Consider the following 60,948-nt stretch of genomic DNA (forward strand, 5'->3'; position numbering starts at 1 on the left):
TAGCCACTTGTATCTTTTTCCAAAAACACCTACCCCTGTTTGGGAAATGTTAAACAAAATCAAAAAACACCCTTTTGTAGCCGTTGGAAGCTTCATGTCCTTTCTTCTAACTTGTCTTCTCCAGCGGAAGTGACCGTGGTGGCTTCAATAAATTTGGTGGTAAGTGAACAGAGTTTCCAAAATTCCCAACTCCCAGCAATGCTTTGTCTGATTGTTCATTTGCAGATGTCTTAGCGTGTTAATTTAAATGTCAAAGGTTTTGAGGTGTCCAGAACTACCTCCATAAAGGGGTAGGGTAGAATGCCACCTGTTGCCTGATGTTTGCTAACTCGGAGCAGGCAGGGGTATGACTCAATAGTCGTCTTTTACCAAATGGGTTTGCCCCAGGTTAATAAGAGGGGTTTAGTAGGCCTTGGACAGGGCTGTTGCCACACCTGGCACTTAGTGACCATCATCATGAGAAACTGGAGAGTGCGTGCTGGAACACGTGGTGCCATCTTGACTTTAGGATCCTTTTGATCATTGTGTCCAAGGCTTGTGTGTGTGTGTGAGAGTGGGGGACAACCTCCAAATGTTTTAATTCTGGAAGAGGGATGTAATATTGCCCTAAGAATGGTGAAGTTGGTATACCTTTATAAAGTACGGAATGGTGTCAATGAATGCAATTCTATGTATATGGACTTAACTCAGATGGGCGAATAGAAACTAGCTCTGGGAAGGAACATGTGCACTACTTCAAGAAAGATTGGAAGCATGTGTGGCTCATGGGAAATAACCAGGTCTTAAACAGCACAAACTGAATTCATGGACCAGGAAGGTCTTAAACAGCACAAACTGAATTCATGGAAAAATGACAAATTTGAGAAGTCTCCCAGTAAGCTGGAACTTTTCTGGTTTGGTTAACTAACAAAAGGTTTCTTGATTTGTCTCAACATTTAAAGCCAAAGGCTTGGGTTCATGACTTAGGTGTCATTGCGTGTGGGTACAATATTTATATATGGCGAATTCAGATAAACATTGGTCAAAGATGGTCTTTGGAAAAACAAAATAGAGGCTACATTACGGAAATAAGATTTCTGGTCTGTTCCCTGGGACATGCTTAAAAAATACAATAGCTATTATGTATGGTTTTTATTTTCATGTGGTTTTGGGGAAACAACACGGTTTTAAGGATGGTTTCTAAAGATGAAATTAAAAATTGTTCCACAAGGGATTAAGTGTCTTTGGTGGTAAAGTTGGGAGAAACTGGATGGATGCACATCTCATGGCTGGTGGCGAGCCCATCTCTCTTCTCTCGGGTGAGAGAACCGGGCCAAGCTGAGTTGGTTTGTTCACTTTAATGGGTCTCCCTTTCCCCTGCCATCTGTGCTGAGGACATTTCCCAGCTTGAGCTGGGGGAGGCAGCATTTTCTGAAGTGTGGAGTTGTCTCTGTGGAGACTCAAGTTACAGATCTTAAGGGGCCTGCCTAGAATTTTCTCCGGGCAGGCGACCCAGGAAAGGGTTTGGAGTGAGGCTATGAGCACTTACATGATATTTTACAAGTTTGGATTTGGTGTTAATTTTTTTCTTTGTCCGTTTTTTCCTGTTGACTAACGGCTCCTCTTTTCCTTGTTTTTGTTTTTTTTTTGTTCTTTTCTTCCATGTCACTTAAGGCCCTCGGGACCAAGGATCACGTCATGACTCCGGTGAGTTCACAGGTGGTGGCATGAAAAGAGTGGCTAAAGTGGTATCAAGACTTTGCCTGGATATTCTTTGAAACTATTATAAAAAGGAAACTGAAAAAAAGGGGATAGAGAAGGAAGGGAGTTAGGTGTATCCTTAGCTAGCAGTGAGAAGTATTCATTATTAAGTATTTCTCAGAAATACCTGGCTTGTGGGTTCCACCCCCAGCGATTTAGAAGGTCTGAGATGACCCTGAAAATCTACCTTTCTATCAAGTCCCTAGTGATGTTGATGTGTCTGTACCACACTCAGATGGTTTACAGCAGTGGTTTTTTTCAAAATGTGGATCATATCCAAGCTGGTAAATAAAAACTAGTTAACGAAAGACCAGACCACATGAAGTAAAGCATTGAACTCTTGTTTAGATTGTATTGATGTTTGTGTACTAGATTTGAATGTAAAATGGGTCTCTTACTTAATTTGGGACCTTCAACTGAAAGTTGATAAGTAATGATGGGCTTTTTTGTGTGGTCTTGGGCATTTCACTTCTGAGCCCTGGTTTCCATACTGTATACTGTGTGTTAACATGTTTCAAAGGATAATTTTCAAAGTAAATCTGAAATTTGTCAGCATGGCTGGCATATAGGGACTCAAAAGGGATGTGGATTTTTCAGTTGTCTTCATAAACCAAATAATACGAGTTGCTTGATGGATACTAGGTGCTTTAGGTTTTTTCCTCTGTCATTTATTTTACCTTTTCACATTTGCATTTTCTTCTGTTCAACAAGCAGAACAGGATAATTCAGACAACAACACCATCTTCGTGCAAGGCCTGGGTGAGAATGTTACAATTGAGTCTGTGGCTGATTACTTCAAGCAGATTGGTATTATTAAGGTACTTGTGGAGCGGAGTGGGTGCTTTCTGTCAGTGTTGCAGGCTTTTGGATTTCACACATTAGTAAAAGCAAGTCTTTAATGGTTGCCAGCAGTAAAAACAAGTCTTAAGGGTTGTTGCCAGCTTAATTTGTTGAGGAAAGAACCTTAGTTACTGTTTTCTAAAAGAAGTTCTGTCTTAACACAAAAAGCATAACTGATAAGAATGCCCTAAACTCTGAGATTTGTACTTTATAGTAACTTTTAGTTTTATCCTTCAATATTGGAGGGAAAGACAGTTTTCCTCAATGGAGGTTTACATGTGAGGTAGGACGAAGTAACTGGGAAGAGGGGAGCTGAAGTTTGGGAATGATAAACCTCATGTTCTAGAGGAAGAAGATGGAAAGGGAGTATTGGAGCCTTTAAAATTGATGTTACCTCATTTTGCTTTCTTCAGACAAACAAGAAAACGGGACAGCCCATGATTAATTTGTACACAGACAGGGAGACTGGCAAGCTGAAGGGAGAGGCAACGGTCTCTTTTGATGACCCACCTTCCGCTAAAGCAGCTATTGACTGGTTTGATGGTATGTATGAGAAGGCTGGCAGAGGTGGGGCTGGGGATATAGGGCAGCAGGCCATAGGAAGAAAGTCATGGTTTGAGGGTTCATTTGAGTCTTCCAGCATTTTAGCTGTGGTATCAAGTAGTCTCATTTTTGCTTATGTGTCAGTAGATTATAAACCATTTGAGAAAGGCACGCTTATCTTGTGTTTTTGAATTAATGTATCTTGCATTTAAAGTCTCTTGATACTTTTTTATTTCTCTAGGTAAAGAATTCTCTGGAAATCCTATCAAGGTCTCATTTGCTACTCGCCGGGCAGACTTTAATCGGGGTGGTGGCAATGGTCGTGGAGGCCGAGGGCGAGGAGGTGAGGAGCTACCTGCTGTTGGTGCAGAGGGGTGAAGGGGAGAGTGCAGAAGATGGTAAAGGCTTGCATGGAGTGGGTTAGGTTTACCAAACTTGGAGGGGGAGCAGACCCATACTTGTTTTATCTGCACTAGGACCCATGGGCCGTGGAGGCTATGGAGGTGGTGGCAGTGGTGGTGGTGGCCGGGGAGGATTTCCCAGTGGAGGTGGTGGCGGTGGAGGACAGCAGCGAGCTGGTGACTGGAAGTGTCCTAATCCGTGAGTGAAACTTAAATTTTTTTTAGTTCTCTCACATGCATGCTGTTTGATATTATGGTAATGAGGTGTGTGCGTGTTTTCCAAAGAAATAAATGTCAAGGCCACACTGTTGGGGTCAGATTTAGCCAAAAGCTTGCCTAGGTAAGGCTGATGTAATGGGAAAGGTAATGGATTGGGTTCAGTAATGATTTTTGTTCCTGGCTTTGAGAAGCAAGCCTTTTTGTCTTTCTGAAGCCTCAGTTTTTCCTCAATGTATCTCTAAAGTCATGGTAGTTTCTTCCTACTTCTAGGTCTCGCCTATTCCCCATGCCTCTAGACTAATTGTCTTCCTTCTCCTTAGCACCTGTGAGAATATGAACTTCTCTTGGAGGAATGAATGCAACCAGTGTAAGGCCCCTAAACCAGATGGCCCAGGAGGGGGTCCAGGTGGCTCTCACATGGGTAAGAAAGGCAGACCTGGTGCTAAGGAGCTGGGACCAAAGAATCCTTAATTTTTCAGCAGGGAGGCTCGGGGAAAGTAGAGGAATGAGAATATGATAGATCTTATTTCTTTTGTCCTAGGGGGAAACTACGGGGATGATCGTCGTGGTGGCAGAGGAGGCTATGATCGAGGCGGCTACCGGGGCCGCGGAGGGGACCGTGGAGGCTTCCGAGGGGGCCGGGGTGGTGGGGACAGAGGCGGCTTTGGCCCTGGCAAGATGGATTCCAGGTGAGACTTTAAATCAGAATAAAAAAGTAGAGCAGGTAAACAGAGGCCATAGGATAACAAGGTTTTGTCGAGAAAGTGGTTTCATTTTGAGGGCTAGATGGAAGGACCTGATATTGTAACCAGTAGTGGAGAGGGAAGGAAAATTAACTCAGGAGGAATGAATCTGTAGACCCACTTGAGATAAGATACTCGCTAGTTTAGGTGGGAGGGGCAGATAGGATATCTAGGCTTGGAGAGACTGGTAACTCAAATACAATGGATACTTAATTTTTTTTTTTTTTTTTTTTTTTTTTTTTGCAGGGGTGAGCACAGACAGGATCGCAGGGAGAGGCCGTATTAATTAGCCTGGCTCCCCAGGTTCTGGAACAGCTTTTTGTCCTGTACCCAGTGTTACCCTCGTTATTTTGTAACCTTCCAATTCCTGATCACCCAAGGGTTTTTTTGTGTCGGACTATGTAATTGTAACTATACCTCTGGTTCCCATTAAAAATGACCATTTTAGTTAAATTTTGTTCCTCTTCCCCCTCTTCACTTCCCTGGAAGATTGATGATGTCCCAATCAGGAAGGTGGGGAGTTTTCCTGTTCAGATTACCCTGTCCAGCAGGAACTGGAATACAGTGTTTGATCCAGGGGAGAAGGCCAAATGATACCCCTTGAGAGCAGATACGAAATTTTTCTGTCATGGGCAAAGTTGGATGTATAAATCAGAAATGAAGAACATGGGGTGTCATGAGTGTTGGCCCAAATTTGCCCAGCTATGGGGAATTTTTCCTTTACCACATTTATTAGCATACTGGTCTTAGTTTATTTGCAGCAGTTTAAGAACTTTTTAAGAACTCTTGAATCTTTTGGCACATTTAATGGTGAGGCTTAAACAAATTAGATTTAAATGGGGCAGTATTCACATCTGACCATGGTGGAGAGTGCTTAGCCACTCTGGGTCTTTCACAGGGAGAGTAACTTAGTGCCTGCTGAGTGCTGCAGAGTTTGTGGAGTCAGGATCTAATCGTCAACCCTGGGAAACCAGACAGTTAATGGCTGAGAAGGAAGTACATGAATTACATGGCTCTCAGAACCAGAAAATGGGAAAGCTGGAAGTGAGTCCTACTCAAGATTTCTTGACTCCATTTCCGTTTTACGGCGTTTTGATTTGAAACCATCATGCAGGAGATCCTGAAGAGGCCAAATTCCTATCCCAGACTGGTTTACTTAGGTCTTGAGAGGTTGCTACAATAAGAGACTTGGGAAATGGAGATGGTGAAGAGGGGGAAGGTTTTCTGGGAAAGGAAGGTAGAGGTAGTTGCTTGTATTTAAAGGAGGCGAGTGACTCCCTTCCTAGCTGCCCTGGTGAATGGGGCTTTGGGTAGATACTTGCCGTAAGGAGACTGGTCTGGCTGGGTCACTTTCACATCTTGCCTGTACTCAGAGGGCTTGAAGTCACTGACATTTTGAGATTTTAGGCTTGATCATTTTTGATTGGAGGGTGGAAGGCCCTCCTGAGGGAATGAGTGATAGAGCGGAGAAGGGGTTGCAGCCAGTGAGTTAAAACCTTAGAGCAGTGCCCCTCAGCCTCTTACCATGTGGCTGTAAACTTGGACATATCTGGTAAGCAGTTACTTTAAAGCATGCTTTTTATTTTAATTATACAGAGCGTAAAATTAACCCAAGAGCAGAAAGGTTTTAGTTAACGGAGTTTTCAAACTTGGTTTATAAGACAGCTGCCATCACAAGCATAGCTTACAAATGTGCTGGGGAACCCTAATTGGGAAGTGCTTTCCTCTCAAATTTTTATTTTTGGAGACTTGCTCTGTCATGCAGGCTAGAGTGTGCTCTTGGCTCACTGTAACCTCCGCCTCCCGAGTTCAAGCGATTCTCCTGCCTCAGCCTTTCCGAGTAGCTGGGACTACAGGCCCACCTAATTTTTGTGTTTTTAGTGGAGATATGGTTTCACCATGTTGGCCAGGCTGGTCTCTTAATTCCTGACCTCGGGTGATCCACCCACCTTGGCCTCCCAAAGTGCTGGGATTACAGGCATGAGCCGCTGCACCCGGCCGTCCTCTCAAATTTTCGAGTGTGTTTGCTAAGTATGTTCTTTACAGAAGAGTTGCTGCAACCTTGAATCTTGGTGACTTGAGGCACAGAAGCTAGGACTTTATTTTTTGAGATGGAGTTTTGCTCTCGTTGCCCAGGCTGGAGTGCAGTGGCGCATTCTCGGCTCACTACAACCTCTGCCTCCTGGGTTCAAGCGGTAGCTGGGATTACAGGCATGCGCCACTATGCCCAGCTAATTTATTTGTATTTGTAGTAGAGACAGGGTTTCTCCATGTTGGTCAGGCTGGTCTTGAACTCCTCACCTCAGGTGATGCGCCCACCTCGGCCTCCCAGGAAACTGACTTTTAAAAGGAATAGCAGGTTTACCTTCCCTGCCAGCATTGAGGTGCTCTCTAGGCAACAGTAGGCTGAGAGTAGTCTGGCATGTTGAAGGATTGTCAAGTGGGCCTTCCCAGGCATTGCTTTGACTTGGTACATGTAGAGAAGTTCTCTGAGAACAAGGATGTGGCAGTTCTCTCCCTGTCCCTGCTGCTGTTGGTTTCTTCGTTAAATGTTTAGTTGAAATGACTCGATAGGATATTTCTGAGTAGTTCACTGTTGGTGCTTTGCCTATCAGGATTCTAGCTTTGGTTGTGGTCCCCTGATCCCCTTCTTCCAGGAGTGGAGGAGGTTGAAGCTTATTGTAAGACCTGATTACTGGGACCATTAGTGTCAAATTCCTGTGCCTTTCAAATGGCTTATGTGATTGGCCTTGGCATTAAAAGGAAATAGGGTCCCAAGTGACTGTTCAGTGGGTAGGTCCAGTTTGGGGGGATTTTCCAGGAGAACGGATAGAGATACCTAGCAGCAGAGAGAACATTGGTGCCTCTGAAGCCAACCTCCCACCTCAACCTCCCAAGTAGCTGGAACTACAGGTGCTCCCTCGCTACCACACCTGGGTATTTTTTTTTTTTTTTTTTTTTTTTTTTTTTTTTTTTTTTTTAATTTTAGGAGGATTTCGCTGGGTTGCCCAGGCTGGTCTTGAACTGGGCTTAAGTGACTTCCCTGCCTCAGCCTCCCAAAGTGCTGGGATTACAGGTGTGACCCACCGTGCTTGGCCAGAATACTCTTTTTTTTTTTTTTTTTCAAGATGGAGTCTTGCTCTGTTGCCCAGGCTGGAGTGCAGTGGTGTAATCTTGGCTCACTGCAAGCTCAGCCTCCTGAGTAGCTGGGACTACAGGCACCCACATGGTGCCCGGCTCATTTTTTTTTTTTTTTTCTTTAGTAGAGACGGGGTTTCACTGTGGTCTCGATCTCCTGACCTTGTGATCCACCTGCCTCGGCCTTCCAGAGTGCTGGGATTACAGGCATGAGCCACCGTGCCCAGCCCAGAATACTCTTAACTGAATGATTGAAATCTGTCTTAAAGCATTAGGTGCCCCATTTTTGTGAGTTGGAATTGGGACAGGCTAACTAGGAAGTGAGGAGGGTGGGGAGAGGTGTGCTATAGGTCTGTTTGCCCCTTCCTTGATGTAGCCTTCGGTTAGCCCTATCAGCTTTTTTTCCCCATCTCGTGCCAGGCCTTCCTGGGTTTCAGTACTTGGATGTAGGGCTGCAGTTAAGTCAGTGGTGGGTAGATTGACCAGGAGTTAAGGTCTAGGGTCCAGCTCGTGTGAGACTTGACTCACTGATGTACCTTTAGGCATGTCTTCCTACTTCCAGTCTCATCCTTTTTAAAGAAAAAAAAAAATTGTTTTTTTGAGACAGTGTGTCACTCTGTTGCCTAGACTGAATTGCAGTGGTGTGATCTTGACCAACTGCAACCTCTGCCTTCCACCCCCAAGCAATCCGCCCACCTCAGCCTCCGGAGTAGCTGGGACGGGACTATAGGCACCTGCCACCATGACTGGCTAATTTTTTTTGTATTTTCTGTAGAGATGGGATCTTGCTATGTTGCTCAGGCTCGTCTCAAAACTGCTCTGGGCTCAAGTGATTCTCCCACTTTGGCCTCCCAGAGTGCTCGGATTAGAGATATGAGACACTGCGTCCGGCTATGAAAATTTTATTTTCAGTTGACTTGCATATATTTATGAGGTACAGTGTCCTATTTCTGTACATGTACATATTGTGGAATCAAATCAGGTTAATATATCTAACTGTCATTAGCTATGAATGAGAACGTATAAAACCACTCTTAACAAATTTTGAAATTTATGTTACTTCAGCCCTTTTATGCTGGAGGTTGCAAATTTTGTGTGTGTGAATTATCAGACCAAAAATAAAAACAAAAAATGATTGAAGACAGACTTCAATCATTCAGGAATAGTGTATTCTGGGCAAGCGTGGTGGGTCACACCTGTAATGGAACACTCAGCATGGCGTAAATGGGTCGAGACGGATCTCCTTATGTCGCTCAGGCTGGACTCGAACTCCTGGGCTTAAGTGACCTTGCCCTCAGCCTCTTAGCTGGGACTATGGATGCATGCCACTGTGTCTGGTATTTTTATGAACTATAGTCACCATGCTGTGCAGTGGCTTACCAGAACTCATTTCTTGTACCTGAAGTGTTGTACCCTTTGTCTCCCTGCTTACCCATACCTCCAAGCCTCTGGTAATCCCCATTCTGTTTTCAGCTTCTGAGTTTGACTTTCTAGATTCCATGTATATGAATTCAGGCGGCCTTTCTGTGGCTTGCTTCATTTAGCATAATGTCTTCTAGATTCATTGATTCACCCATGTTGTTACAAATAACAGTTTCCTTTTAAAAAGCTGAATAGTGTTCTGTTGTATCAACATACCACATTTAAAAATCCATCCGTTAATTGGGCACTTGGGTTGCTTGCATATCTTGGCTAGTGTGAATAACAGTGCATTGGGTGGGAGTGCAGATGTCTCTGATGTACGGATTTTTTTTTTTTTGATCAGACAGATCAGTCTTGGTCTGTCACCCAGGCTGGAGTGCAGTGGTACAGTCTTGGCTCATTGCAACCTCGGCCTCCCAGGTTCAAGTGATTCTCCTGCCTCAGCCTCCCAAGTGGCTGGGATTACAGGTGTGCACCACCACGCCCAGCTAACTTTTGTGTTTTTAGTAGAGATGGGGTTTCTCCATGTTGGCCAGGCTGGTCTCAAACTCCTGGCCTGCTTCCATTTTCCAAAGTGTTGGGATTACAGGCGTGAGCCACCGTGCCCAGCCAACGTAGATTTCAGTTCCCTTCAATGTACACCCAGAAGTGGTATTGCTAGGTCATAGGGCACTTCTATTAGCTATTTGAGGAGACTTCCTACTATTTTCCATAATGGCTGTATTAGTCCACATTTACACCAGCAGTGTACAGGGGTTCCCTTCCTCCACATCTTTGCTAGTTATCTTTCGTCTTTTTGATACAACCATTCTGACAGGTGTGAGGTGACATTTCTTGTCCTTTTCAACCATCCACCATGGAGTCTGTAACCAGGTCTCACTTTCTATCCTAGCTTGCTTGCAAGAGAGGCTAAACTTAGTATGGAATGTGGGGTCCTATCTGCAGTCATTCTTCAGTACTCTTGACTCCATTTTTACCTTTGGATCCTCAGTTCTGACCCTCTTTTTTTTCCATCTTTAACTATATTTTGAAATTTTAAAGACGTGAGGTCTCACTTTTGGCCTGGCTGGCCTCAGTGGGCCCCAGCGATCCTTCCACCTTAGGCTCCTGAATGACTGGGACTACAGGTGTGCTACTGCACCTGGCTATTTTGAAATGACTTAGAAGAATATGTCTACAATTGCGGTGCTCACCTTTTTAATGCAAATATCTTCAATGGCGCTGGCATATACAAGCTGAGAAAGTATTGTCAAGTGGGTTGTGCCAGCACATTTGACCAGGATTTTTTGTTGTAGAAATATTGGATCCTCACCTGAGGCCAGGAGTTCGAGATCAGCCTGGCCAACATGGTGAAACTCCGACTCTACTAAAAATAGAAAAATTAGCCGGGCGTGGTGGCAGGCGCCTGCAATCCCAGCTACTTGGGAGGTTGGGGCAGGACAATCGCTTGTTGAACCCAGGAGGTGGAGGTTGCAGTGAGCCGAAATTGCGCCACTGCACTCCAGCCTGGGCGATGGAGTGAGACTCTTTGTCTCAAAAGTATTAGATCCTCAATCTCAAGGTATTCTAAGAGCTTTTGGAGACCATTGAGTCTAAAATTACCAGTATCCTTGAGGCAGTAACAGACTTGGAGAATGTAGTTTATGAGCAGGAGTTTGGAGCTGGAAGAAATACTGCTTTCTGTTGGTGGTTAATGCTGTCAGCTCCTTGGATTGTGGCTTTAGCTCTAAATATTGGGGCAGTAGAGACTCTTAACTGGAAAACAATTGAGGGCCACTGGTGTAGGGGCAAGAGGCAGAGGAAAGCTTGGGTGCTTGGGTTGAAGATGGTGGATGCGCTGTCCCTGTGAGAGTGCTGCTGCTGGACCCTGGAGCCAACGACGAAGCATTTCAGCGAGCGGGGTCCAAGCAAGGGCAGTAGAGGGCCGGATGAAGTGGGCAGGAACCGTTTCCCAGGTGACATCTTGCCTGTGCTCATCATGCCGAGGGGTGGCAGTGTTGCACTATCACACAGATTCCTTGTCACTGTTGAGTGCAGTGTTCTTAAGAACGGACCTGGCAGCTGGGCGCGAGGCCTCACGCCTGTAACCCCAACACTTCGAGAGGCTGAAGTAGGCAGATCACGAGGTCAGGAGTTCGAGACCAGCCTGGCCAACATAGTGAACCCTGTCTCTACCAAAAATACAAAAAATTAGCCAGGCATGGTGGCAGGCATCTGTAATCCCAGCTACTTGAGAGGCTGAGGCAGGAGAATCGGTTGAAACCGGGAGGTGGAGGTTGCAGTGAGCCAAGATTGTGCCGTTACCCTCTGGCCTGGGTGACAGTGCAAGACTCTTACCTAAAAAAAAAAAAAAAGAAAATAGGTAGGGGGGAACTTACGCTTGTTGTGCTTGTTTTTTGGTTTTGATTTTCCAGACTTTGAGGGAAAGTTGAGCCATCCTGTTTATTGTGCCCTTGAGGAGGAAACAAGGCAAATCCCCATCCTTGTGAGCAGGGGTGCGCAAACCTGTCAGTCTGAGATGGCTAGAACTACATCCTCTATAACTGGGGGGGGGGGGGATATATATGTACACACACAGATTAAAAAGATAAAAATATATATACACACACACGAATCCTCCCTTATCCATGGTTTTGCCTTACACAGTTTCAGTACAGTATAATAATCTCCTGTGCTTAATTTATAAATTGAACTTTATCATTGGTCAGCATATGGATTCTAGCTCAGTAGGTCCAGATGGGGCCCAAGATGTCCATTTCAGGCCAGGTGCAGTGGCTCATTCCTGTAATCCCAGCACTTTGGGAGGCCAAGGTGGGCGGCTTAGCCAACGCGGTGAAACCCTACCTCTACTAATAGTACAAAATTTAGCTAGGTGTGGCATGCACCTGTAATCCCAGCTACTTGGGAGGCTTAGGCATGAAAACCGCGTGAGCCTGGGAGGTGGAGGTTGCAGTGAGCCGAGATCATGCCACTGCACTCAAGCCTGGGCAATAGAAATGAGACTCCATCTCAAAAATAAATAAATAAATAAATAAATAAATAAAAAGTGTGGTGGCATGTACCTGTGGTCCCAACCGGGGAGGTTGAGGCTGCAGTGAGCTGTGTTCCCACCACTGCACTCCAGCCTGCAGACCTGGGTGACAGAACAAGACTGTCCCCCTGCCCTCCCCGCAAAGAAAGCATTTATGACAGGCTTTTTGGTGATAATGATGCTGTTGGTTCAACACTTCTCTTAGAGTAACGTTCTAGAGTTTGGCAGAGTCAAATTGTTTCTGAAAGGGAACTTGACTTTGTACAAAACTTTCATCTTTCTCCCTCCCCCACCCCACTGCTTTATTTTTTTGAGACAGGTCTTGCTCTGTGGCCCAAGCTGGAGTGCAGTAGCATGATCACAGCTCATTGCAACCTCCAACTGCTGGGCTCAAGTAATTCTCCCACCTCAGCCACCCGAGTGGCTTGGACTGCAGGCATGAACCACCATGTCCAGCTAATTTAAAAAATTATTTTGTGGCGATGAGGTCTCACTGGGTTGTTCAGGCTGGTCTTGAACTCTTGAGCTCAAGCAATCCTCTCTGCTCGGCCTCCCTAAGTGCTAGGATTATATTTCTACATAAACTGTGCTGGCTGGGAGCTAAGGAAAGGGAAGACAGGGTCCTGCATGTGGGTTTTTGTAATTAGCACAGGCCCAGCCAACACTGGCTTGTGAAGCTTAGATGGGAGGTTTGAGCAAAAAAGAGGATGCTGTCCTCTTTGTGGGATTTTTGCTGGTGTACAGAGACCTGGACCATCATGGAGGGAGTCCTCAGCACAGGGATGGGATTTGGTTCCTGTAGGGCCTCAGAGAAGCATGGGAGAGCCCTTCAGGTGTTAGGGGAAGGTGATTTTGAGTTGCTCCTTCACTTTGTTGAATGTCTCTGAAATCCAGTTCTAGGGCTTGGCAGGAGTGTTGCCATTTGCAGTGGTTGCCCTTCAGCTCATCTGGGATGTGTCCCAAGGTGCTGGAGTTGTCTGGGGCCATCTGGACTGGGGCTGGGCTTTCCACATCCATGGAGCCACTACTAGGACTGGGAGCAACAGAATGAGTCTGGGGGTGCTGCCAGAGAGGCACTCTAGATTGTTTTTGGGATAGCACAGGTGCCCACCTACAGTTCTCAGCCACTGAGGGGCTAGGAGCAGAACCGTCCTAGTGGAGGTGATTGCTAACTCTGAGGTGTACTTAACATGAGCCAGCTGCTGTTAGGGGATGAGCTACGTCCTGTCACTCCCACTTTACAGAGGGGATGCTGACACAGCTAGTGAGAGTTGGGGCTGGGACTTGAACCTCTATTCTTGAGCTATAGAACTGTCGTTAACCACTATGCTATGCCTAAAATCTGAGGAGATTTCTGGTAGGACTCTTTCTCCTAGAGCCCAAAGGAAAAAGGAAGCCCCAAGAAATGTTTTATCTTAGGGAAACCTTATTGGAACCACTTCCTTCCCTCAGGCCTGCCCTGGTTTTTGTAGTGACTCTAAGGATGTCTGTTATGCAAGGATGTGTTACCTATATGGCCCCATGCCATGAGAATGATTAGGTTCCTGTGAAATTTTAAAAAATCTTACTAGATACTAGAGATACACAGTAACTGCCATATATTGATTACTTTCTACATGCAAGGCACTTGTACAGAGGTTGAAAAGATGTCTCCTTTTAAGCGTCCATTTAAGCGGGGGAGTGGTGGAGTCTTCTGTGAAGGTAGACCAGCACATGATTTGCATTGCCACAGAGACACTGGGAAAAGCCTCTAAAACCCAGAGGAATGCATGTGTATGGGCAGTCTGGGGCACGTAGAAGATGTCAACGTGTCCAGAGATAAAGGGGTCAGCATGTGCTAGGGCACCGGGTGTGAGCAGATAGTGGTGGGATCGTGGGTATGTGAGGAGAGGAGACGTTGCATGGGGTTAAGCGCCAGGTTAGGAGGAGAGTTTAGGTGTCCTGTTAAAAATGACAGTCAGCTGGGCATGGTGGTGTGCACCTGTAGTCCCAGCTATTCAGGAGGCTGAGGCTGGAAGATTGCTTGAACCCAGGGATTTGAGGCTGCAGTGAACCATGATCACACCACTGCACTCCAGCCAGAGCAACAGATGAGATCCTGTCTCAAAAAAAGTGAGAGTCTGTTCCCATGATCAGTTTGGATTTCTCAGGCTCTTGGAGCTAGAGGCAGGGAGGACAAGGTAGGAAGTATTGCAGATAAGATGTAATTAGAGATACGGCTGGTGCGGCAGTGAGGTTGGAAAGTGGTTGTCTGGTGATTCCTAAGGATAGGATCCAGGGCCTCCTTGGTATCTGCCCATTGCTTTGCAAATCTTCCCTCTTCAAGGCCAGAAAGAATTGCTTGTAAAGTGTACTCAGAAGTAGCCCTAGATTCCTGCTTTCCCAAACAGCCTCTGGAAAGACCAAGTTTCCTGGAGTGAGAGACTCATATTTCCCTTTGTAGGCAAAAATTGCATCAAGAAGGCGGGCGTGGTGGCTCGCACATGTAATCCCAGCACTTTGGGTGGCTGAGGTGGATGGATCACTTGAGGGAGGCCAGGCGTTTGAGACCAGCCTGGGCAACGTGGCAAAATCCCGTTTCTACTAAAAATGCAAAAATTAACCGGGTGTGGTGGCAAGCACCTGTAATCCCAGTTACTTGACTGGCTGAGGCACGAGAATAGCTTGAACCTGAGAGGTGGAGGTTGCAGTGAGCTGAGGTCGCACCACTGTACTCCAGTCTGGGTGACACAGCGAGATTCCATCTCAAAAAAAAATTTTTTTTTATATGTTCCTTTCGAATGAATAATAACCCTCCAAAAAATTGCATCAAGAAAAGAGGCAGCTACCACAACTCATTTCCTGAAAATTTGCTTTGGTGGTGGGCATGTTTTTTGAGCAAAGTGTAACCTATCAGCCTTACCCCCACGGGATGGGGTGGGGCAGAGGGGGCGTTTAAGCCTGTTAGAGCCAGGGCCAGAAGGAGTCCTCGAGCAATTTGGTGACTTGTGCTCTTCTGTCCTATGTTTAGATAATGCTCTAATGTGTCTCCCCCTGAAAATTTCTCTAATTTTGCATTTTTCTCCTGTGGAAAATGTGGAATGTAGGGGAGCTATGAAGACTAGTGTGTTTCTAAATGCTTCAGACAGAGCTGCTCACCACAGTTCGCGCCCTTTGGTACATGCCTCTTTTAACCTTTGGAACTGGGCCACAGGCTGTTATCTATAATGGCAAGGTTAGACCCTTTAGGGGAGCACTAAAGGAGCATCACCTGGTGAATGAGGAGGGATAGTCCATGGCCATACCAGGAAGGATGGAGGAAGCATTTGGGGTGCAGGAGGCATAAGGGACATGGAGCTGGAGGCTGGGCGGCCTCTGAAGCATAGCTGAGCTCTGCACATGCTAGCAGGCTAGAAGCAGGAAAACACACAAGTTCAAGCTGGCTTTTCATATATTGTGTATAAAAACATCAGATGCAGGATGAGTTTGTTGGGATTGCCAGGGGCTGACTGGAGTGTTGCTGGGAAGGAGCCTCAGCTCCGCTCCAGGTCCTCCACCAGGTAGGACTGGGTCTCCCTTAGGGCCTGGAGGAGCAAGTCCTTGCAGGTCCAGTTCCAGGCTGGCGTGAAGCTGAAGAGCTTCCGCATCTTGCTTGGGTTGGTGGACTCGGCCCGCACTTCCTGGTACTGCTCATCCTTCAGGACCTTCCCGTACAAGGCATCCAGCAGCCCCTCAACGTCTGTGACCCTTGTGATAAGCGCAGCCCGGTGCTGGTCTATAAAGTGCAGGCCTGGGGGTGGGAGGAGAACATGAGCCAGCAGCCAGGGTGTGGGGCCTGTCCCTGCTGAACTTGAGTTCTTCAGGAATTCCTCTGCAAGCCTAGAGGCCGGGGCTTTACGGGGCGGCCCAAGAGGACCCCACATGCAGTGGGATGAGGGTAATATTGTCTCCCTTCCCCGGCAGGGTGTGGGCTGGTGGGTGGGGTGCACAGGGTTGCCAAGCCATGCCCTGCCCTGCCCTAGTTGCGGGAGCACAGATGCAGGCTGTGCGGGAGTACAGTGGGGCCGGGCTGGGTGTGGAGGCCTCACCTGGCTTGGCTGCCGACTGAGGAGGGGCCTGGATCCCAGCTGGCGCAGCTCCAGAGCCTGAAAGGATATGAGCCAAAGTGGTCCCCGGTCGGGAGGCTGAGCGCGGGGAGTCTCTTTTCCGGTACAGGAGCTTTGTTTAGGGGTAGGAGGAACAGAAAGCGGAAGAGCCCGAGGGTTAAGTGCTGGTGTGGGTGGAGGGGAACCGGGGCGGCTTACCCTGGTGCGTGGCCGCCTGCAGCTGCCCGGCCATCTCCTGCATGCCCATGTCGCGCAGCACGTTAGCGGTGAGCTCGGCACCGTAGGTCTCCAGGTAGAAGCTGACCAGCTTGTCGGTGAGGTCCAAGGCGTCCATGGACAGCAGCGCGCCCCTTGGGATGCGCCCGTAGCCCTCGCGCAGCGGCACCGACAGTAGCTTCAGCTTGAACTTCTTGAGCTCCTCGGCTGTCAGGTTCTCCAGCGCATCCAGGATGGCATCGCGCGCGCGCCCCATGGCTCCGGGATCCCCGGCCGCTGCCGCCGCTCACCCGGCTGCTGCAGCCGACCAGGAGGAAGTCAGCTCTGGGGCGGAATCTGGACTCCCCGCCTTCCTCCCACTCTGGTCTCCCGACTCCCCGCCCCGGTCCGTTGCCCTCCAGCAAAAGGCACTCCCGGACTACGCCCTTGGTCCCCGCCCACCCAGGCCTCTGGATTGGGGCCCCAGGCCATCGGGGGACGTCAGGATCGCGCCCTCCAGCTAGCCTGTGAGGTGGGACCCGGGAGGGGACCCGCAGAGGGGCTCATTAGTGGCGCCTGCTTGTCCCTGGGCTTGCACCAGCGGGTACAGACCAGAAACCTGGGCTTGCTCTCACTGGGTTTATTGGAGCACCTAGGCTTAGGATCTCGTATTTCTAGAACCCCCGAAACCTCTGCGGCTCCCCGAACCTTAGGATCCTCTCCCACATGTCATAGAATCTTGGAATCATGACAGCTAGAAGCATGAAGCTCCCTCAATTCCACATGCTGGAGAAAAATGAGGTGTAAAAAAGGGTAGGGAGTGCAAATCTCTCTTGAGCTTCAGTTTCATTTTCTACCACATGGGGATGATAACCCTCAGGTGCTTATAAAGATTCCAGCATAACATGGCCGACCCGATGGCTCCCGAAACCTTGCCAGATGCTTCCTAGGGGAGCCAGAATTTGATCCCAAGAGCTGAATTTCTTGGGAAGTGATGACAACAGCTATTGGTTGAGAACATTCTCAACTGGAGGGAGCATCCTGGGTAGAGAGTCAGCCACTCTGGGCCCAGGGGCTTGGGATAACATTGGAACCTGTGCTGTGCCAAAAATTCTTCCTTTTTTTTCTCTTTTCTTTTAGAGACAGCGTCTCACTGTGTTGCCCAGGCTGGAATGCAGTGGGGCCACCATTGCTCCCTGCAGCTTTGAACTCCTGGGCTCAAGCGATCCTCCTGCTTCACCTCCCAAAATACTGAGATTATGGGCACCAGGCACGGTGGCCCGCCCTCAATTTGTTCCTAACGTGGCTGGGGAGGTCTGCTGGTCTGACCTCTGTGGGCCTCCCTGGCCTTGTCTTACGCCACGCCCTGCTTTCCCTCCATCTCTGAGCTGTGGCCACGCTGGTCTCTCAGTTTCTCAAGAGTGCCAGCCTCCTTTTACCTCTCCAAGCCTTTGCACGTGCTGTTTTCTCAGCCTTGAAATCTCTTCCCTCTTTGCCTGAGAAACTTTAGGCCTCAAGTTAAATGTCACTTCCTCTGGGAGACCAGGCTTAGAGCTTTTCCCAGGCTAGTTCATAACATGTGCTACGTATCTGTAGCTCTCATGGCAAGTGTAACGAATCCTGTGCACTTGTTTAAAACCACTTCTCCCTGCCAGTCTGTAAATCATGCCTGTCCAGATCATTGTTATCTCCTCAGCATCCAGAACAGGGCTTGACAAATAGTAGGTGCTCAATAAATGGTTCCAGAATGAATAATGAATGAATGGACCTTGTGGCTCAAGGGAGGATACCAGTAACTGCAAGTTATGCCTTATACACAAGCTCTTCAAAGAGAGGCAGCCTCCAGGAGATTAAAGACCATGAACTTGAAGCCATACAGTTCTTCGTTTGAATCCTGACTCTACTTCCCAGGGTGGGGTATTTGGAATCCTTTATTTTTCCCTCTCATCTGGGTTTTAACAATCACTGTTCCTTATAGTCATACGACCCTGACATATTATACATTTATTTACTTATTGGACATTAATCCCTCTCTAAAATGTGAGCCCTGTGAGCATCAGAGACCTTAACTGTCTTGTTCTTTGCCGAATCCGTAGTGTCAAGAATGTACCTGGAAATAGCTGGGTGTGGTGGAGGGCGCCTGTAATCCTAGCTAATAGGGAGGCTGGGGCATGAAAATCTCTTGAACCTGGGAGGCAGAGGCTACAGTGAGCCGAGATTGCACCACTGCACTCCAGCCTGGGTGACAGAGCTAGATCCCATCTAAAAAAAAAAAAAAATGTATCTATAACACAGTAGGTGCTGAGTAAAGATTTGCTGAGTGAAGGAATGAATGAGGCTGTGATACCTGCAGCATGTTGTATTCAAAAGCTTCCAGCATGGCTGGGTGCGGTGACTCATCATGCCTGTAATCTCAGTGGTTTGGGAGGCTGAGGCTGGAGAGTCACTTGAGCCCAGGAGGTTGAGGGTGCAGTGAGCTATGATTGTGCCACTCGGCAACAGAGACCTTGTCTCAAAAACAAGACAAACAAAAAACCAGGATGGGCCGGGCACAGTAACTCATGCCTGTAATCCCAGCATTTTGGGAGGGCGAGGTGGGTGGAGGTCAGGAGTTCGAGACCAGCCTGGCCAACAGGGTGAAACCCCATCTCTACTAAAAATACAAAAATTAGCTGGGCATGGTGGTACGTGCCTGTAATCCCAGCTACTTGGGAGGATGAGGCAGGAGAATCACCTGTACCCAGGAGGTGGAGGTTGTAGTGAGCCAAGATCACACCATTGCACTCCAGCCCAGGCAACAAGAGTGAAACTCCATCTCAAACAACAACAACAACAAAACGAAACAAACAGGATGGGGGCAGTGCTCTGCTACCCTGCTGAAAGCCTTTTTGTTGTTGTTGTTTTTCTTTTGAAGACAGGGCCTCACTCTGTTGCCCAGGCTGGAGTACACCGGAGGGATTGTGGCTCACTGCAACCTCGAACTCCTGGGCTCAAGCAATTCTCTCATCTCAGCCTCCCGAGTACCTGGGACTACAGGTGTGCCACCATGCCTGGCTAGTTTTTTAAATTTTTATAGAGAATGGGTCTCCCTATGTTGTTCAGGCTGGTCTCGAACTCCTGGGCTCAGCAATCCTCCTGCCTTGGCCTCCCAACATGCTAGGATTACAGGTATGAGCCACTGTGTTCGACCTTGCTCCCCATCCTTGTAGCGTGTAGGCTGGGGTAAGCTGTGTGCCAACATCCTCACCATGGGTGGCACTTGTGGTCCAACAGCCAGTGTTCCTTGGCTCATGGATGTTTATCATGCCTTCTCACTGGCCTTTATTCTTCCAGAATCTCCATCTTCTTTTGTGCACTGTGGCCAGAAGGATACATCTTCCTAACCCACACATATGATCCTGCCCCTACCTGGCTCAGAGACCCCCCATGACTCCCCAGTGCCCTCAGACTCAAGTCCCAAGACCTTGGCTTGGCCTTCAAGGTCCTCGCCAACCTCTTCAGCTGCCCCTTCCACCCTGCTGATCTGTGAACCTCTGCCCCTGTGGGGGCTGCTCTCTGCTTGGCCTCTTTTTCCTTCTGGTCTACTTGGTGAGTTCCCACCTGTCTTCTGATATTCATCAGGCATCATTTTTTCTTTTCTGCTTTTTTTTTTTCAGAGATGAGATCTCACTCTGTTGCCCAGGCTGGAGTGCAGTATGTAATCATAGCTCACTGTAGCCTCGAACTCCTGGGTTCAAGCGATCCTCCTACCTCAGCTTCCTGTGTAGCTGGAACTACAGGCACATGCCACCACGCTCAGCTAATTTTTAAATTTTTTTTGTAGAGATGAGGTCTTGCTATGTTGCCCAGGCTGATCTCCAACACCTGGGCTCAACGATCCTCCTTCCTAGGCCTCCCAAAGCACTGGGATTACTGGTGTGAGCCAACACACCCAACCTAGGAGTCACCTCTTCTAATAAATAATAGAAATAAGCCTTTAGTCTGCAGTCTTTCACATGCCTCCTTCCTTCCCTCCCTTCCTTCTTTCCTTCTTTTTTTTCCCTTTCTCTCTCCCTCTCTTTTTTTTGAGACAGAGTCTCGCTCTGTTGCCAGGCTGGAGTGCAGTAGCGTGATCTCGGCTCACTGCAACCTCCACCTCCCAGGTTCAAGCAATTCTCCTGCCTCAACCTCCCGAGTAGCTGGGACTACAGGCGCGCGCTACCATGCCTAGCTAATTTTTGTATTTTTATTAGAGATGAGGTTTCACCATGCTGGCCAGGATGGTCTTGATCTCTTGACCTTGTGATCCTCCCGCCTCTGCCTCCCAAAGTGGTGGGATTACAGGCATGAGCCACCGCGCCCAGCCTCTTTCTCTCCCTTCCTTCCTTCCTTCCTTCCTTCCTTCCTTCCTTCCTTCCTTCCTTCCTCTACTCGCGCTCGCTCGCTCGTTTTTTCTTTCTTGCTTTTTCTTTGTCTTTTTTTCTTTTCGTTTTCTTATTGTCGCTTCGTTCTTTCTTTCTTCTGGGGGTTTTTCTTTTCTTCTGCGCTTGCTTTCTGTCTTCTTTCTTTCTTTCTCTCTTCTTCTTTCTTCTTTCTTTTCTTTTTCTTTCTTTCTTTTTTCTTTCTTTCTTTTTCTTGCCATCTTTTTCCTCCTCCTTCCCCTCCCTCCCGCCCTCCCTCTCTTCCTTCCTTCCTTCCTCTTTTCTTTCTCTCTTTCTTTCCTTCCTTCCTTCTCTCACTCCCTCCCCCTCTCCCTTCCTTCGTTCCTTCCTCCTTCCTTCCTTCCTTCCTTCCTTCCTTATCTTTCTCCAGGCTGGAATGCAATGGCATGATCATAACTCACTACAGCCTTGACCTCCTGGGCTTAAATGATCCTCCCATCTCAGCTTCCCAAATAGCTGATACTACAGGTGCATGCCATGATGCCCAGCCAATTTTTATAATATTTATAATTATTTATATATATATATAAATTTATATAATTTATATATATATAACTTTATATCATTTTTTATTTATATATTATATATATTAAATATATCTACATTAATATATATAGTAATATATATAATATATATTATCTATATATTTATATATATATTATATATATAATATTATATATTATATATATTAATTATATAATAAATATATATAGTAACTATATATATAATATATATAATATATATTATATATATTATATATATATAACAATTATATAATATTGTAATATATATATATTTAGACAGACTCTTGCCCTGTCACCCTGGCTGGAGTGCAGTGGTGCAATGTCCCCTTACTGCAACCTCTGCCTCATGGGTTCAAGTGATTCTTGCGCTTCAGCCTCCTGAGTAACTGGGATGACAGGCGTGAGCCATCATGCCCAGCTACCTTTTGTATTTTTAATAGAGACGGGGTTTTGGCATGTTGCCCAGACTGGTCTCGAACCCCTTGGCTCAAGTAATCTTGCCTGCCTTGGCCCCCCTCCCCCCCAAAAGGTACTGTAATTACCGGCGTGAGCCATCATGCCCAGCCCATGTGCATTATTTCTAAGCCTTATAGCAATCCCTCTGAGATAGGGAATTGTGGCCCCACTTTGTAAATGAGAAGATAGGTTCAGAGAGGTGGAAGGGCTTGTCCAAGGTCACATTCCAGCACAGAGCTTGGCACAGACCCAACCTTGATAAGCCGTTGTAGAATGACACAAGAATCCTAGAATCTAGAATCATCAAAACCTGCTCTTTTCACTTTGGTAGAATTGGAAGAGCTTTGGGTGTTTGATACATTTAAAAATGATTGCCTGATTCAATCCCTATAACACAGAGCAGGGGGCCCCTTTGCCATGTAGCCTCCTGCCTGCATCTCTGGAGCCCTTGTTTGGATGGGGTGGCCTTTGCTTTAGGTAAAACAAATGTGATGCCTTTCAATGGAACCTTTGGGGCTGCAGGAAAATGCACCTACAGGAGTGTGTGTGTGTGTGTATGTGTGCGCGTGTGTGTGAGTGATGCTTCTCTCCTCCTCACACCCAGCTTCTTGGTAGAGAGGGAGGTGAGCATGTGAGTTCCTGTGAGGTGAAGCTCTCCTTGTTTCTGAGCATCACCACCCAGGGTCCTTCCTTTGGGGCCCAGCTTGGCCCTGGGATCTGACCCCTGTTACGTCCTACTGACGCACACATTCAGATGGAGACGGGGAAGCTCCTGGCTGTGACCGTCACCTGACATCACCTCAGAGCAAGTGTTAGCACTTTGGTGAGATGTCACAGGGAGGCAAGGGACAAGGGACTGGGGAAATGCAGCCGTTTCTCTCGGATAACTGGAAGCGTCCCTTCTGCAGCAGTTTCAGATCGGAGCTCGGTGAGAACAAGTGACATCTTTTGGCAGGTGCATGCGCTCTGTGAGCTGACTGCAAATTCTTTTGTTGCTTTTGTTTTTGAGACAGGGTCAGGCTCTGTTGCCCAGCCTGGAGTGTAATGGGACCCTCTCGGCTCACTGTAGCCTCAACCTCCCAAGCCCAAGCGATCCTCCCATTTCTGCCTCCCAAGCAGCTGGGACCATAGGCATGTGCCACCATGCCTGGCTAATTTTTGTATCTTTTTTTAGAGATGGGATTTCACCATGTTGCCCAGGCTGGTCTTGAACTCCTGGGCTCAAGCAATCTTCCCGCCTCGGCCTCCCAAAGTGCCGGGATTACATGCGTGAACCACCGTGCCCGGTCTGACCCTCCCCCCGTGGCAGGAAAGAGCCTCCAGTTCTCAGCCCAGGCTTACCCTTGCCCCCCTGGACAGGAGCCAGAGCAGTTGGTGGAATTAGGATGCCTCTTCCTGGGTGTGACCCCCACCCCACAACAAAGTAATTCCTTGATCGCTGGAGTCAGATTGCTTCTCCTGGGGCAAGAAGGACCACAGACTGCCAGGACATTGGGCAAGTCACTTAGCCCCTGTGCCCCATGGCCTTCCTGTAGGATAGTGAAAGCATTGTTATGAGGCTGCAATGAGTTCAGAATTGTGAAGAGCTTGTGCAGTGGCTCACACCTGCAATCCCAGCACTTTGTGAGACTGAGGCGGGTGGATCACCTGAGGTCAGGAGTTTGAGACCAGCCTGGCCAATAGGGTGAAACCTTGTATCTACTAAAAACACAAAAATTAGCTGGGTGTGTTGGCGGGTGCTTGTAATCCCAGCTACTCGGGAGGCTGAGGCAGGAGAATTGCTTGAACCCGGGAGGCGGTTCAAGCACTATACTTCAGCCTCTGAGACAAGAGTGAGACTCTGTTTCAAAGCAAAATAAAATAGCTGGGTGTGGTGGCTCACACCTGCAATCCTAGCACTTTGCGAGGCCAAGGTGGGTGGATTGCCTGAGCTTGGGATTTTTAGACCAGCCTGGGCAATATGGCGAAACCCCATCTCTACTAAAACACAAAAATTAGCTGGGCGTGGTGGTGTGTGCCTGTAATCCTAGCACTTTGGGAGGCTGAGGTGGAATAATCACTTGAACTTGGGAGGCAGAGATTGCAGTCAGCTGAGGTGACAGAGTGACTCCATCTCAAAAAACAAACAAGAAACAAAACAATTTACTTGTTGCATCTTTACAGAAATCCGTAGTCTTGATACTAATCCTTACACGATTCGCATTTTATAGGTGAGAAAATCAGGTTAAGCGACTTGCCCAAGGTCACACAACAAGGAAATTCTAGTCAGGATTGGAACCTGGTAGTGGCAGTCACTGCACGCTTGGGTGCCAGCACACTGTCCCTGTTTATGTGGCATATACATTTTTCCTTTTTCTTTCTTTCTTCTGGTTTTTGTTTTTGTTGTTGTTGTTGTTGTTTTGAGACCGAGTTTCGTTCTTGTTGCCCAGGATGGAGAGCAATGGCTCGATCTCAGCTCACTGCAACCTCCGCCTCCTGAGTTCAAGCAATTCTCCTGCCTCAGCCTCCCAAGTAGCTGGGATTACAGGCACCAGCTACCATGTCCAGCTAATTTTGTAATTTTAGTAGAGACAGGGTTTCTGTCTCTACTAAAGAAAGAAGTAGACCATGTTGGTCAGGCTGGTCTTGAACTCCTGACCTCAAGTGATCTACCCACCTTGGCCTCCCAAACAGCTGGGATTACAGGTGTGAGCCACTGCACCCAGGCTATGTGGCATATTTTTTAGTTTAATCCTCATGACAACTCTACGGGTTGGTTTTTTTTTTTTCTTTTCTTTTTGAGACAGGGTTCAAGCAATTCTCCTGGCTCAGCCTTTGAAGTAGCTGGGATTATGGGACTACAGGCATGAGCCACCATAGTGTTTTGTTTGTTTGTTTGTTTTTGGTAGAGACGGGGGTCTCGCTGTGTTGCCCAGCTTGGTCTCGAATTTCTGGACTCAAGTGATCCTCCCACCTTGGCCTCCCAAAGTGCTGGGATTACAGGTGTAAGCCACCACACCCGGCCAGAATGGTGTTATTTATCCTTATATTGTAACTGAAGGTGCTGAGGCCCAGAGAGACAGGTGATTTTCCCTGGGAGTGCCCAGCATGAGCTCGTGAAGTCAGCATTCAGGACTTGCTTCTGTAGCAGCCCTGACTGGGGCTTTCTGGCCTGTCTCTGCATGTATCCAATAACCAGGAGCTCTCACCTTCCAAGGCACTCATTGCTTGAGCTGTTGGGAAGCTTTCCCTTAGCACAAGCTGAAATCTGTCCCTAGCGAGCTCTTTAGGTGTGAGTGACCTCGTAAGGCCAGCTACACTGGTTCACCACTCCCTCCTTCCTTGCACATGGCTTCTTGCCTCTTCTTGTTCTCAGTCTGCTTAGGACAATCAATGTTCTTTCCATGGATCAGAGGTCAGTCCTTGCCTATCTGCAGGGAGGGATTGAGTTGACTATCACCCACCTGTGTTGGACACCTGACAGCAGGACCTTCAGCCCCAACTTGGCCATGATGGAAACTCCGGATGAGATTTAAGTTCTGGAAGTTGAGTTTTTTAGCCTGAGCAGCTTGTGGTTTCAGAGATCAGCTCCAGATATACCCTCTTTCAAACCCTCTTCCTATTGCTAATATAAGGCTGAGTCTGAGCCATCAAGAATGGAAGAAACCAGGGGCTTTTAGCCAGGCATGGCAGCGAACGCCTGTGGTCCCCGTTACTTGGGAGGCTGAGGTGGGAGGATCACTTGAGCCTGGGAGATCGAGGCTGTAATGAGCTATGATTGCGCCATTGCACTCCAGCCTGGGCGACACCGTGAGACCTCAGAGACTTAAGGACAAAGAAGGTGGGGACACAAAACTCCCCTGGATTTCTCAGTGTGCCGGTAAAGAGCTCCAGCTTTGGCTGGGTGCGGTGGCTCACGCCCGTAATCCCAGCACTTTGGGAAGCCGAGGCAGGCGGATCATGAAGCTAGGAGATTGAGACCATCCTGGCCAACATGGTGAAACCCCATCTCTACTAAAAATACAAAAAATTAGCTGGGTGTGGTGGCAGGCGCCTGTAGTCCCAGCTACTCGGGAGGCAGAGGTGGGAGAATGGTGTGAACTCGGGAGGCAGAGCTTGCAGTGAGCCAAGATCTTGCCACTGCACTCCAGCCTGGGGGACAAAGCGAGACCCCATCTCAAAAAATAAAAAAAAAACGCGCCAGCTTCCTGAGACTTTTCACATACCCCGAGAATCTGCAGTCATTTACACAGGTAATTGCTCTTATCTGGAAGAATAATAGAACTTTTCTCCTCCTAAAACAACCAAATGGTTACAGCCTGAATGAGGGCCTAGGTTAAACAAGGTGTCAGGCAGCCTGAAGTAGCTACCTTCCTAAGCAGACCAGCAGAAATTTGTGCTGTCACCATGCAACATGCAAGAAGGAATGAGCAGCTGGGTGCAGTGGCTCATGCCTGGAATCCCAGCACTTTGGGAGGCTGAGGCGGGTGGATCACCTGAGGTCAGAAGTTCGAGACCAGCCTGGGCGAAATGGTGAAACCCCGTCTCTACTAAAAACACAAAAATTAGCTGGGCGTGGTGGAGCGTGCCTATAATCTCAGCTACTTGGGAGGCTGAGGCAGGAGAATCGCTTGAACCTGGGAAGTGGAGGTTGCAGTGAGCTGAGATCATGCCACTGCACTCCAGCTTGGGTGACAGAGTGAGATTCCATCTCAAAAAAAAAAAAAAAAAAAAAAAAAAAAGAAAAGAAAAAAAAAAGAAAAAGAAAAAGAAAAAATTAAGAACCTAAGAGAGAAGGCAAAGGGAGAGTCCAAAGGGGAGATTAAGAGAATGAAACAGAAACAATTCATTCTGAGAGAGAGCAGTTGAGATAAGAAAGAGTAAAACAAGGGAAAGGTTTGAGGGAAGCTAAGAGAAAGATGGAGAGACCAAATGCGAGGGACTGAGTTTGCATGTTTATTCATTCACCTAGTGTCTGTAGAGCGCCTAATGTGTGTCACACACTTTAGTCTAAGCTGGAGACAAGCAGTAAACACAATTTCTATTCTGTAGGAAGAGACAGACAAGAAACCAGCAAACAAGTAGAATGGTGATAAATGTTATGGAGAAAAAGAAAGCCAGGCCGTGAGATGTTGAGGAGATAGAGGATTTAAAATCAGGGAATTGGGAGAGGCCTTGCTGGAAAGGTGGTATTGAGCAAAGTCTGAGGGAGGAAAAAGAGGAAGCCATGCAGTACTTGGGTTGGAGAGTGTTCCAGGCAGAGGGGAACTTAATTGAAAAGTCCCTGATGCTAGTGATCAACGGGGAAAGGGGTGATAAATGGGTCAGAGTGATTAATGGGGTCATAGCAGATAGGGCTCTGTGGGCCACAGTTAGCACTTTGGTTTTTATTCTAGATGAAATTTCTTTTCTTTCTTTCTTTTTTTTAAATATGTATTGATTTTTTTTTTTTTTTTTGAGACAGACTTTGGCTCTTGTTGCCCATGCTGGAGTGCAATGGTATGATCTTGGCTCACTGCAACCTCTGCGAGACAGAGTTTCACTCTTGTCACCCAGGCTGGAGGGCAATGGTGCGATCTCTGTTCACTGCAACCTCTGCCTCCCGGTTCAAGTGATTCTCCTGCCTCAGCGTCCCAAGTAGCTGGGATTACAGACACCTGTCACCACACCTGGCTAAGTTTTGTATTTTTCATAGAGACGAGGTTTCACCATGTTGGCCAGATTGGTCTCAAACTCCTGACTTCAAGTGTTCCACCCGCCTGGACCCCCCAAAATGCTGGGATTACAGGTGTGAGCCACCGCACCTGGCCCTTGCCAACTTTTTAATGGAGTTGTTTTCTGCTTGTTGAAATGTTTAGTTTCCTTATATATTCTGGATAGTAGATCTTTGTTGGATGCATAGTTTGTGAATATTTTCTTCCATTCTTCAGTTGTCTGTTTGTTGATAGTTGCTTTTGCTTTTGCTGTGAAGAAGCTCTTTAGTTTAATGAGGTCCCACTTAACAATTTTTGTTTTTGTTGCTTTTGAGGACTTAGTCACGAATGCTTTACCAAGGCTGATATCCAGAATGGTATTTCTCCGGGGGTTTCTTCTACAATTTTTATGGTTTGAAGTCTTACATTTAAGTCTTTAACCCATCTTGAGTTAATTTTTTATATGGTGAAAGGCAGGGATCCGGTTTCATTCTCTTGCACATGGCTAGCCAGTTATCCCAGTGCCACTTAAATGAAATTTCAGCTGAGATTTGAAAGATACACATACAGGAACCAGGGCAGAATTGAGTTCTGGGCTGCAGGCTCTGGATTCAGTTCATTCATTTATTCAATCTCTCTCTGTCATTAATTCTCCAAGCATTTAGAGAGGCCTACGTTGCCCCAGGGCTTGTCCTGGTTGTACCAGAGAGACCAACTTGGAAAAGACCCTCCCCTCACCTCTGGAGGAAGAAAACATTTCAGAGCGGGGTGAGGTCCTGCCCTCCTGCAGGTGGCATAATCCTGCCAGGGTGACCTTGGTCAGCCATAAGCTTGGGGAATGAATGGGCGACAGGCTGGAGAGGGGCTGCCAGCAAGGAGGAGGGAGCTGGAGAGTGTGGAGGTGGGAGTTGGGGGAGAAAGGGGAGATCCCCCCTCAATTTTCTGTCTTTTCTATGGTGAGAAAGGTCTTGTCTCCCCGCTGGCTCTGAGCTCTGGTTACAGGCTGGCTGGGGAGAGAACAGTGGATGGGCCAAGACAGGTGGCCCTGGCATGTGATGCGTACGCTGGGACTACTCAGCCCTCACTTTTAGAACGGTTTCCGGAAGTGATGGGAGGGATTGGGCAGGGCAGCTAAATATAGTCCTGGAGCCATGGCTCAGTCTGGGAGGGTCTTCCACTGAGCACTGTGTGCCCATCACGCGTGGTGTCCACTGCCAGCTTCCCCTGTGAGTCCCTGTCCTTGCTTGGAGGCTGCTGCTTGTCTCAGATCTTTGGACACAGCCCTGACCTCAGTCCAGCTAGGCTAGACCCTGACCGGTCCTCCTTCCAGTCTCTTTCAGCCTAAGATCTCCAACCAGACCTGTGAGTCCCGTGGGCTGGAGCGGGGGGGGGGGGGGGGGGGGGGGGGCGGAGAGCTTGGTAAAGTGGGGGAGGGAAGTCTCGAAGTGGGGGTTCTGGAGAATTTGGGGCCGGGGCTGAGGTCAGCGGCTGAGGCCTGGGGCTAAGGCGAGGGCAAGGACAGTGGGCTAGGACATGGGCTTGTGTTCAGGAACTGGGGTTGACCGATAGCGCATATTTTTGGGGCTGGAGCTGAGAATTGCAGTGGAGGCTGCTTTTGGGACTGAGACCGAGTTCCTCTTCCCCCTTGACCGTCAGAGCCCCATCCAGTATAGGATGTGAGGTCTTTACAGGCTGGGGCTTCTCCCTGCGGCGCGGCGGACCCGGCCTGGGCTAGGGCTGGGCCGGGAGCGCGGCACAGCGGGTCCCCCAACCGACTCCTCCTCCACCCAGGCCCGCCATGTCGGCTGCGCCCGGCCTCCTGCACCAGGAGCTGTCCTGCCCGCTGTGCCTGCAGCTGTTCGACGCGCCCGTGACAGCCGAGTGCGGCCACAGTTTCTGTCGCGCCTGCCTGGGCCGCGTGGCCGGGGAGCCGGCGGCGGATGGCACCGTTCTCTGCCCCTGCTGTCAGGCCCCCACGCGGCCGGAGGCACTCAGCACCAACCTGCAGCTGGCGCGCCTGGTGGAGGGGCTGGCCCAGGTGCCGCAGGGCCACTGCGAGGAGCACTTGGACCCGCTGAGCATCTACTGTGAGCAGGACCGCGCGCTGGTGTGCGGAGTGTGCGCCTCACTCGGCTCGCACCGCGGTCATCGCCTCCTGCCAGCAGCCGAGGCCCACGCACGCCTCAAGGTGCGGGATCCGAGCGCATCGGGGTCGGAGGGGTTGTTGGGCGGCGCCGGGCCTGGCCGATGGGGAGGTCGCTGTACTGATTTGGATTCTGAGTCTCTAAAGAGGCTCAGGAGCACCTGGAGTTGCGGGAGTCAGGGGCGGGGCGAAGCAGCCAGGAAAGAGTGTCTGAGGAACTGAAGGCGGGTCTGACAGAGGAAAGCCGCGCAGGGACGAAGACTGGCGAGAAGCGCGCTGAGCAAACCTAGGTTCCCGGCCTTAGCCTCTAGAGGGACCTGGAGATGGGCGGGCGGAGCCCCAGGGATGGTCTGATGGGCAGGGCGGAACCAGGCGGAGCAGCGACTGACCAGCCCCTACGGCCCACGCGCTTATTCCTGCACCAGGTGGGCCGGTCGGGCAGGCTCCCTGCGCTGCGCTGGCCCACTTTGGACTGGAGGCGCGGCGTTCCGGGCAGAGCCAGGCGGCCGGGGCAGGGCTGTCCTGCTGTGCTCAGCGGAGGCCCACGCACCCCTGAAACTTCGGAACTTTGGCTGGCCTCACGGTCCCCAGGCGGGGCCTCACCAAAAGGGAGACTGGAAGGGCCAGGCAGCCGGGATCTGAACTTGCGTGCGCTGACCCAGGGTGGCACCGAGATCCCCGTCCAGGATGTTTTTCTGGGTGGAGCTGGAAGTCCCAAACGCCTTGGGAGCCCACACGTGGTTGTGTGCGTCCCGAGGTACCCAGCAGACACCCAGACAGACACCCAGACAGAGGCAAATAGAGACCCACGCACACTGGCTAGTGCGTGTCATACATGTGGCAAAAGCACACATTTAGAAGAAATGACAGGTGCAGGGGCTGGAGAAGGCGGGGTCTGGAGGCACAGAGGCGTCCTTGGTCCCCGAGGTGGAGACACTGCCGTCGTCTTACGCGACTGGTGCGCGCGCGGGGCTGGCTTCACAGGCGTTGCACTACTCCTTCCCTTGGCCCGCCTCCTAGAGGGGGTAGACCACCGTCCTTTCGTTGGTATTCGAGGCCCCTGGACTTCCCAAGGACCCAGCCTCTCAGTCCCGCCAGCTCCTGCCTGGCCCAGTTCAGCCCAGTCCTAGCTGGTGGTCTCCTAGCTCAGGGCAGGAGCCTCCTCCCGGGAGCCCTCCCATCCCAGCACACCTGTGCTTAAGAAAGAAAAGAAAGAAAGAAATTCAAGATGAAGCCGGGGACTGTGCCACTGAGAGAGGGCTTTGAGCGCATCCCAACCTCGCCCAACCTTGCCGGTCTCTATCTGCGAAGAGAGCACAGAACCCATGAAACGGAACAGGGCCCAGGCAGCCCAGGAGCCTGGAAGGGGGCAGTGGGGCGAGATGCAGCCCACCGGGGTTCGTGGCGGCCCAGCCCTTCGCTGCCGGGAGGGGCCGACCGGAGGTCTGAGGGAGGACCCCAGGAGGGACCCTGAAGGAAGAGGGGAACAGGAAGGCTCTGGGCGGGACCCGACGCCTGGGTCCTTGGTGAGGAAGCAGGGTTGGGTCCCTAGATCACGTACCAGCTCAGAGTGGCCCTCACGCGGCCCGCGGCAGCTGTGCCGCCTCCTCCAGCATGCTCATGTCGAGCAGCACGGTCACGACGAGTTCGGCTGCGTAGTCCTCGTAGTAGGAGGCGACCAGCTTGTCGGTGAGGTCCACGATTTCTAGCTGCCCGAGTGCGCCCCGCGGGATAAGCTCAAAGCCCTCGCGCAGCGGCACAGTCCCCAGCTTCATCTTGAATTTTTCTTTCTTTTATTTTCTTTCTTTCTTTTTTTGTTTTTGAGACTGAGTCTTGCTCTGTAGCCCAGACTGGAGTGCAGTGGCGCGATCTCCGCTCACTGCAAGCTCCACCGCCTCCCGTGTTCACGCCATTCTCCTGCCTCATCCTCCCGAGTAGCTGGGACTACAGGCGCCCGCCACCACGCCAGGCTAATTTTTTTGTATTTTTAGTAGAGACGGGGTTTCACCGTGTTAGCTAGGCTGGTCTCGATTTCCTGACCTCGTGATCCGCCCGCCTCGGCCTCGCCTCCCAAAGTGCTGGGATTAAAGGCGTGAGCCACCCTGCCCGGCCCATCTTGAACTTCTTGAGCTCCTCCGGGGTCAGGTTCTCCAGCACCTTCAGGACGGCCTCGCGCTTCCTTCCTATGGCTCAGCCCTGAGCCTCTGAGAGGGCCTGGAGCCATCAGGTACTACCTTTCCTGCAGCAGGTGGAGCCGCCGCCCCCGGGGATGAACCGGGGAGGAGACTGATCTGGCAGCTCATATTCAACCCTGTGGCTCCTGCTGGGAGGGGACTCTGCAAACACCGCCTAGAGGGTCCCCCAGTTTCCCCTGGGAAAGTGGGGGCGCCAAATTGTTGAGGTGGGGATTGCTGTTCCCAATCTGCAGAGGAGGAAACAGGTTGGAAGTCATGGAGGCAGGAGTGGAACTCATTCCATGGCCAGGCACCTTCCAGCAAAGAAGTGGCTTTGTAGCCTGGCATGGTTGCTCATGCTTGTAGTGCCAGCTATTCAGGAGGCTGAAGCAGAAGGATTGCTTGAGCCTAGGAGTTCGAGGATGCAGAGCTGTGATTGTGCCACTGCACTCCAGCCTAGGCAATCCTGTCTCAAAAAAAAAATATATTTTTTTTTCTTTGGCAGGAGTATTGGGAGCTCTCCTATATTTGCATATTTGCATTTGAGGTCTTGGGTAAGATCTAGACCACAGAGTGTTTGGTTGGTCTATGCAGGGGACATTTTTTTTTTTTTTTGAAACGGAGTCTTGCTCTGTCTCCCAGGCTGGAGTGGAGTGGCACATTCTTGGCTCACTGCAACCTCTGCCTCCCTAGTTCAAACCATTCTCCTGCCTCAGCCTTCCGAGTAGCTGGGATTACAGGCACCTGCCACTGCGCCCAGCTAATTTTTGTATTTTTAGTAGAGATGGGGTTTCATCATCTTGGCCTGGCTGACCTCGAACTCATGACCTTGTGATCCAACCACCTCAGCCTCCCAAAGTGCCGGGATTACAGGCGTGAGCCACCACGCTCGGCCAGCAGGGGACATTTTAATTAAATTCCGTGCCCCCCACTCCAAGCCCATGCATGTACAGGCTGGCTGACGTGGGGGTTAGGCTGACAGTCTGACTGAGGCTGATGTTCTTTTAGGTAAGAGAGGAAGCCCAGGCATAGGGGGAGTTTGCCTTTCTTCTTTCATATATCCTTCACGTACCCCCTGAGGTCTGTTGTGTGCCAAGCTCTGTGCCTGCCTGTCTGGTGGGAGAGACCAAACCACTTTGGCGTTTGCCATCCTCACAAAGGGTGAGGGCTATGGGGCTGACTGCTGAGCAGAGGGGATCAGGGAAGGCAAGGCCAGGGAGGGGTCAACAAAACAGACAAGGGGCTGGGGGTGTGGTGGTTCACACCTGTAATCCCAGCATGCTGGGAGGCTGAGGTGGGAGGATTGCTTGAGGTCAGGAGTTGGAGACTAGCCTGGGCAATATAGTGAGATTGTCTCTACAAAAACATTTTAGAAAATCATGGCCAGGCGTGGTGGCTCATGTCTATAATTCCAGCACTTTGGGAGGCTGAGGTGGGTGGATCACCTGAGGTCAGAAGTTTGAGAGCAGCCTGACCAACATGGTGAAACCCTGCCTCTACTAAAAATATCACAATTAAGCCAGGCGTGGTGGTGCACCAAAATTAGTCCCAGCTACTTGGGAGGCTGAAGCGGGAGAATCACTTGAACCCAGGAGGCGGAGGTTGCAGTGAGCCGAGATTGTGCCACTGCATTGCAGCCTGGGTGACAGAGACCCCATCTCAAAAAAAAAAAAAAAAAAATCAAAAAATTTGCTGGGCATGGTGGTGTGTGCCTATAGTTCCAGCTACTTGGGACTTGGGAGACTGAGGTGGGAGGGTCAATTAAGCCTGGGAGGTTGGGGCTGTAGTTAGCTGTGATCATGACACTGCACTCCAGGGTCACTCCAGAGCGAGACCCTGTCTGAAAACAAAACATCAAAATAAATAAATAAAAAAACCTCACCAAAATAGGCAAGGGGCAGGGGAAGCATTCGGACCTCAGGAGTAGCACTGGCTTGGGCTGGTAGGCATGTAAGTGGGTTTGGGGATGGGAAGATGGCTGGAGGAGAAAGTGGCATTGAGGTTGAGCCACAGAGGGCAGGTTTAGGTTGGGAGGTGTGGGTTTGGGGTGAGTGGCATCCTCATTACTTCTCCATGCCTCGCCCCCCAGACACAGCTGCCACAGCAGAAACTGCAGCTGCAGGAGGCATGCATGCGCAAGGAGAAGAGTGTAGCTGTGCTGGAGCATCAGCTGGTGGAGGTGGAGGTGAGGACTTCATAGGGCCATGTCTCAGGGGCTGGGGGCCAGGCTAGGGGTCTCCAGCCAAGAGCCTTTATTCTGTCAATCACTGCCCCATTCCTGCAGGAGACAGTGCGTCAGTTCCGGGGGGCCGTGGGGGAGCAGCTGGGCAAGATGCGGGTGTTCCTGGCTGCACTGGAGGGCTCCTTGGACCGCGAGGCAGAGCGTGTGCGGGGTGAGGCAGGGGTCGCCTTGCGCCAGGAGCTGGGGAGCCTGAACTCTTACCTGGAGCAGCTGCGGCAGATGGAGAAGGTGCTGGAGGAGGTGGCCGACAAGCCACAGACTGAGTTCCTTATGGTGAGCACCGGGTGACCCCCCGTCCCCTCCTTGCCTCAGCCCCCTCACTGCTCAGGCCCCAGAGACCTCATCCCATTGTCAGATAGGCCCAGAGAGGGGCAGGGATGAGCCAGCATCACATGTCTGGGAGGGGCAGGCCTCAGGACTGCTGGATGGTTGTTTAGGCTGAGCACTGCATAAGGACATTGTATTAAGTGAACACTATTCATATCACAGACCTTGTCAGTTTATATATTTATTAGGACTTTTTTTTTTTTTTTTTTTTTTTAAGGCAGGGTCTCACTCTGTCACCCAGACTGGAGTGCAGTGGCATGACCATAGCTCATTGCAGCCTTGACTTTGTAGGCTCAGGCAGTCCTCCAATCTCAGCCTCCCATAGCTGGGACTATAGGCACTTACCACCATGGCTGGCTAATTTTGTATTTTTAGTAGAGATAGGGTCTCACTATGTTGCCCAGACTGGTCTCAAATGCCTGGACTCAAGCAATCTGCCTGCCTTGGCCTCCAACAGTGCTGGGATTACAGGTGTGAGCCACTGCACCTGGCCTATTAGGACAGTTTTCTATCAGGTGGAATCAGAGTTGCTTGGAGGCGAAGATACTTTTTTGTAATCCACATAAAAGTGAAGGGCTAGGGGTGGCCTTGAGTTCTAGGTATCTTCTGGCTTTTTTGTTTTTTTTTGAGATAGGACTTTGCTCTGTTGCCTAGGCTGGAGTGCAGTGGTGTGATCTCGGCTCACTGCAACCTCCTCTTCCCAGGTTCAAGTGATTTTCCTGGCTCAGCCTCCCAAGTAGCTGGGATTACAGGTGCCTGCTGCCACGCCCAGCTAATTTTTTTGTAATTTTGGTAGAGATGGGTTTCACCATGTTGGCCAGGCTGGTCTCGAACTCCTGGCCTCAAGCAATCCATCCGCCTTGGCCTCCCAAAATGTTGAGATTGCAGGCATGAACCACATCATCTGGCCTCTTTGAGCTTTTCTGATTCTTCCTGACCTTGCACTCAGCATTCCTAGTTGTCTACCCCATCCTCAAAAGTCTCCAGTGTCCCCAACATCGGCTTCACCACCATTCTCTTTTTCTCTCTTTCCAGAAATACTGCCTGGTGACCAGCAGGTGAGAGCAACCTGGCCCTGTCCCTTTGCCCGACTTGTCCCAGTCTTCTAGGGACACCAGCCGGCTCACTCTCCACTCACTACTGTGCCTCCACACCTGCAATTCAGTCTGCTGCCCCACCCCTGCCTGAACACATGGTTGTAGACAGAAATGATCTGGATGGATCCTTTTGCTCAGGGACCTCCTAGACTGGTGTCATGAGACACATGTGGGTGGGGACAAAGGCATCACTGTGTGCTCAGTGTGGCTGTGGAGGGAAAGCGGTGGCCAGGCATGGAGTGAATGTTTGAGATGGGCCCTGGAGGGATGAACAGGAGTTGGCTAGGCAAAGTGCTGGGAGAAGAAGGGCATTGCAAGGAGAAGGGCATTGCGGGGAGAAGGGCATTGCTGAGAGAAGAAGGGCATTGCTGAGAGAAGAAGGACATTGCTGGGAGAAGGGCATTGCTGGGAGAAGAAGGGCATTGTGAGGAGAAGGGCATTGCTGGGAGAAGGGCATTATGGGGAGAAGGGCATTGCGAGGAGAAGTGCATTGCTGGGAGAAGGGCATTGCTGGGAGAAGGGCTTTGCTGGGAGAAGGGAATTACTGGGAGAAGAAGAAGGGCATTGCTGGGAGAAGGACATTGCTGGAAGCAGAAGGGCATTGTGAGGAGAAGGGCATTGCTGGGAGGAGGGCATTATGGGGAGAAGGGCATTGCGGGGAGAAGGGCATTGCTGGGAGAAGGGCATTGCGGGGATAAGGGCATTGCTGGGAGGATGGCATTATGGGGAGAAGAGCATTGCAGGGAGAAGGGCATTGCGGGGATAAGGGCATTGTGGGGAGAAGGGCATTGTGGGGAGAAGGGCATTGCTGGGATAAGGGAATTGCAGGGAGAAGGGTATTGCTGGAAGAAGAATGGCATTGCAGGGAGAAGGGTATTGCTGGAAGAAGAACATTGCTGGGAGAAGAAGGACATTGTGAGGAGAAGAACATTGCTGGGAGAAGAAGGGCATTATGAGGAGAAGGGCATTGCTGAGAGAAGGGCATTACGGGGAGAAGGGCATTGCGGGGAGAAGGGTATTGCTGGGAGAAGGGCATTGCTGGGAGAAGGGCATCGCGGGGAGAAGGGTATTGCTGGAAGAAGAACACTGCTGGGAGAAGAAGGGCATTGTGAGGAGAAGGGCATTGCTGGAAGAAGGGCATTGCTGGGAGAAGGGCATTGCTGGGAGAAGGGCATTGTGGGGAGAATGGTATTGCTGGAAGAAGAAAGGCATTGCAGGGAGAAGGGCACTGTGTGGAGAAGAAGGACATTGCAGGGAGAAGGGCATTGCAGGGAGAAGGGCATTGCTGGGAGAAGGGCATTGCGGGGAGAAGGGCGTTGCTGGAAGAAGGGTGTGGGAGAAGAGCATTGTTGGGAGAAGGGTGTTTCTGGGAGAAGGGCATTGCTGGGAGAGGGGACAGCCAGCTAGAGGGCTGGTGAGTGGGAGGGAAGAGGAACTGGGGTAGTAGGTGTGTGTACACTGGCAAAGCTGAGAAGCTTGGACCTTATCGCAAAAGAAGGATGAAAAAAAGTGTAGTTGGGCCGGGTGTGGTGGCTCACGCCTGTCATCCAAGCACTTTGGGAGGCTGAGGCGGGTGGATCATCTGAGGTCAGGAGTTTGAGACCAGCCTGGCCAACATGGCAAAACCTCCTCTCTACGAAAAACACAAAAATTAGCCAGGCATGGTGGCAGACACCTATAATCCCAGCTACTTGGGTGGCTGAGGTAGGAGAATTGCTTGAACTCGGGAGGCAGAGGCTGCAGTGAGCCAAGATCATGCCACTACACCCCAGTCTGGGTGATAGAGCCAGACTCAATCTCAAAAAAAAAAAAAAAAAAAAAAAAAAAGGACCAATAAACAGTGGTAAAATATATGTAACATAAAATTGACAATTTTAAGCTTCTTTTTTTTTTTAAAGACAGGATCTTGCTATGTTGCCCAGACTGGACTTAAATTTCTGAGCTCTAGTGAGCCTCCTGAGTCAGCCTCCTTGAGCAGCTGGGACTACACTCTATCTGGCTCATTTTAAGCATTTTTAAGTGTGCATTTAAAATTCAGTGGTGCTAAGTACATTCACATTGTATAACCATCACCAGTGCTTACCTCCAGAATTTTCTCATCTTCCCAAATCAAAACTCCAAAGGAAGAGTTTTTTTTTTTTTTTTTTTGAGACTGAGTCTCGCTCTGTCGCCCAGGCTGGAGTGCAGTGGCCAAATCTCAGCTCACTGCAAGCTCCACCTCCCAGGTTTACGCCATTCTCCTGCCTCAGCCTCCCGAGTAGCTGGGACTACAGGCGCCCGCCACCTCGCCCGGCTAGTTTTTTGTGTTTTTAGTAGAGACGGGGTTTCACCGGGTTAGCCAGGATGGTCTCGATCTCCTGACCTCGTGATCCACCCATCTCGGCCTCCCAAAGTGCTGGGATTACAGGCTTGAGCCACCGCGCCTGGCTGGTAGGAAGAGTTTTAAGCAGGGGTGTGATGTGGGGAGATCCTGGAATCCCCCCAGCCCTTGTCCTCCCCACTCACAGATGCCTCCCCTTACCCTCCCCACCCCCAGGTTGCAGAAGATCCTGGCAGAGTCTCCCCCACCCGCCCGTCTGGACATCCAGCTGCCAATCATCTCAGATGACTTCAAATTCCAAGTGTGGAGGAAGATGTTCCGGGCTCTGATGCCAGGTACCGGGAGGGACTGGCTCAGGTTTGTGTGTGACTGGGCAGTTGATGGGAGGCCCTACCCAACCTGGAGAGGCTCCCCAGTCCCAACTGGGGAGGCCACTGAAGGAAGTACCCAGTGCCCCTTTGCCTCTGGGGTTCCCCCCTGCAGTCCCCTAACCTGTGTTGGGAGGAGGGCCTTTGAGAGCATGGGGTTTGCAGTGGGTGACTGACACGAAGATGCTGCTGCTGTTGGCAGCTCGGAACGCTGGGGCCTGGGTCTGAGCCACTGACTTGCTGTGTGATCCTTGGTCAGTCTCTGCCGCTCTCTGGACAGTGGAGATGATAAATCCTGCCAACTGGGGACTGAGGCTCTGCAGAGCTCCTGGAACCCTGGGGACTGGCCCGGGTTAGAGAGTGACTCTGGCGGCCTGTGGCTGGGGAGGCCCAAGGGCTCAGTTCCTCCCTGCAAGAGCTGGATGATGCAGGTTACAGAGCTCTGGGGCATACACATTGCTGGGGTAGCCCTTCCTTGCCTCAGCGGAGGTGGGAATGCAGACAGCCTCATTTTATTCAAGAGAAAACTAAGGCTCAGAGACTGGGTCTAGGTTGATGTAAAGATCGGGCTCCTTGGGCCTTGTCTGGGCCTCAGATGGTGATGCCTTGTATCAATTTAGTTCTGTTGGCCGGGCTCGGTGGCTCACGCTTGTAATCCCAAAACTTTGGGAGGCCGGGGTGGGAGGATCACTTGAGCCCAGGAGTTTGAGACCAGCCTGGGCAACATAGTGAGATCCCCTGTCTCTACAAAAACTTAAAAAAATTAGCCAGGTGTGGTGGCACATGCCTGTAGTACCAGCTACTTGGCAGATGGGAGGATTGCTTGAGCCTGGGAGTTGGAGGTTGCAGTGAGCCAAAGTTGCACCACTGTGCTCCAGCCTGGGCCACAGAGTGAGACCCTGCCTCAAAAAAAAAAAAAAAAAAAAGGAAGAAAATGCAGGCCTGCCTGCCACCCTAGAGGGAAGCAAAAGCAATCATGGCCTCATCTCACAGCTGAGCAAACTGAAGTTGAGCCAGATGTGATCTTGTGGCCCAAGCCGGTGAGCAGAGATGCCAAGAGGATTAGGGGAGACAAAGCTGGCCTGTAATTGGTTGGCAGAAGGCCCCAGCGAGGCAGAAACCTAGGGTTTTCTGATCGTGGTCTCTCTGGCAGCGCTGGAGGAGCTGACCTTTGACCCGAGCTCTGCGCACCCGAGCCTGGTGGTGTCTTCCTCCGGCCGCCGCGTGGAGTGCTCGGAGCAGAAGGCGCCGCCGGCAGGGGAGGACCCGCGCCAGTTCGACAAGGCGGTGGCGGTGGTGGCGCACCAGCAGCTCTCCGAGGGCGAACACTACTGGGAGGTGGAGGTGGGCGACAAGCCGCGCTGGGCGCTGGGCGTGATCGCGGCCGAGGGCCCCCGCCGCGGGCGTCTGCACGCGGTGCCCTCGCAGGGCCTGTGGCTGCTGGGGCTGCGTGAGGGCAAGATCCTGGAGGCTCACGTGGAGGCCAAGGAGCCGCGCGCTCTGCGCAGCCCCGAGCGGCGGCCCACGCGCATCGGCCTCTACCTGAGCTTCGGCGACGGCGTCCTCTCCTTCTACGATGCCAGCGACGCCGACGCGCTCGTGCCGCTTTTTGCCTTCCACGAGCGCCTGCCTGGGCCCGTGTACCCCTTCTTCGACGTGTGCTGGCACGACAAGGGCAAGAACTCCCAGCCGCTGCTGCTCGTGGGGTCCGAAGGCGCCGAGGCCTGAGCCGCCGGACGGGTCGGGGAGGGGCGCAGGGACCTGGGTTGGAGCTTAGGTCTCCTTGGTAGGGTCTGAAGGTAGAAGGGTGGGGTGCGAGTTGCCAGGGCCCAGGGGGCTGGGAACGGGGTGGTCTCCCAGAATACTGCCGTGGGGGTAGGACTGGCTTGGTGGCTCATGCCTGTAATCCCAGCACTTTGGGAGACGGAGTCGGGTGGATTACCTGAGGTAAGGAGTTCAAGACCAGTCTGGGCAACATGGTGAAACCCCTCTCTACTAAAAATACAAAAATTAGCTGGGTGCGGTGGTGTAGCCTGTAATCCTAGCTACTTGGGAGGCTGAGGCAAGAGAATTGCTTGAACCCAGGAGGTGGAGGTTGCAGTGAGCAGACATTGCGCCACTGCACTCTAACCTGGGCGACAAGAGTGAGACTTTGTCTCAAAAAAGAAAGAAAAAAAAAAGCGCGAGGGTTGGCATGGCCAGGGGACTGCCGGTGAGGGGTTGGGGTGATGCTGGGGACAAGACCCAGTGGGGTAGGGAGATCTGGAGTCAGATCAGTGGGGAAATCAGAATTTGGGAACCAGGAGCCCTGAGAATTCCAGGAAGAAACTAAGGTTGAGCGAGGGAGGGCCAGGGCCAGGTAGGGGGATTGACAGGAGGAGCTTGAGAACCTGTAGAGTAAGGGGCCTCTTCAGCCTCACACTCCCCTCCTCCTTAGGCCTTGGGTCCCCCACTCCAGACTCACCTTACCCAAAGGCCTTCACCTTAGTTCTCCACCTTAGGCATGCGTTAAAATCACCTTTTTAAAGCCCTTAACCATGATTTGTTAAAGCATAGGGTGCTAAGTTTCTGATTTAGTAGGTCGGACAGGTCAAAAATGCTCATTTCTTTCTTTCTTTCTTTCTGTTTTTGAGACGGAGTCTTACTCTTTCACCCAAAGCTAGAGTGCAGTGGCGCCGTCCCGGCTCACTGTAACCTCTGCCTTCAGGGTTCAACAATTCTCCTGCCTCAGTCTCCCAAGTAGCTGGGACTACAGACGCCCGCCACCACACCTGGCTATTTATTTTTCTTTTTTATTTTTAGTAGGGGTTTCACCATGTTGGCCAAGCTGATCTCGAACTTCTGACCTCAAGTGATTCACCCGCCTTGGCCTCCCAAAGTGCTGGGATTACAGGCGTGAGCCACTGCGCCTGGCCGAAAATGCTCATTTTTTTGTTTTTAATTTAGTTTTTGTAGAAATGGTGTCTCATTATGTTGCCCAGGCTGATCTTGAACTCTTGGCCTCAAGTGATTCTCCTGCCTCGGCCTTCCAAGTGCTGGGATTACAGGTGTGAGCCACCATGCCCTGCCAAAAATGTGCATTTCTGGCAGGTTCCCAGGTGACGCTGCTGGCCACAGGGGCTGACGCTGGGGGAAGCCCTGACCTAGTGCACATCCCACTGGGCTCTTCACTCTCAGTGTAGATTGAGGAGAGGCATAGGTCCAAACATACGTTTTTCCAGTCAAAAACATGTAAGGTTTGCACCAGGAGTGGAAGGAAACAAATAAGCATAAACCAACGCAGAGACATTTAAGGGCTGGGCACTCATGCCTGTAATCCCAACACTTTGGGAGATTGAGGCAAGAGGATCATTTGAGGCCTGGAGTTTGAGACCAGCCTGGGCAACAGAGCGAGACCCTGTCGCAACAAAAACCAGAAAAACAACAAAAAGAAGACATTGGAAAACTGCCAGAGCCGATTCTAGGCAAATAAACAACCCTCAACTTAACTTGCTTTGCCTCTGGGATATGTTTATCGAGTGTCTTGAACGTTGGGGAAGCCAGCCAAGAGAAAGAGCCTGATGCCAAGGTCACACTGGTCCCTGCTGCTCATGGGGAAGAGAAGGGCCCCCACTAGATGTCCCAGAACTGGCCACTCCCCACTTACTTGCTGGTTCACACCTTCTTTGGTTTTAGCGCACAGGCATTTCTTGGGCTCTGGAGTAACCACTGAGGCCAGAGTGAGAGTCCCTCTTCCCTGGAGGGAGAGGCCTTTGGGGATCCAGACAGTCTTCTCTCCTGAGGGAGAGGGTTCTCTCAGGAGAGAGAGAACATTCTCATGGGGAGGGTGTGCAGGTGGGATGGGTGGAAGGGCCTGGGGCCCAGGCAGCCCATTGCGGGGGTTTTCTCAGGAGATGGTGGGTATGGGACTAAGGGTGAAAGGGAGGTTGTGAGTTGGGTAAGAGGCCTGAGGATCTGGCAGGGGAAGGCGGCACACCTGGGTGTGTCTCCCAGAGGAAGGCCTGTGGAGCCCTGGCTTCAGGAGACAGAAGAGAGGATTAATGGTAGAAGCTCTTTCATGTTAGAAAATAAAACAATATAGTAAAGGGATTATTTGGTTGTAAAATTCAACACCATTAATAAAGCTATTATATTTTGACTCCTTCCTCATTAAATCTGCGTGAAAAGACAAATGACTTACTGCAAGGCCTCCTAATTGCCCTCTAGCCTTCAATCTTGACTTGGTAATGTTTCTAAAAATGCAAATGTGGTCACGGACTCAGTTGCTCAAAACTTTCAACAACTCCCTCTTGCCTATAGGATAAAGCCCCCAGTCTTCGGCTCAGCATTTGAGCTGTTCTGCCATGTTTTTTGTTTGTTTGTTTGTTTTGTTTTTTGAGATGGCGTCTCGCTCTGTTGCCCAGGCTGGAGTGCAATGGCGTGATCTCGGCTCACTGCAACCTCTGTCTCCCGGGTTCAAGCAATTCTCCTGCCTCAGCCTCCCAAATAACTGGGACTACAGGTGCCCGCCACCATGCCCAGCTAATGTATATATATATATATATATATATATAGAGAGAGAGAGAGAGAGAGAGAGAGAGAGAGAGAGAGAGACGGAGTCTCGCTCTGTCGCCCAGACTGGAGTGCAGTGGCCGGATCTCAGCTCACTGCAAGCTCCGCCTCCTGGGTTCACGCCATTCTCCTGCCTCAGCCTCCCACGTAGCTGGGACTACAGGCGCCCGCCACAATCGCCTGACGGGGTTTCACCATGTTGGTCAGGATGGTCTCGATCTCTTGACCTCATGATCCACCCGCCTCGGCCTCCCAAAGTGCTGGGATTACAGGCGTGAACCACTGCGCCCAGCTGCCATGTTTTTGTTTATTTGTTTGTTTGTTTTGTTTGAGACAGACTCTTGTTCTGTTGCCCAGGCTCGAGTACACTGGTGTGATCACTGCAACCTCCGTCTCCTAGGTTCAAGGGATTCTCCTGCCTCAGCCTCCGGAGTAGCTGGGATTACAGGCACCTGCCACCGCGCCCAGCTAATTTTTGTATTTTTAGTACAGATGGGGGTTCCACCATGTTGGCCAGGCTGGTCTCGAACTCCTGACCTCAGGTGATCCACCCATCTTGGCCTCCCAAAGTGCTAGGATTATAGGCTGGCCTTCCAGCCTCATCTGTTTTTAATTAAAAAACAATGTTTTTTTTTTTTTTTGTTCTGTTTTTTTTTTTTTGTTTTGAGACAGGGTCTTGCTCTGTCACACAGGCTGGAGTGCAATGGTGTGATGGTGGCTCACTGCAGCCTTGATCTCCTGGACTCACATGATCCTCCCACTCCAGCCTCCTGAGTAGCTAGGATGGCAGGCACCCACCACCATGCCTGACTATTTTTTATTTTTTGTATTTTGGTAGAGATGAGGTCTCACTGTGTTGCCCATGCTGGTCTTGAGCTCCTGGCCTCAAGCAATCCTCCAATCTCAGCTTCCCAAAGTGTTGGGATTACAGGTGTGAGCCACTGAGCCCAGCCCAGCTTCATCTTTTATTTTATTATTATTTTTTGAGACAGAGTCTCGCTGTGTCACCCAGGCTGGAGTGCCGTGGCGTGGGTGCCACTATGCCTGGCTGATTTTTGAATTTCTGGTAGGGATGGGGGTTTCACTATGTTGGCCAGCCTGGTTTCAAACTCCTGACTTCAGGTGATCCGCCCGCCTTGGCCTCCCAAAGTACTAGGATTACAGGTGTGAACTGCCGTGCCTGGCCCCAGCTTCATCTTAAAAAGAAAAACTCTCTGTTTTAATATCTAACAGGGCAAATATTGAAAGATAAACCCTACATAACAAAAGCTCTTTGGGATCCTAGTGTTGGGGAAAGGCTGCTGTCCATTGACTGTCACTGAACTCTATGTCACTGCCCAGGCTAAGGACTGTGAGGGAGGGACCTGTGGTCTCCCATGTTGCCTCTCACACTGTGGACTGTGGGCTGTGGGCTGTGTCCAGCCTCACCTTGGACCACCACCCTGTGCATGTCTACACTCTGGCCATGCTGAACTGCTGGGGTCTCTGTACCTCCTTTTTTTTTTCTTTTTTTTGAGATGGAGTCTTGCTCTGTTGCCCAGGCTGGAGTGCAATGGTGCTATCTCAGCTCACTGCAACCTCCGCCTCCCAGGTTCAAGTGATTCTCCTGCCTCCGACTCTCCAGTAGCTAGGATTACAGGCACCCACCACCACGCCAGGTTACTTTTTTCACTTTTATTTTCATTTTTAGTAGAGGCGGGGTTTTGCCATGTTGAACCCTAACCCTAACTCCTGACCTCAAATGATCTGCCCGCCTCAGCCTCCCAAAGTGCTGGGATTACAGGTGTGAGCTGCCGGGCCTGGCCCCTGCACTTCTTTTTTAGGAATGTTGGTTCCATCCCGCTTATCCTTCATGGCTCTCCTGCAACACCACCATTTCCTGTCCTCTCTTGACCTTCTAGGCCTCCAGAAAGAATCAGTTACTCTCTTCTCTGGATCTCCCAGCAACTTCTCCACCATGAGTGGCCCATGGCATTGAATCGTCTACACACAGGCCATGGGTGTCTGGGGAGGGATGGTGATATCTGAGACCCCAAAGCCTCCTTCTGAGGAAATGAGTACTCTGAGAAGCAGATGCCAAGATAGGATTAAATGGGCAGAGATTTTCGGAGGGAAGATGCCCATGTGAGGGAAGATGGGGAAGGTCATCAGACTGTGTTGCAAGGCTGCTGTTGTGTGTGGGAGGGAGGGAGGGAAGGCTGTTGTGGCATCTCCTGCAGCCAAAGCCACTGTCCAAACACTCCTGTGCTTTCCGGGACCCCTGCAGAGCTGAGTAATGTATGCTCCCTTTTGTTGGAATTATATCAGGAAACTTTCTTTCGAAGCTGCCACGGGTTGTTTCTGCGTATAGTTGCCCCAGCTTGAGCTGCGTGCGTTGAAGGAAATGGCCCATGGCTGACTGCGTGAGGTGGGCTTTGTGGGAAACGTTGCCTAATCCAGGTGGTCCTTGTCAGGTGGGGCTGCCTGACCCAGGCAGGGTCTCCCTGGGGATGCAGGATGGTGAAATGTGAACAGAGAAGGGAGTTCCTGCAGCACATGTGTTCTAAAGCACCAGCATCCCCTCTGCGAGTCCCTCCTCTCCACGGGAATGCTGGAAACCCACAGTAATTGACTGCCAAGACATTTCCTGTGCTTCCTGACATCTTTAGGTAGCATAATAGCAAACTTGAACCTGCCAAGGCCATGATAAAACTGCAAGCAAGAACATTTATTGTTGCTGGGCGCAGTGGCTCATGCCTGTAATCCCAGCACTTCCGGAGGTTGAGGCAGGTGGGTCACCTGAGGTCAGGAGTTCGAGACCAGTCTGGCCAACATGGTGAAACCCCGTCTCTACTGAAAATTCAAAAATTAGCCAGGCATGGTGGCACATGCCTGTAATCCCAGTTACTCAGGAGGCTGAGGTAGGAGAATCACTTGAACCCGGGAGGTGGAGGTCGCGATGCGCTGAGATCGGGCCACTGCATTTCAGTCTGGGTGACAGAGTTGCAACAGGAATTAAAAGAAATTAAAGAATGTGTGAGCAAAAACTCAGTTGTATGTAAGAAAACCCAATTCCCCCTGAGGAAGAGAAAGAGCTGGAGTCCTTTAAAAATTAACTGCCTGTTTTTCTGTGGCTGGTGAGCCTTGGCTCTCCCTTTCCCCAGCATTGTGAAGACCCTGTTTCTCTAGCTGTGCAGCTGCAAGGTCACTACGCAGATAAACTCAAGTCGTAAAACATGTTTTTCCTTGAAAAGTACGAAATGATGTAATGCATGTCTCAATTGAATAACTGTCTTTGTTTCTTGCTTCTGTAATATGCTTCCCCCTGCACAGATCTCCCCCTGCCCCACAAAATGCTTAAAAGGTAATCGGACTCTTTGTTCAGGGCTCAGTCTTTTTGGATGTTAATCTGACTGGGCCGGTGCACTAGGTAATAAATAATAAATATCTTCTTCAACTCCTCGGTCTCTCTGATTCCTAAATTATCCTGCTGCAGAATAAGACCCTGTCTCAAAGGAAAAAAAAGAAAGAAAATTTATTGAGACCTTATTATGTATCAATAGCTCTCTACTCAGAATCTCACTGATCTTCGCAACCCTAGATCTCACAAAAATGAGAGCCCCACTAGGTTGCCTCTTATACTGGGTTCACGCATCCCCTGGGTGCATGACAGTCTGACCACAAAGAACCCCGGTCCACAGGAGCATGATGCATCTTGGAGTATCGACTTTATGCCAAGATTCTTCTTCTTGATACTGGTGGTGGTGAGAAAGTTGTGTAATTTAACCAAAAGTAAAAATCAAGATGTCATGTTCCTATTGAAACAAACATAGAGTACAGAATCTGCATGAATTTTCAAGCTGAAATAAGAGATGTCCACAAAGTTTTGCATTTGTGCTGGCCATTTGTATAGGCCTTCAGACCCTCAAAAATGTGAGTTCTTCAAATTATTATTATTTATTTTTGAGACGGTGTTTCACTGTATCACCCAGGCTAGAGTACAGTGGTGTGATTTCTGCAGCCTCGACCTCCCAGTTTCAGGTGATCCTCCCACCTCAGCCTCCCAAGTAGCTGGAATTACAGGCACATGCCACTATGCCAGGCTAATTTTTTGTAAGTTTAGCAGAGATGGGATTTCACCATGTTGCCCAGTCTGGTCTCAAATGCCTGGGTGAAAGTGATTCACCTGCCTCAGCCTCTCAAAGTGTTGAGATTATAGGTGTCAGCCACTGTGCCCAGTCTAAAAATACTTTATTGCTAAAAATGCTAAGGATCATCTGAGCCTTCAATGAGTCATAGTATTTTTGCTGGTGGAGGGTCTTGCCTCAATGTTGATGGCTACTGACTGATGAGGATGGTGGCTGCTGAAGGTCGGGGTGGCAGTGGCAATTTCTTTTTTTTTTTTTTTTTTTGAGACGGAGTCTCGCTCTGTAGCCCAGGCTGGAGTGCAGTGGCTGCATCTCAGCTCACTGCAAGCTCCGCCTCCCGGATTTACGCCATTCTCCCGCCTCAGCCTCCTGAGTAGCTGGGACTACAGGCGCCCACCACCACACCCGGCTAGTTTTTTGTATTTTTTTTAGTAGAGATGGGGTTTCACCATGTTAGCCAGGATGGTCTCGATCTCCTGACCTTGTGATCTGCCCGTCTCGGCCTCCCAAAGTGCTGGGATTACAGGCTTGAGCCACCGCGGCCGGCCGCAATTTCTTAAAAGAATTTCTTAGGCCAGGTACTGTGGTTCACATCTGTAGTCCCAGCACTTTGGGAGGCCAAGGTATGTGGATCACCTGCAGTCAGGAGTTCAAGACACGCCTGGCCAACATGGCAAAACTCCATGTCTACTAAAAGTACAAAAATTAACTGGGCATGGTGGTGGGCATCTCTAATCCCAGCTACTTGGGAGGCTGAGGCAGGAGAATCACTTGAAACTAGGTGGCGGAGGTTGCAGTGAGCTGAGATCATGCCATTGCACTCCAGCCTGGGTGACAGAATGAGACTCTATCTCAAATAAATAAATAAATAAATAAATAAATAAATAGGAATTTATTAAAAGAAGACAACAAGGAGGCTGGGCACGGAGGCTCATGACTGCAATCCCAGCACACTGGGAGGCTGAGGCAGATGGATCACCTGAGCTCAGGAGTTCGAGACCAGCCTGGCCAACATGGCGAAACCCCGTCTCTACTAAAGATACAAAAATTAGCTGGGCATGGTGGCTGGTGCCTCTAATCCTGGCTACTCAGGAGGCTGAGGGAAAATAATTGTTTGAACCCAGGAGGCGGTTCAGTGAGCCGAGACTGCACCATTGCATGCCAGTCTGGGTGACAAGAACAAAAGTCCGTCTCAAAAAAAAAAAAAAAAAAAAAAAAAGACTTGAAAGGTAAAATGACTCCTTGATCTATGGGCTGCAGAATAGATGTTGTGTTATTAGTCCATTCTTACACTACTGTGAAGACATACCTGAGACTGGGTAATTTATAAAGAGAAGAGATTTAATAGTGGACTGTACAGGCTTCTGCTTCTGGGAAGGCCTCAGGAAACTTATAATCATGGCGGAACGTGAAGGGGAAGCAGGCACATATTCACATGGCTGGCAGGAGGTGGGAGAGGTGCTACACATTTTTAAACAAGGGGGACGATGCTAAACCATTAGAAACTACTCCCATGATCCAATCACCTCCCACCAGGCCCCTCCTCCAACACTGAGGGTCACAACCTGACATGAGATTTGGGTGGGAACACAGAGCCAAACCATATCAGTAGGCATTAAAACAACACTCATCTCTTGGTACATCTCCATCAGAGCTCTTGGATAACCAGGTGCCTTGTCAATTAGCAGTAATATTTTGAAAGGAATCTTTTTGACCAGATGTGGTGGCTTGCATCTGTAATCTCAACACTTCAGGAGGCTGAGGAGGGAGGATCACTTGAGCCCAGGAGTTTGAGAGCAGCCTGGGTAACATAGCAAGACCCTGTCTCTACAAAAATAAAAAAAAATTAGTCAGGCATGGTGGCACAAACTTGTAGTTCCAGTTACTCAGGAATCTGAAGCAGGAGGATTGCTTGAGCCTAGGAAGTTGAGGCTTCAGTGAGCTATGATCATGCCACTGCACTCTGCCTGGGCAATGGAGAAAGAAAGAAAGAAAAAAAGAAATTTCCTTTTGAGCAGTAGTTCTCAACAGTGGGCTTAAAATATTCAGTCAACTATGTTATAAACAGATATGCTGTCATCCAGGCTTTGTTGTTCCATTTATAAAGACAGGCATAGTACATTTAGCATAATTCTTAAGGGGTCTAGGATTTTTGGAATGGTAAATGAGCATTAGCTACAACTTAAAAGTCACCGGCAGCATGAGTCCCTAACAAGAGAGTCAGCCCGCCCTCTAAAGCTTTGAAGCCAGGCATTGACTTCTCCTCTCTAGCTATGAAAGTCCTAGATGGCATCTTCTTCCAATAGAAAGCTGTCTTGTCTACATCGGAAATCTGTTGTAAGGTGTAGCCACCTTCGTCAATGATCTTAGCTAGATTTTCTGAATAACTTGCAAGTTATCCAGAAAAGTTTTTAATTGACTTTGCCTAGATCCATCAGAGGAATCACTATCTATGGCAGCTATAGCCTTATGAAATGCATTTCTTTCTTTCTTTCTTTTTTTTGAGACAGAGTCTTGCTCTGTCACCCACACTGGAGTGCAGTGGTATGATCTCAGCTCACTGCAACGTTGACTTCTCAGGTGCAAGCAATTCTCCTGCCTCAGTCTCCCAAGTAGCTAGGATTACAGGCGTCCACCACCATGCTTGGCTATTTTTTTGTATTTTTAATAGAGATGGAGTTTCACCATGTGGGCCAGGTTGGTCTTGAACTCCTTACCTCAGGTGATCCACCCACCTTGGCCTCCCAAAGTGCTGGGATTACAGGCGTGAGCCACCACGTCCGGCCATGAAATGCATTTCTGAAATAATAAGACTTGAAAGTTGCAATTACTCCTTGGTCCATGGACTGCAGAATGGATGTTGTGTTTGCAGGCATGGCAACAACACTAATCTCCATGATCATCTCCATCAGAGCTCTTGGGTGACCAGGTGGATTGTTAATGAGCAGCACACTTTGGAAATAAATCTATTTTTCTGAGCAGTAGGTCTCCAGAGTGGGCTTAAAACACTCAGTCTTTGGCCGGGCGTGGTGGCTCACGCCTGTAATCCCAGCACTTTGGGAGGCCGAGGCGGGTGGATCACCTAAGGTCAGGAGTTCGAGACCAACCTGGCCAACATGGTGAAACCCCATCTCTATTAAAAACACACAAAAAATTAGCCAAGCATGGTGGTGGGCGCCTGTAATTCCAGCTCCTTGGGAGACTGAGGCAGGAGGATCACTTGTATATGGGAGGCAGAGGTTGCAATGAACCCAGATTGCGCCACTGTACTCCAGTGTGGAACAGAGCGAGATTCTGTCTCAAAAAACAAACAAAAAAACCACTTAGTCAACCATGCTGTAAACAGATGTGCTGTCTCCCCAGCTTTGCTCCATTTCTAGAGCACAGAAGGGTGGATTTAGCATCATTCTTCAGGGCCCTGGGATTTTCTGGATGGAAAATGAGCACTGACTACAACTTGAAGCATTAGCCTCTAACAAGAGAGTCAGCCTGTCCTTTGAAGCTTTGAAGCCAGGCATTGACTTCTCTGAAAGTCCTAGATGGCATCTTCTTCCATCGAAGGCCGTCTCATCTACATTGAAAACCTGTTGTTGAGTGTAGCCACCTTCATCAGAGATCTTCTGGAGAACTTGCTGTGCCTTCTCCATCTGTACTTGCTGCTTCACCTTGTACTTTTATGTTGTGGAGATTGCTTCTTTCCTTAAACCTCATGAACCCTGCTGACTTCCACCTCTGCTGACTTCCAGCTTTTCTTCTGTAGCTTCCTCACTTCTCTCAGCCTTCATAGAACCGAAGAGCATTTGGACCTTGCTCTGGATTAGGCTTTGGCTTAAGGGAATGTCGTAGCTGGTTTGATCTGTCCAGAGCACTCAAAATTTCCTTCATAACAGCAGTTAGGCTGTTTCACTTTCTTATTATTCGTGTTCACTGGAGTAACACCTTTTTTCTTTTTTTGAGACAAGATTTCCAGGCTGGAGTGTAGTGGTGCGATCATGGCTCATTGTGGCCTGGACATCCTGGGCTCAAATGATCCTCCCACCTCAGCCACCTGAGTACTGGACTGCAGGTGTGCACCACCATGCCAGCTAATTTTTAAATTTTTAAAATATTTTTTAGAGACAGGATCTCGCCATGTTGTTTAGGCTGGTCTCAAACTCCTGGACTCAAGTGATACTCCCACCTTGGCCTCCCAAAGTACTGAAATTATTGGCTGAGCCACCGTGCCAAGCCTTGGAGTAGCACTTTAAACTTCCTTCAATAACTTTTCCTTTGCATTCACAATTTGGCTAACTGGTGCAAAAGGCCTAGCCTTCAGTCTACCTGTCAGCCTTTTTTTTTTTTTTTTTGAGACGGAGTCTTGCTCTGTCACCCAGGCTGGAGTGCAGTGGTACGATCTTGGCTCACTGCAACCTCCGCCTCCTGGGTTCAAGCGATACTCCTGCCTCAGCCTCCTGAGTAGCTGGGATTACAGGCACCCACCACCACACCCTGCTAATTTTTGTATTTTTAGTAAAGACAGGGTTTCACCATGTTGGCCAGGATGGTCTTAAACTTCTGACCTCAGGTGATCCACCCGACTCGGCCTCCCAAAGTGCTGGGATTACAGGCGTGAGCCACCACGCCCAGCCTCTATCGCAGCTTTTGACACGCCTTCCTCACTAAGCTTAATAATTTGTAGCCTTTGATTTAACGTGACTCTTCCTTTCACTTGAACACTTAGAGGACATTGTAGAGTTACTCATTGTACTTATTTCAATATTAAGAAAATAAAGAGGCACAAGGACTGGCAGAGAGAACAGGAACCACCGATTGGTGGAGCAGTCAGAAAACACACATTTATCCGTTATGTTCGCCATCTTTTATGGTTGAGGTTTGGTACCCCAAAACAATTAAAATAGTAATTTCAAAGATCACTGATCACAGATCACCATCACAGATAGAAGAATGATGAAAAGCTTGAAATATCGTGAGAATTACCAAAATCTGACAAAGAGAAGTACAGTGAGCATGTACTGTTGAAAAACTAGCACCGATAGATTTGCTTGACGCAGGGTTGCCACAGACCTTCAATCTGTAGAAAATGCAGTATCCTTGAAAAGCAATAAAGTGAACTATAATAAAACAAGGCACATCTGTACTTAATCATATCTTACAGATAAGGGGAAGGTTTCCTTTGACCCCACCCCCAATGCTGATTATTTCTTTTTCTTCCTCATCAGAAGTAATATTGTCAGTTTAAGTGAGTAGTTTTGTTTTTTTTTTTTTTTTTTTGAGACACAGTCTTACTCTGTCATCCAGGCTGGAGTGCAGTGGTGTAATCTCAGCTCACTGCAACCTCTGCCTCCCAGGTTCAAGTGATTCTCCTGCCTCAGCTTGCCGAGTAGCTGGGATTATAGGCACGTGCCACCACACTTGGCTCATTTTTGTATTTTTAGTATAGATGGAATTTCGCCATATTGGCCAGACTGGTCTCGAACTCCTGACCTCAGGTGATCCGCCCACCTCAACTTCCTAAAGTGCTGGGATTACAGGTGTGAGCCACCACACCCTGCCGTGAGTAGTTTTCCAAGGCTTCCTGTATATAGATATATCTCACAGAAAATATATAATATTTTTTTCCTGTACAAATGATGTCATACTCTGCATAAGTATCACATGCTATCCCAGATTGCAACATGCTTTTTCATTCAGCTGTGCAGTCAGGAGAGCCCTGCATGTTACTACACAGAGTGTACCTTGCCCTTTTATTTTTATTTTTTAAAAATAACAGCTTTATTGAGATATAATTCTTTTTTTTGTTATACTTTAAGTTGGGGTACATGTGCAGAATGTGCAGGTTTGTTACATAGGTATACATGTGCCATGGTGGTTTGCTGCACCCATCAACCCGTCATTTACATTAGGTATTTTTCCTAATGCTATCCATCCCCTATGCCCCCCCCACCCCACAACAGGCCCTGGTGTGTGATGTTCCCCTCCCTGTGTCCTTGTGTTCTCATTGTTCAACTCCCACTTATAAGTGAGAACATGCAGTGTTTGGTTTTCTGTTCTTGTGTTTGCTGAGAATGATGGTTTCCAGCTTCATCCATGTCCCTGCAAAGGACATGAACTTATTTTATTTTTATTTTAAAAATTTAATTAAAAAAATTTTTTTGGCCAGGCACGATGAGTCATGCCTGTAATCTCAGCACTTTGGGAGGCCGAGGCAGGCGGATCACCCGAGGTCAGGAGGTCGAGACCAGCCTGGTCAACGTGGTGAAACCCCATCTCTACTAAAAATACAACAATTACCTGGGCATGGTGGTGGGCATCTGTAATCTCAGCTCCTCAGGAGGCTGAGGCAGGAGAATCACTTGAACCAGGAGGCAGAAGCTGCAGTGAGCAGAGATTGTGTCACTGCACTCCAGCCTGGGTGACAGAGCAAGACTCCATCTCAAAAAAAATTAGCCAGGCATGGTGGTTCATGCCTGTAGTCCCAGCTACTTGGGAGGCTGAGGTGGGAGGATAGCTTTGCACTTTGAGAGTCTCATTTTCAGATATGAAGAAAAGCCCAGCATGGTTCCAAAGTTAATATCACATCCAATTTAAAGAGACCTGGTGGAGCACGGTGGCTCACGCCTACAATCCCAGCACTTTGGGAGGCCGAGATGGGAGGAGCATTTGAGCCCAGGGGTTTGTGACCAGTCATAGTGAGACCCCCATCTCACCAGAAAAAAAAAAAATAGCTGGATGTGGTGGTGCATGCCTGGGATCCCAGCTACTCAGGAGGCTGAGGCAGGAGGGTTGCTTGAGTCCAGTAGTTGGAGGCTGCAGTGAGCTATGATCATGCCACTACATGCCAGCCTGGGCAATAGAAGGAGACCCAGTATTAAAAAAAAAGTAAATAAAAAAAAAAGTGACCTAAAGTGGTGAAGGAACCCTCCCCACTCCTCTCTGCTGGCTCCTTCAAGGTCAAGGTTAATCAGAGGAAAAGGGGCCGGGTGACACATGATTGGTGTGTCTATGATCTGTGACACCTGTCCTGTGCTCTCCTGGGAGGTGCTGGCTTCTTCTGAGGTGGCGTAGGCAGGTGCTTTCTGGCTGGCCTCTTATGACAACCCCTCAGTCTTTCCTCCCCACCCCTGCCCCAGGGGGTTCCACTCTCGGCAGCCTCTCACTGCCCATCCCTTTGCCAAGGTAGGCAGGTGTTTAGGGCAGGGGCCGCCACAACACTAGAGCATGCTCATTTTGTTGGCATTCACTAGGCCTAGGGGTCTCATTTATTCTCACCTATCCAAAAGGACATACCCTCCTCTCTCTCCCTGTCTGGCCCCTTCGGGCTGCTCTGGACCTTCTCTTCCCTCTTCCGGAATCCTCTGGGTTGGATGACAGCACTGGTGGGTGCAACACTCAGGGGCCTGCATTGGGTTCTCCTAAGAACCTCTTGCCAGCCTTCATCTGAGCCTTCCAGTTCCTGCAGCCCAGGAGAGCTGCCTCCAGTCTCCACAAGGGCTTCTTCTTCTTTTTTTAATTGTTGTTGTTGTTGTATTGTTTGTTTGTTTTTGAGACAAGGTCTTTGTCACTCAGGCTGGAGTTCAGAGTCGCAATCGCAGCTCACTGCAGCCTTGAACTCCTGGGCTCAAGCGGTCCTCCCGCCTCAGCCTTTCAAGTAGCTGGGACTATAGGTGTGTGCCACCACGCCTGGCTAATTTTCACTTTTAAGTTTTAGTAGAAATGGAGTCTCAGTATGTTGCCCAGGCTGGTCAGGGCTTCTTTTGAAGCAACCTCCTCACTTGCTTTGAGGTGTGGGGCGCCCCTGTGGGAGTAGGTGAGGAGCCACCACAGTTTTCTGTTTCATTGAGGCGGGTGATGAGGGTGGAAATTAGCAGGATGGACCTGCTCTCTCACTAGGAATCGTAAAGGGTGTGTCTGCGACTCACTTTAGAATGTAGGGCTTTGTATTAATCAGTTTTGTCCTCAGCTTTGGGGCTGTAAACAAAAGTTCCATGAATTTGCACTCCGAACAGCACTGTATGAGAATATAGTTTCTCCAAATCTTCTCCAGCAATCTTTTTTTAAATTTTTTTTTGAGACAGAATCTCATTCAGTTGCAGGCTGCCAGGCTGGAGTGCAGTGGCGCAATCTTGGTCGCAATCTTGCAACCTCCAACTCCTGGGTTCAAGAGATTTTCCTGTCTTAGCCTCCCGAGTAGCTGGGATTTCAGCTGTGCACCATCACGCCTGGGTAATTTTTGTAGTTTTAGTAGAGACGGGGTTTCACCATGTTGGCTGCGCTGGAGCACTCAGTATTATCAAACTCAAATTCTGATTTCTTTTTGCCAACATGATGGGAAATAAATAAATGGTATCACATGGCTTTTAAAAATTTTAATTTACATTTTTCTCATTGTATGTATTTATTGACTAGTTATAATTCATCTTCCAAAAATGATCTGTTCCTATGCCTTGCCTTTTTTTTTTTTTTTTGAGATGGAGTCTCTCTCTGTCGCCCAGGCTGGAGTGCAGTGGTACGATCTCGGCTCACCGCAACCTCTGCCCCCTGGGATCAAACGATTCTCCTACCTCAGCCTCTTGAGTAGCTGGGACTACAGGTGCCTGCCACCATGCCCGGCTTTTTGTATTTTTAGTAGAGAAGGAGTTTCACTATGTTGGCCAAGCTGGTTACGAATTCCTGACCTCAAGTGACCCACTTGCCTCGGCCTCCCTAAGTGCTGGGATTGTAGTCGTGAGCCACTGTCCGGCCAGCTGCTTATTTTCTTTCATGAGTTATTGTGGTTCTTTATATATCTGCATACTTTTTTTTTTTCTGCTACATACATGTGTTTTCTCCTAATTGGACAGCTTGTCCCTTAACTCTGTTTATGGAGTTCTTCTCCTTGTGGTACAGAGGAAATGTTTGGACAGCTTTGGCTTAAGTGTCATCTGCACAAGGCATTTTTTGTGCCTTCACAGTGCCTGAGTGATGGCAACACACACTTCTCTTGGCACTGCAAGCTCCTTCCAGCAGGGTGGGACCTGGGTCCTGAGCATGGGCTCTTGGGGTCAACATCCCTGCTGCTCTACCTGGTAGGAAAATCTCTTATCCCTAAAAGATTTATTTTATTTGTATTTTTTGAAATGGAGTCTCGCTCTGTCACCCAGGCTGGAGTACAGTGGTGCAATCTTGCTCGCTGCAACCTCCGCCTCTTGGGTTCAAGCAATTCTCCTGTCTCAGCCTCCCAAGTAGCTGGGATTACAGGCTCATGCCACCACTCCTGGCTATTTTTGTATTTTTAGTAGAGATGGGGTTTCACTCATGTTGGCCAGGCTGGTCTTGAACTGCTGACCTCAGGTGATCTGCCTGCCTCGGCCTCCCAAACTGCTGGGATTATAGGTGTGAGCCATCATGCCCAGCCACAGTCCCTAAAAGATTTCTAACTGGAGCTTGAAACCTGAACTGTAACTCATAACATACCAATTCAGATGCAATCACATGGGTTGAGCTTTCAGATTTTACAAAGTGCTTTTATATCCTTGATCTTAATTGACCCTCTTAGGGAATGAAGGGAGGATTGGAATCAGGTCTCCAGTTTATTGGAGAAAACAGTCTCTCAGCAGTTCCCAGCGGCAACAGTAATGGTGTTGGGCCAGGAGCCTGATCTGTCTCTCAATCTTGGCTTCTCTTCCCCATGCGGTTATTAGTTAATCCCCATCTTGAAGGAAGCCTGAAGCATTTGCCAGGGGATGAGGATGGGGGCAGAATGTGACTCTAAGATCCTCAGAAGGGAGGCTTGTATTAGTAAAGCTGAAAGTCGTCATGGCCACTCTAAACTGCTGCTACCGTTTTTCTGGCTTTTGTCCCGGAGTTGAGACAGAGCAGATAATTTAGCAAGGCTGGGGTGGAGCTGGGTGTTTCAGGAAAGGACTCGACAGCTAGGAAATGCTCACTGTTCAGTTGCCCAGGGCCTGGACGAATGGGTAGAAATGACTTTCGCTGTGTGAATGAACGCTTTTCCTTCTCCCTTAAACCATCATGCAACTTTGTGAATCAAATAGTGTGAGATCTAATATCAAAGAGTTTTTTAACGAAATAGGCAATACTCAGACAACAATCACATCAAACGATAAATCCACTATGGTTGCAATTATGAGAAACAAATTCTCTGAAAGAAAAAAAGACAAGTGAGGCCGGGTGTGATGGCTCATGCCTGTAATCCCAGAACTTTGGGAGGCTGAGGAGGGAGGAATGCTTGAGGCCAGGAGTTTGAGACCAGCCTGGGCAACACAGTGAGGCCCCGTTTCTATGAGAAATAAAAAAAAATTAACCAGGCATAGTGGTGTGTGCCTGTAATCCCAGCTACTTGGGAGACTGAGGCAGGAGAATCGCTTGAACCTGGAGGCAGCAGTGCAGTGAGCTGAGACCTCGCCATTGCACTCCAGCCTAGGCAACAAGAGTGAAATTCCATCTCAAGAAGAGAGAGAGAGAGAAAAAAAAAAAAGACAGAGAGATACTTTTTCTTTCTTTAAAGAGACAGGGTCTTACCCTGTTACCCAGAGTGGAGTGCAGTAGTACGATTGTAGCTCAGGAGGCATTGACCTCCTGGGCGCAAGAGATCCTCTTCCCTCAGCCTCTCAAGTTTATCTTGAGTTTATATATTTTAATGAGTAAATGAATAAGTGAGGAATTTATTGCTTCAGTTGTAAGAGTCCACCAGGAAGTCCAACAAATTGTAGTTGTAGATACCAGGGAAGCGAAACACATTAGGTAAGGGAGCCTCACTCCTCACTGGGAAAAGGGGAAGTGAGGAGAAACTTCAGAGCAGCAAAGAGGAACCTGACAACAGTTCCGTTCAGCCTTGTGGGAATCCATTGATATGAGACAAAATCACTCGGTCTTTAACCATGCGGCTGAGCTTCTGATTACCCTGCCCTGAAGCCCCTGTCTGGCCTCTTTCTGTGATAGGATTCATGGGCTATTGTTTAAGTTGTGATCTCTATTATTTGTAGCTCAAAGCATCCCAACAGACATAGTCTCTGTTGTAAATACCCTCGACCCTCCAAGTAGCTGGCACTATAGGCATGACATACATCTATTAATGCTACTTTATTAGCTGTGTCGTTCAGATCAACCAGTTAATTTGCATGTCTATTGGTGTATAATCACATAACAATTTTTTTTTTTTTGGGACAGGGTTTCGCTCTGCTGCCCAGGCTGGAGTGCAGTGGCGAACTGCAGCCTCGACCTCCTGGGCTCAAGTGATCCCCCTGCCTTAGCCTCCTGAGTAGCTGAAAGTACAGGTGTGTACCACCCTGGACAACTAAAAATGCTTAATGGTTTTTGTGGAATGTATTTTAGTGTTTAAAAAGTTATATTCGGCCGGGCGCGGTGGCTCAAGCCTGTAATCCCAGCACTTTGGGAGGCCGAGACGGGTGGATCACGAGGTCAGGAGATCGAGACCATCCTGGCTAACATGGTGAAACCCCGTCTCTACTAAAAATACAAAAAACTAGCCGGGCGAGGTGGCGGGCGCCTGTAGTCCCAGCTACTTGGGAGGCTGAGGCAGGAGAATGGCGTGAACCCGGGAGGCGGAGCTTGCAGTGAGCTGAGGTCCGGCCACTGCACTCCAGCCCGGGCGACAGAGCAAGACTCCGTCTCAAAAAAAAAAAAAAAAAAAGTTATATTCTATTCTCTTCCTCTTTTTTTTTTTTTTTTTTTTGAGACGGAGTTTTGCTCTTGTTGCCTAGGCTGGAGTGCAATGGCGCGATCTCAGCTCACCGCAACCTCCACCTCCCAGGTTCAAGCTATTCTCCTTCCTCAGCCTCAGCCTCCTGAGTAGCTGGGATTACAGGCATGTGCCACCATGCCCGGCTAAAAAGTATTTTTAGTAGAGATGGGGTTTCTTCATGTTGGTCAGGCTGGTCTTGAACTCCCGACCTCAGGTGATCTGCTCGCCTTGGTCTCCCAAAGCACTGGGATTACAGGCATGAGACACCGCGCCCGGCCTTTTTTTTTTTTTTTTTTTTTTTTTTTTTTTTAAAGACAGAGTCTTGTTCTGTTGCCCAGGCTGGAGTGCAGTGGTGTGAATTTTAAATGTTTTTGTAGAGATGAGGTCTTGCTATATTGCTGATCTTGAACTCCTAGCTTCAAGTGATCCTCCCACCTCAGCCCCACAAAGTGCTGGGATTATAGACATGAGCCACTCACCCAGCCTGGTTACATAACTTCCATGTGGTTCAGTTTCTTCATCTGCAAAATGGGGCTAGAATACCTTCTTCATAGGATTTCTATGAAGAGTCAGTGAGTGAACACATGCTAATCACTTAGAACCATGTCTAGCCCAGAGTAAATTCTCAATCAGTGTCAGTTTTTATTATGTATTATTATTATTATTTATTTATTTATTTATTTTTTTGAGATGGAGTTTTGCTCTGTCGCCCAGGCTGGAGTGCAGTGGCCAAATCTCAGCTCACTGCAAGCTCCACCTCCCAGGTTTACGCCATTCTCCTGCCTCAGCCTCCCGAGTAGCTGGGACTACAGGCACCTGCCATCTCGCCCGGCTAGTTTTTTGTATTTTTTAGTAGAGACGGGGTTTCACCGTGTTAGCCAGGATGGTCTTGATCTCCTGACCTCGTGATCCACCCGTCTCGGCCTCCCAAAGTGCTGGGATTACAGGCTTGAGCCACCGCGCCCGGCCCTCATCTTTTTTTTTAAAGACAGAATCTTGTTCTGTTGCCCAGGCTGGAGTGCAGGAGTGCAATACATCATAGCTCACTGCAGCCTTGAACTGCTGGGCTCAAGCCATCCTCCTGCCCTCCACCCTCCAAGTAGCTGGCACTACAGGCATGACATGCATCTATTAATGCTACCTTATTAGCTGTGTTGTTCAGATCAACCAGTTAATTTGCATATCTATAACTACATCTGAATTTCTGCTCTCTTTTATTTTTTTTTGAGACTGAGTCTTGCTTTGTTTACCAGGCTGGAGTGCAGTGATGTGATCTCAGTTCACTGCAACCTCTGCCTCCCGGGTTCAAGTGATCCTCCCGCCTCAGCCTCCCAAGTAGCTGGGACTATAGATGCATGCTACCACACCCAGCTAATTTTTGTATTTTTAGTAGAGACAGGGTTTCACCATGTTGGCCAGGCTGGTCCTGACCACAAGTGATCCACGGCCTCCCAAAGTGCTAGGATTATAGGTGTGAGCCACCGCACCCAGCCTGTCCTCTCTTTTTTACTTTCTAAATCTTTGCAATATCTAATTCACCTTTCTGTGTTTGAACTGGGTATTTATTATTCCAACCTCTTCTCAAATTCCTGTTTGTTTTTAGGCTTAGTGCCTTACCTCTGAGATCTTCCCACTCTACCCTCTAAATCATTTTCATCATCAAGATTCTGGAAAAAGATATTCAACCTGTGGCTCTGCTAGCCCCCTGGTGAGCCCCGTATTAAGCCACACTACCCCTTGCTCTGTCTGTGAGCAGGAAGTGCCTGAAATCAGATGTTCTTTCTAGACATGGTCAAGATTCAGCCTCCTCACCTTTCCCTGTCCCTTTGGACAACATTGCTTTTCTTTCTTATTTTTTTTTTTTTTTTTTTTGAGACGGAGTCTCGCTCTATCGCCCGGGCTGGAGTGCAGTGGCCAGATCTCAGCTCACTGCAAGCTCCGCCTCCCGGGTTTACACCATTCTCCTGCCTCAGCCTCCCGAGTAGCTGGGACTACAGGCGCCCGCCACCTCGCCCGGCTAGCTTTTTGTATTTTTTAGTAGAGACGGGGTTTCACTGTGTTAGCCAGGATGGTCTTGAACTCCTGACCTTGTGATCCGCCCGTCTCGGCCTCCCAAAGTGCTGGGATTACAGGCTTGAGCCACCGCGCCCGGCTTCTTTCTTATTTTTTTTTAAAGACAGGGTCTTGCTCTGTCCCCCAGGCTGGAGTGCAGTGTTGTGATCACAGCTCACTGCAGCCTTGATCTTCCAGAGTGTGGGTGATCCTCCTGTCAGGCCTCTGAGTCCAAGCTAAGCCATCATATCCTCTGTGACCTGCACGTATACATCCAGATGGACTGAAGCAAGTCAAGAATCACAAAAGAAGTGAAAATGGCCAGTTTCTGCCTTAATTGATGACATTCCACCATTGTGATTTGTTCCTGCCCCATCTTAACTGAGTGATTAATCTTGTGAAATTCCTTCTCC

General features: G+C 49.3%; 4 protein-coding genes across 6 annotated transcripts in view; 2 read left to right on the forward strand and 2 right to left on the reverse strand.

Moving 5' to 3' along the window:
• The window catches only part of FUS (FUS RNA binding protein), an 11,120-nt gene extending 6,181 nt beyond the window's left edge, over window positions 1-4,939 (forward strand). For all 3 annotated transcript variants that reach the window (XM_030925181.1, XM_030925180.1, XM_030925182.1), the window contains exons 7-15: window positions 125-159; window positions 1,654-1,686; window positions 2,455-2,558; window positions 2,994-3,123; window positions 3,365-3,466; window positions 3,600-3,723; window positions 4,064-4,164; window positions 4,285-4,432; window positions 4,733-4,939. In XM_030925181.1, the coding sequence (XP_030781041.1) occupies window positions 125-159; window positions 1,654-1,686; window positions 2,455-2,558; window positions 2,994-3,123; window positions 3,365-3,466; window positions 3,600-3,723; window positions 4,064-4,164; window positions 4,285-4,432; window positions 4,733-4,772 (817 nt within the window). In that variant the 3' untranslated portion in view covers window positions 4,773-4,939. The remainder of the gene's footprint in view (window positions 1-124; window positions 160-1,653; window positions 1,687-2,454; window positions 2,559-2,993; window positions 3,124-3,364; window positions 3,467-3,599; window positions 3,724-4,063; window positions 4,165-4,284; window positions 4,433-4,732) is intronic.
• A 10,550-nt stretch (window positions 4,940-15,489) lies between these two features.
• Window positions 15,490-16,937, reverse strand: PYCARD (PYD and CARD domain containing). Its single transcript, XM_010362265.2, has 3 exons — window positions 16,361-16,937; window positions 16,145-16,201; window positions 15,490-15,846 (listed from the first exon to the last, which is right to left on the reverse strand). Exons 1-3 carry the CDS (start codon window positions 16,632-16,634, stop codon window positions 15,590-15,592), a joined length of 588 nt encoding a protein of 195 aa, XP_010360567.1. The 5' UTR covers window positions 16,635-16,937; the 3' UTR covers window positions 15,490-15,589.
• An 11,578-nt stretch (window positions 16,938-28,515) lies between these two features.
• Window positions 28,516-40,698, forward strand: TRIM72 (tripartite motif containing 72). The gene is made up of 7 exons (XM_010362267.2): window positions 28,516-28,792; window positions 29,222-29,618; window positions 33,837-33,932; window positions 34,032-34,262; window positions 35,352-35,374; window positions 37,950-38,068; window positions 39,255-40,698. The coding sequence occupies exons 2-7, from the start codon at window positions 29,229-29,231 to the stop codon at window positions 39,827-39,829; spliced, it is 1,434 nt and encodes a 477-aa protein (XP_010360569.1). The 5' UTR covers window positions 28,516-28,792; window positions 29,222-29,228; the 3' UTR covers window positions 39,830-40,698.
• PYDC1 (pyrin domain containing 1) lies at window positions 31,151-32,095 on the reverse strand. The gene is given in 3 exon segments (XM_030925379.1): window positions 31,151-31,373; window positions 31,696-31,756; window positions 32,062-32,095. Coding segments are annotated over 3 exon segments (318 nt in total).
• Window positions 40,699-60,948: the final 20,250 nt, after the last annotated feature.

Source organism: Rhinopithecus roxellana, chromosome 20 (assembly GCF_007565055.1).
Source record: "Rhinopithecus roxellana isolate Shanxi Qingling chromosome 20, ASM756505v1, whole genome shotgun sequence".
In the NCBI taxonomy this organism is placed as follows: domain Eukaryota; kingdom Metazoa; phylum Chordata; class Mammalia; order Primates; family Cercopithecidae; genus Rhinopithecus; species Rhinopithecus roxellana.

Bases quoted from the DNA above. Each gene is read 5' to 3' on its own strand.
- TRIM72 (XM_010362267.2), top strand. From the start codon at position 29,229: ATGTCGGCTGCGCCCGGCCTCCTGCACCAGGAGCTGTCCTGCCCGCTG. The intron at 33,933-34,031 runs GTGAGGACTTCA...CCATTCCTGCAG, and splicing joins ATCAGCTGGTGGAGGTGGAG to GAGACAGTGCGTCAGTTCCG. The intron at 34,263-35,351 runs GTGAGCACCGGG...CTCTCTTTCCAG, and splicing joins CACAGACTGAGTTCCTTATG to AAATACTGCCTGGTGACCAG.
- PYCARD (XM_010362265.2), bottom strand. From the start codon at position 16,634: ATGGGGCGCGCGCGCGATGCCATCCTGGATGCGCTGGAGAACCTGACA. The intron at 16,202-16,360 runs GTAAGCCGCCCC...ATATCCTTTCAG, and splicing joins GCAGGCGGCCACGCACCAGG to GCTCTGGAGCTGCGCCAGCT. The intron at 15,847-16,144 runs GTGAGGCCTCCA...TCCCACCCCCAG, and splicing joins TCAGTCGGCAGCCAAGCCAG to GCCTGCACTTTATAGACCAG.